This window comes from Octopus sinensis, linkage group LG1 (genome assembly GCF_006345805.1).
Source record: "Octopus sinensis linkage group LG1, ASM634580v1, whole genome shotgun sequence".
NCBI classification, from domain to species: Eukaryota; Metazoa; Mollusca; class Cephalopoda; order Octopoda; family Octopodidae; genus Octopus; species Octopus sinensis.
The window spans coordinates 156,705,428-156,777,516 of NC_042997.1; the positions used below are offsets into that span (position 1 = coordinate 156,705,428).

Below are 72,089 nucleotides of genomic sequence, written 5' to 3' on the forward strand. Positions count from 1 at the left end.
CCAAATCCTCTCAAGGCTTTGGTTTGCCTGGGACTACAGTACATAATAGATGACACTTGTAGGAGAATTGAACCTGAATCCACGTGGTCGGAAAGTAAACTTCTTACCACACAGCCACAAAGAAGCTAAATACTAATGATTCAGCAAAATTTATCAGATATTATAATTACTTGCATGTTATCATCATCATCATCATTTAGCGTCCGTTTTCCATGCTAGCATGGGTTGGACGATTTAACTGGGGTCTGTGAAGCCGGAAGGCTTCATCAGGCCCAGTCAGATTTGGCAGTGTTTCTACGGCTGGATGCCCTTCCTAACGCCAACCACTCCGTGAGTGTAGTGGGTGCTTTTTACGTGCCACCTGCACAGGTGCCAGACAGAGCTGGCAAACGGCCACGAACGGATGGTGCTTTTATGTGCTACCGGCACGGGGGCCAGGCGAGGCTGGCAACAGACATGAACGGATGGTGCTTTTATGTGCTACCAGCACGGGGGCCAGGCGAGGCTGGCAACGGACACAAACGGATGGTGCTTTTACGTGCTACCGGCACGGGGGTCAGGCGAGGCTGGCAACGGACACGAACGGATGGTGCTTTTACGTGCTACCGGCACGGGGGCCAGGCGAAGCTGGCAACAGACACAAACGAATGGTGCTTTTACGTGCTACCAGCACGGGGGCCAGGCGAGGCTGGCAACAGACAAACGATCGGATGGTTTATTAACCACAGCTGCAATTTCCACTGATGTTGATTTGGTTTGATTTTGACTGTTCTCACTGGTCTTGCCGGGTCTTCTCACACACAGCATACTTCCATAGGTCTCGGTCTCTAGTCATTTCCTTGGTGAGACCTAAAGTTCGAAGGTCGTGCTTCACTACCTCATCCCAGGTTTTCCTGGGTCTACCTCTTCCACAGGTTCCCTCAACTGCTAGAGTGTGGCACTTTTGCACACAACTATCTTCACCCATTCTTGTCACATGCTCATACCAGCGCAGACGTCTCTCTTGCACACCACAACTGATGCTTCTTAGGTTCAACTTTTCTCTCAAGGTACTTACACTCTGTCGATTATGAACACTGACATTACACATCCATTGGAGCATACTGGCTTCATTTCTTGTGAGCTTACGCATATCCTCAGCAGTCACAGCCCATGTTTCACCACCATGTAGCATGGCTGTACGTACACATGCATCATACAATCTGCCTTTTACTCTGAGCGAGAGGCTTTTTGTCACCAGCAGGGGTAAGAGCTCTCTAAACTTTGCCCAGGCTATTCTTACTCTAGCAGTTACACTTTCAGCACACCCACCCCGGCTACTGACTTGGTCACCTAAGTAGCGGAAGCTATCAACTACTTCTAGTTTTTCTCCCTGGAACATGGTAGATATTGGTCTCTGCACATTTTCAGTGTTTATTGCTCCTGAGCATCTGCCACAGACAAAACTATTTTCCTAGTTAGCCTTCCTTTGACATTGCTACACCTCTTATGTGTCCATAGCTTGCACTTGGTGCATCTTATAGAGTTTCTACCTACACCTTTTTTACAGATCGAGCAGGGCCATCTACCTGAAGGCGTTTGTGACTTTCCTACTTATTAGGACTTTGGTTTTGGCTAGATTGATTCTGAGGCCCTTCGATTCTAGACCTTGCTTCCACACCTGAAACTTCTCCTCCAGTTCTGATAGTGACTCAGCAATTAGAGCAAGATCATCAGCATAGAGGAGCTCCCAGGGGCATCCTGTCTTGAATTCCTCCATTATTGCCTGGAGGACTAAACGTACTGAAATACAAAATTGCTTGAGTTTAGCCAAGCTTTCAGTTTTGTTATTTTCTACCCACAGAAGTGTAGTTAGTATTTTAGATGACAAAGTAATTAACAATAAACATTATACATGAAGATGAAACCTTTGTTAATATTTCAACAGTATCTGATTAAGGTTTTTGATGTTTCAACCAAAATACGATAACAATTATAAAGAGTATGTTTAATCAATCAAAACAAATTTTCTTTGTTATTCAGTACAAAAATTTTCAGTTACCAACAAACTTTTATTTCAACCATTATTTTTGAGATTTTAGTCTGAGAATGTAAGTGTACTGTCCACAATTTTTCCTAAGATAGGTGATGCTCAAAATGTAAACAATGAAATGTTCCTCCTGAATAAAATTTTTTAATGCTCCAAATGAATATAATTTTTAAATGTTCTAAAAGAATAAAATTCTTAAAAATGTTCCAAATGAATAGAATTTGCATTAAACATTTTGTTTCTTGATTATTTTACTTTTCATCACAGCTTCATTGATTTCAGTCTTGGAGAGAATTTCACAGGATTCTAATGCATATAATAGCTGTTGTTTTGCATTACCAATAAACATATTGGCAAGAAAGTTTGGTAAACCTGATATTCCATTGGACATAGTAAACAGTGGTGGGATAACTGTTCCCATTACCTGAAAAATCATTAACATAGAGATTATGTTTTAAGAGGAGAAGGACAAAATATTTCATTTTCATAAAAGGTACTTCTACCTAGCGATCTATTCTTCCTGAGCCACTAACTTTTCTCTTACCCTACTTGCTCTCCATACTGATATTTACCGTCAACCAAAATGCCACCCTTGTTCATCACTCATTACTTCACCTCTACCCCCTTCTCTAGCTATCAATTGCTCTCCCCTCATACTCTTATGAAACTTCTTACCTCACCCACCAATTCCCTTTCTGTCTCCTCTCTTATACTCACCTCCTTATATCTTGAGAGTTTGCTCTGGTACCCCATCGCAACCAGCTTCATCTTCTTCCCAGCTACTCCCATCCACTTATATAATATCGGGTAGCCATGTATCTTCAGCATAGCAAGACAAGTGTTTGTCTCTCAGTCATACTTTAGCTTTCAACACTTGGCTTAAATCCACCTCTCCCTTTTAAATACCCGCCTAAACATCTTAGGTTTTTTTTTTCTTTCTTCCTTTCCCCCCCTTTTCTTTTTCTGTTTTGCAAGTTACTTAACAACCTCACTAGTGCTGGTGGCATACAAAAAGTACCCAGTATACTCTGTAAAGTGGTTGGTGTTAGAAAGGGTATCCATCTGTAGAAGCCATGCCAAAGTTGACACTGAAGCGTGGGGCAGTTCTGCAGCTAGCTGGATTCCATCAAACTGTCAAACTATGTCAGCATGAGAAATGATTATGAACTAGAGAAATTTTCAACAAACTTACACAATTAATTGTGTTATAGAAAGATTTGTAAGCAAGTTTAATATTACATTTTATGAACATTAAGATTGTTTAGTTTCTCATGTTTATGTACATAAGACTAATGTCGCCCCCTCACCATTCCTCTGTCACAGCAATAATAATCCTTTATCAAGAACAGTTGCTATATAAAGACTAAAAAAGTAACCTCTATTAAAATGCATCAACATCTTGTATATTAGAAACATAAAAACAACATTAAATGCAATCAAGCATGACTCTCAATAACATAAAACAAAAAACAAAAGTATAAAGAATTACCGACAATAAATCTCCACAATAAATCACATAAGAAAAGTAATAAAACAAAAATGTTACACAAACAATAAGAACACACATACACACACACATATCAAAACAATGAAGTCACTGCTATCTGGGCTCATAATCCCTCCACAACAAATCTAAACAAACTGCTAAGAACACAAAGTTGTAATTTCATACCTACACCTATAAAAAATCACTTCAATAGACCACACCTATTACCAACCTACACAGAGAACAAAATACATAAGATAAAAAATACCTGAACTTTTTTTTAATCTTTTAGTCAGGAGAGAAAGCAGTGCCCATGACCTGTTATATGATCTCTGAGACAGATGAGAAGGGAGGAAGGTAGCATCAAACCCACAAGCCTGGCCTGAATGCTTGTAACAGAATGGACTCTGCTAAAGATACCCATGTTACTTTTAATAGAAAGTGATGTCAAATCAGACAACATATTAATCCCACTACTCATGTAGGCCATGGAAGGATTTGAACTCAGAGTACAAAGTGTGAGAACAGATATTGCACGGTATCCAGTCTGACATTCTAACAGTTCCACCAATCCTTTTTTATTGTGTGAGTTCATAAGAGTTTCAAAGGATGATCAGTGTCTGCGAAAACAGTTCCTGTCTGTATTTGTAAACCACTATACATGACTGGTACTAGGTCGTCCTTGTGTTACACCTTCTTACCACAGGATGCCCGCAGACATTATCCAGCACCACCAGGTTCAAGAACAGACACTGCCTGGAGTTTAACCATTGCCCTCCAATTAGCCCTAGCACCTGTCCACCTTGTCCAGTTAGCCCTAGCACCTGTCCACTTTGTCCAGTTAGCCCTAGCACCTGTCAGACCTGTCCACCTTGGGTGGCCCTACCAGGGACTCAAAGTCCCCAACAGCATAGCCTTGACACTCGTTTAACCTTCCCACCACAATGAGATCAAGAGTTGGACCTTGAGCAAGGGTTGTACCTTGAGCAAGGTTTTTTATTGATTGTGAATGGATGAAAGCCAATGTTGAACCTAGCAAGATTTGAATTCTGTTCAACACTCTAACAAATGTATTAATATGTCACAAGAGGAACAGTTTGTTGCTGTAACAAGTTCCACTTTGCTGGAACTTGTTGCAGGTGTCCCTGTTACTGCAGGTTCAATTACCCATGAACATGCAAATGCATATACAGTGGCAGCTTGTAGATAAAATTAGTGGGGGTGCTGCTTCAGAAAACTTTTAGCAATTGTTTTAATAGTGTGTAAAAGGAAAGAAACATATGAAAAGAATATTTATACATAAACTTGATCTGTTCGTGTTTTATCCTCTGCCAGGTAGTGTGTTTAATTTGTTCACTGAACACTGCCACGAATACCCCCTTGTTTTTCAAAAATCTCCCCTGAATCACAAAATAAGGGGGGGGGGGGGAAATCTACTCTATTTTTCAAAGAGAAACACTACCTTTCACCAGCACTGTGTGAATGACTGTTGTCTCTCCTTAGTGTAAAGCTTCCTTTACATTGCTAGAACTGTGAAGCACACAGTTCTATACAAGGATTTTGTATTTTTTTCATAAACTAGGGGATGGCTACTGACATTTAGCTTAAGGATTATATAATCCACAAGTATAAAGAAAGAATTAAAGAAAAAAGGACCCCTTATATTGAATGTTATCAATAATATTGAGTGAAAAGAGGGGGTGCTGTAGTTCTGCAGTGCTTATATATGAGCAGCCACTGTGCATATACAATGTTGTCCTAAATAAGATAACATTACAGGTGTAAAAGACTGGGAACATTATCTTTCCCACTAAGTCCAGTCAAACAAAAAATGCATATGATTACAAAACTAGCAGTAGTACCAGCATCTCATTAGCACTTACTGTCACCATTATAGATAGATAAGTCATACCTGTATTTCAAAGGGTTACCCTTGTTACATTCTGTCTCACACTGAATCTGCATGAGAATAAATACGTTAAGAGTATGTGTGGATGTGGAGAGCTCAGCTGCTTGCATGTTAATTTCATGAGCAAGCTATTGTGCTGATTGGATCAACTGGAACCCTCATTGTTGTAACTGATGGAGAGTCAGGCTAGAGATAAATGCAGAAGAACAGTTGATGAATCCTGACCAAGTGCATTCTGACTATATTAGTTTAGACCATCAACAGAACCTACTGGATCAGACAGGACAGCATAATGTGTACTCGATACATAAAAGCTCTACATGTCAGAATGAACAGTATACAAGGGAGGGCTGAAAGACGTGGTTGGAAGCCCAACTTTCTGAGTTCTTTTACAGGGTTTAGAAAAACTGAAGGACTACTGAAATAAGTGTGTGAATCTGAGGATGGAATATGTTAAATAAAATCATTGCAAAGACCTGTTGGGGCAAATGAAATCGAAATCAAATTCGATAACTGTCATTTGTGCTTGTGGAGCACTAAGAGCACCATCCGAGCGTGATTGTTGCCAGAGCGGCAAACTGGCGTTTGTGCCGGTGGCATGTAAAAAGCACCATTCAAGCATGATCATTACCAGTGTCGCCTTACTGGCACTTGCGCTGGTGTGCAAGTGACATGTAAAAAAAAGAAGAAAAACGAATTTTTCGAGGCCATTACCAGTACCGCCTGACTGGCCCCACTACACTCTCGGAGTGGTTGGTGTTAGGAAGGGCATCCAGCTGTAGAAACTCTGCCAAATCAAGATTGGAGCCTGGTGCAGCCATCTGGTTCACCAGTACTCAGTCAAATCGTCCAACCTATGCTAGCATGGAAAGCGGATGTTAAACGATGATGATAATTAACTCATCCTCCTGTATTTTCTTTTACCCAAAGTCAAGAACTTTTCAGCACCCCTTCACAGTCCCCAATCACATAGAGGAATGGTATGTCTAGAGTAGTGAATAAATGGCTTACACTCAGTCATCTAAGCATATCTCATTGACCTATATCATATTACTAAACATCTATCTATTTTATCATGGTTGACTGGGTTTACACAAGGAAAAAACAAAACAAAAATGGCATGCTTTGATTATCATGTTGCACTCTGCACAACCAGTAAGTGTGTGATTATGATGGACTGTATATACTCAAGTTAGGCATTTTTTGAAAGCTGAATTTATGGATTGAACTGCAAAAATATCGTAGCTGGGATAGGGGGCTTTGCTGTCCTGGGCAGCTGTATAAACCTATATAGATAGGCTTGTGGGAACTGGGGAGCAAACTTAAGGGTCATCCTGGACAGCTCACACTCTGGTTACACTACTGCATGACAGCTATGTCATGAATATACTTGATGATGATGTTGATGATGATGATATTGGTGATACTATCAGCATAATTTCAACAACAACAACATAATTACCTCTCATCTTCGCAATAAAATTAAAGAGACCGTACTTAGATTAAATATGCTTTAAGTATCTATTTAAATCAGTGGTTCTCAACTGGGGTCCATATGTCCTCTGTGAGTTCATATAAAATTGTTGAGGGGCCACACAACAAAATAGTAAACTGGGATCCACAATAGTAATTTAAGGGCCCCTGAAAATATAAAGAACTTTAGAACTTTCTGTTATAAATCTTTAATCTTTTACTTGTTTCAGTCATTGGACTATGGTCATGATGGAGCAATGTCTTGAAGAGTTTAAACAATCAAATTAGCCCTAATAATTGCTTTTAAAATTTGGGATCTATTTTATTAATCTCTTTTTCTGAACCACTAAGTTACAGATATATCATCATATCTTTACACCCCACATCTTTACACATACACATACATACACATATCATATCACAACACACCACCCATACACCCATCCCCATATCTCCACACCCACACATACATACACACGTCCAGACCACCAGCCCTCTTTCACATGCACATACATACTCTCTTATATACACACGCACCTTCATGTTGGGGCAAAGTCACTTGACCCTGTTATCTCCCCTACTATCCCTCTAGCGTCTAACGTCTGACCTCTGATCTCTGACTTTTGCCTGAAATCAGAACGCCATGTTGGACTGTTAGCTCCTACACGCATTTTTTTCTCTCCTTGTTTCTTTTCTGTGTATCTTTCTGTCGAAGAGCGTAGACTCATAACGTAAAAGACTTGTTTTATTTCTATTCCTGAACGCCATACTAATACAATTGTTTGTTTGTACTCCACCTGCCTTCGCCTTTTGTTTATTTTCGTAAACCTGCCTTTGTCTTTTGATTATTTTCGTAAACTTTCCCGTTATATATATATATATATATATATATATACATACATACACGATGGGCTTCGACACAGTTTCCATGACACAGTTTCCATCTACCAAATTCTCTTACAAGGCATTAGTTGACCTGAGGATAGAGTAGAAGACATTTGCCCAAGATGCAGTGCAGTGTACTAGAAGCTGAAACCTCGTGGTCGCAAAGCAAGCTTCTTAACCACACAACCATGCCTGTGCCTCAGTCCAATCTATTTGGTTTTGTTGCAAAGATGAGGCACAATTCTGTTGTTATTGTTATTGTTATGATGATCATCATCATTGTCATCCTAACAACTACAACAATAAAATTATGACTCATTTTTACAATAAAATTATATAGATTGGATATTAAAAATAATTATCAGATCAAATATATTTTGAGCATCTCCCAAAATACAATCTACAAAATACCTCACAACTTTATTATAAATAGTGAAAAAAGTGAAAAATGAAAAGAAAAAGCTAGGGATTGGGAAAACTTGCAAATATTTTGAAATACCTCTGTTCCATAAAATTCTGAAGTAAGACCTGCTGCTTGTATTTCGTTGAAATCCTCCTCTGTCACAGACTTTATAAAGAAATGTAGTACAAAATTTCTTTCTTTGTAAATATGTGATACAAGATGGTCACTATCTTTGATAGAGTATTTGTCAAGATTTAAAGCAATTTCTTCTTGTAGCTCTCGGTTTAGTCCCATCACAATTGTTTCATTTGCCTCCACAGCGCCACCAGGAAATCCTATGCATCCATCAAAGCGAAACTGCATCTAAAAGAAATAAAAACAAATGCCAAAGAAGTGGTCATTGTTTTCTTCTTATAACAACTACTGTTTGTAGATTCATGTATTAAAGTGGATGTGTGTGTGTGTGTGTGTGTGAAGATGCATAGCTCAATGGTTACAGTGTTGGGCTTGCAATCATAAGGTTGTGAGTTCAATTTCCAGACCAGGCTATGTGATGTATTCTTGAGCAAAACACTTTATTTCATGCTGCTCCTGTTTATGCAGCTGTTGAAATGAGTTGTGATACTACTGGTGCCAAGCTGAATCAGCCTTTGCCTTTCCCTTGGACAACATTGGTGATGTGAAGAGAGGAGACTGGTATGCATGGGTGACTGCTGGTCTTCCACAAACAACCTAGCCCAGACTTGTGCCTTGAAAGGGAACATTCTAGGTACAATCCCTTAGTCATTTGTGACCGAAGGGGGTCATTACCCTTTTACTCTTTATAACTATATCTATATATATATATATATATATATATATATATATACTAGTTATAGGATTCATTAGAATCTAGGTACATCAACACATAGGACACCAGAAGTGGCTAGGTAGGATTCACAGTGAGGTAAAACCAGCACGGTGAGTATCACACGTTAGCAGGATACTGTAACTCTGTATGTACCAAATTCAATTTATACACTAGCTCTGACTCAGGGATGATTCTAGGTGTAGTGTAAGTATAAGAAGAGAACACAAATTGAGATTAAAATTTATGACAGATGTTTCAGTAGAACTTTACTGATGTATTCATAGAGTGATCAGCCGTGATGGATGTTTAATACTATACGTTTTGGAGATTATATATATATATATATATATATATATATTATATATATATATATAGAGAGAGAGAGAGAGAGAGAGAGAGAGAGAGGAGTGAGAGATACATACATACTTATATACATATACAAATATATATATATACACACACATATATATGAAATTGTTTTAGGTTTTATTATTATTGAGAGAGCAGTGCATGCCATCATAGTGACACTGGGGTAAAATATACGAAGCCCTGTATACCCATCATGACTACCTGTCTGATAAGGGTACACCAGGCACATGCATCACAACCATATGTGTGTGACATGGTAATCTCATATCAATATAAACAGCGCATGACCTTGCAGGTGGGGCCCAGTTAGAATCTTCTTCTGGTCAAGTAGCTCATCTCACTCAAAAGGTCCTTGAATAAGGATTCTTTAAGGATGTTGAATGAACCACCCATGTTTATCCAAACCTCCAAGAATTGCTTTCAACACACAGCTATGATGCTCCCCCACTACTTCTGCTCATGATCAAAGATGCACATATCATCAGCCACTATGGGACATGGTCAACTGGTTATGGTCAAACAAATGACAAGCAAATCTGTGGTATTGAGCAGAATATTTGCTGTAGCCCATCTTTTATATCAAGACAAAACAATGTACATGATAACATTTCCAATCAGTTAAGATCAGAAGCCATGAGAGCCACTGTCTTGTACTGCATCAGGGCATTATTATTATTATTATTATTATTATTACTATTATTATTATTATCACTATTATTAAGGCGGGAAGCTGGCAGAATCGCCAGGATTCTGGGCAAAATGCTTAGCAGCCTTTCGTCCTTCTTTATGTTCTTGATATTATATCCATCAAAGAATGTTTATGAACACCCATTTGCATGCTGGGCGAAATGCTTAGCAGTATTTCGTCCATCTTCACATTCCGAGTTCAAATTCTGTCGAAGTCGACTTTGCCTTTCATCTTTTCAGGGTCATTAAAATAAGTACCAGCCGAACACTGGAATCAATGTAATCAACTAGCCCCTCCCCCGAATTTCAGGCCTTGTGCCTATAGTAGAAAGGATTAATTAGTCACACATCTGGCCCTTGAAAGCCTTTAAAGAAGTCCAATTTCTTGCAACCTCTCTGATCAGATCTCTAGTCTATGGATAATTCAATCCAGTGGCTTCTTGATGAGCTAGCGATCACATGTCTTAAATTTTTCTATTCTACCTGCCCATTTCTGAATAACCTATATATATAAAAAAAAAAAACGAAAACCATTATCGGTGTTACCCTTTCCCATTTGAATAAGTTTTTAAAAAAACGAAACAAAATAATAATCATATTATCGAAAAGCAACATAATTTACAAAAGTAAACAGTAAAATCTGTCCACTTTTTCTATTTTTCTTTTTTTTTCTCTCCTTTTACCGCTTTTTCCTTTTTTTCTGTCTTTCTTTTGTAAAAACTATATTAGATAAAATTAAATTTGATTTATTGATGAAAAAAAAAAGGAGTTAAATAAATAAAAAGGTATGCACACTCCTTAAGTTAAACATTATACCAGGGGATACTAAAAAAAGATCTTGGAGCCACCCAGAATACAGCATTCCCGTCATTAATCATAAGGCTGAAACGTTAGGATGCAAATATCCTCACAATCGTCGTCTGCACACTTTGGTGAGACAGGACGTCGTCAACGATGTCAAAAACTCCTTTGTCGGTGTCCCAGCTCACCTGAATGCTGTGTAAATGTTACTGAATTCATCGACAAATCACGGTATTTTAGTATCTTATTCTATTTAGTAATGGACACGAATGACAGCAGAACCTCTAACCGAGATATAACTGAGCACTTAGCAGTGCGTGGAATATATCAAACAAACTCTTTTCTGAATAGGTTCGAAAATAATGTAAATTATTACAAATTTACATTTATTTCAAATTCTTAGTAATTACACGGAATAAACACCCACAAATTCTGTATTTATTGTTATTATTTCTTTTTATTTCGACCTGCTTTAAAAAGAAAAAACAAGCACTCGTCAAAGAAAACGCGTAAGTTAAAAAGATACATAGTAGTTTTAAGCAGACTACAGCTTCGCTTGTTACTATGGAAACAAGCACCAATATATCTGTAGTCTTTCAATTGGTTAAAATTCACAAAAATTTTGCAAACATTTAAAGTTGTTCACTTTCAATTTATTAATTTATAGCAAAAAAAAAAAAAATTACATTTTCATAATTAACATACAAAACTGAATCAGTAAACCAGATTTGAAGACGATCGTGATAGCATCAAAAATGATCTGCCAAATCTTCATATCACATTCTACTGTCTGAAAGAAACTAGAAAGGAACCATATGTGATGTAATCCTAAAAACAGTGTCAAGGAAAAACAGACGAAGCACTTATGGTTAAAATGCTCTCGCTGGTCTATTTATTCAAGTGAAACAACATACACCTCACATTGTGTCTCTCGAACATCGATATAATAGATACTACGTGTACAACTCCAACTGGATGGTCCTGTTTCACAGTGCCTTGCACAGTACAGTATTAATAAACTTGAATCATTTATATCAATGTACAGGTATCTGTATTTCATTTCATTATCTAAGTAAGTTTAATATTTGTTTAATTTAATGTGTTGACGAAGGTGACTGTTCTTGGTTCGGAAATATCAGCACTCAGGAAATGTTTTGGAACCAAATGTTGCTGAAAATCCTAGATACATTAAGATAATATTGTCTTAAGGTTCATTATAGCGGGATTAAAAAAGAAAAAAAAAGACGATGATCAAGATTGGAGCGGCTTTGTTAGGCTTCACATCACCTGTAGCTAAACGATAATTATAGGCGTAGAAGTGGCTGTGTGGTAAGTAGCTTGTTTACGAACAATATGGTTCCAGGTTCAGTCCCACTGCGTGGCACCTTGGGCAAGTGCCCTACTATAGCCTCGGGTCGACTAAAGCCTTGTGAGTGGATTTGGTAGACGGAAACTGAAAGAAGCCCGTCGTATATATATATATATATATATGTATGTGTGTGTGTGTGTGTGTGTATGTCCCCCACAACATCGCTTGACAACTGATGCTGGTGTGTTTACATCACCGTAACTAAGCGGTTCGGCAAAAGCGACCGATAGAATAAGTACTAGGCTTAGAAAGAATAAGTCCTAGGGTGGATTTGCTCGACTAAAGGCGGTGCTCCAGCATGGCCACAGTCAAATGACTGGAACAAGTAAAAGAGAATACAAATATGAAACGTCAAATTTTCGTCTACATCTTTTAGTTTTAGTATTTCCAACTTAGAACAACAAAATTTAATAAAGCGGAAAACGGCCGAGATAGAAAGAGAAAAGGACGAACAGCAGATAAACATGCTTACCATGATGTTAGCTTTTATCGTGTTCCCAAACCAAGCTTTATTCGTTCGGCAATATATCATACAATGGGCGGCATGGTCATATTCCGACGTAGGAACATCATTAACACGAGGAGATAGAAGTCGAACGAAAGTCATTTCCGAACTGTTGTCACATTGTGATCGGTCGTCGTCGGGGCAGCTGTTCATGACGACTCCTTCTGTGAAACCCGCCATTCCTTGCTGTTGTTAATAAAGTGAAGTAAACCAACCGTAAAAAAAAAAAGCAGACAGCTAATCTAAGTTCTATGTAACAAATAAAACCTCTATGTGAATATATTTCTTATAAGATACATTATTGTCTATGTGTTTAAGTTAATTTTGTAAATTATCCAGAATTCGGATGGATTTTAATAAAGTATGTTTTTCCTAATTGAACTATTTGAACTACTATCGATTTTCAGTTTCGTTTTGTGTTTTTTTTCAACGTCCATGCGTTAACTGGCGTGTTTACTTGTATTTAAACTCTTTATTTTTTATATTTTATCTTATCTCTTTATTAATTTTATACTAATTTACAAGAGTAAAAATTAATATATAATAAAAATAAATAAATAAATAAGCATGCCCACTCTCTCAATTATATATCGTACCCGGATATACGATTGCTGCCCTCCAAAAACTTTTGTGATATTCCCAAATATTCAAGATATATCTGCAGGTGATTGTGAGGGTTGGGCATCATCTGATAGTGTTACGAAGGAGGAGCACCAACGATAACAAAACCTTTATTGTCAAAGGGCCAAGAAGCAAACCTATTATCAAAAGTGTCCCAGTCACGAGACTGTGTCGTCTTTTTGCATATGAAGAGCTTAATAGTTCAATGTGTACTTTTAGACTGCTGGGTGTAATTTAAAGAAAATTTGACTGCTATTTCTAGCAGGTCCACAGACCACGTAGAAGCTACCGTTTGCTGAAGTTTGGCACTACAAAAGTTTTTCCATAAAATCATGAATATGAGAACACTTTCGGAAGGATGTGTTTTGAACATCAGAACATCAAAAACTAGGTGTTTTTTGTGCGTTGGTGTTAAACATATTACTAAAATTTCATACACAATATTCATCGTACATTAATTATTTAAAGCTGTTCGATAATTGATTATTCGGCGGACATAAAGAATGTGGACCACATCCCCTTTCGTTCTTTTTTTTTTTTTTTTTACAGAATACCCCATTCTCGAGTACGGAGATACTGATTCGGCAAAAAAAAAAACCGCATTTAAAAATTTTAATTTCCCCCACCCTTCCCCAAATTCTTCAATTTTCACTTTCTTTTTTCAGAAATTTCTTTTTGCGAAAAACGTAGAAAAATACGGAGATTATGATTCTAAAAAGAAATTTCTGAAAAAAGTGAAAATTGAAGAATGAGAGGTGGGGGAGGGGATTCAAATTTTAAAATGCTTTTGCAGAATCAGAATCTCCGTACTCAAAAATGGGGATTCTGTAAAAAAAAAATAAAATAAATAAATAACAAAAGTGGGTGCGCTCCACATTCTTTACGTTCGCCTATTATTCTTAGATTGTAGATTAATTACAGTATCTATTTTGTATATTAATTATGTAAGATGCAAATTGAGTATTTTGTTTCTTTATCTAGTTTATCTGTAACGTTAACGTATTTCTTTTTGCATCAATATTGCAAATATAGAAACTATTAGTAGTATTTACTAGCATTAATAGCAGTACTTGCTTTGTACATGAATCTGGATTTAATACAAAGAAACTACAAACATTACTTTACTACACTATACTATACTATACTATACTATGCTTAATCGCTATTTCAGCAAATGGTGATAGCTACACTTGGTGGAGGTAAATAATATGCACACTACCCCTTTTCGGCATAACAAAAACCCTAACCCCAAACGCCAGGTGTGCGTATTCTTTACCTTTGCCTTATACTTCGTTGATGAGGTCATCATTGGATCGAAACATGAATGGAATTGCCTCCTGTATATTTTTAATAATAAAATATTTAATCTTTGTTCAATATTGATTTAGTAATAGTAATTTGCTAATACTATTTATTCATCACTACATAATTATTTCTCGTTAGCTCTTTGATTCTCTTAGCATTAAACATTTACACTGATTTAATTATATATTAACGATAACTACATTAACTATATTATATCATAGTAGTTCATGCTATATTGTGTTATACTTATTTACAGCAATATCACATTGTAAACACCAGTTCTTGTCAAATTAGCAAAGATAAGCAATGCCAGTCCAAGTTATTTCTAATTAACATGTTAGAATTAATCCATTGTCCAGTGTAGCACCACTTGGCACCACTGCGGGTGCCCTTAGCAGAGCCCACTCTGCTGCATGCATTTGAATTAGATCTAGTTTGAGGATGCCTTCCTTCATATCTTCCAAATGTCTCAGAAACCCTATGAAGCTGTGGTCACCAACCTCTTTTTCTACTATGAACTGGTTTTATGCAGGACAGTTTTGCCACAGACTGGGATATCACAACCATAACAAAACACAAAGTGCATGATATATAATTTAATCATTAGATATATAATACATCTATAATTTAATTATTAGATATATAAAACGTATATGAGCAGGAATTGAAAAGTTTCTGGCTTTAAGGGTATCATGAAAGGCCTGGTTGGAGGCCTCACCTGAATTCTTTTATAGGGCTCAGAAAAACTGAAGGACTGCTGCAATATGTGTGTGAATCTGGGAAAGAATATGTTGAATAAAATCATAATTACCTGATACTCCTGTATTTTCTTTTACTCAAAACTAAGAACTTTTCAGAACCCCCTTGTATATGTCGATATGGCTCACCAGATGAGCTCCTGGGTCCTCAGAGCATTCTGATCCAGACAGCAAGATGTCATCATTCCCTTCTTCTCCTCCATTTTCTGGCAACATCTAGAATACTACTGCCCCTGTGGTCTACTCACACTAAACAAAACATTTCAAGAACTGAGTCACCCTAGAGAGCATTCATTAAAAAAAGTAAAATAAAGGGCATGACTGATCTTGATTATGGGACTGCCTTAAAACATTCAATCTTTATTCTCTCCAATGCTGCTATGAGCACTACATCATTTGCACCATGTGGAGAACATACCACCAGCCTTGCCCAAGCAACCTTAACATAACATTCAGAATTTATCCAAGGCTAGGGCCATGTGACATACACCTCCAACACAATTCAGGATCACAACGCATAAGTTAACTGTAACACAATTTCTTTTCCTTGACAGGCCCTGTTTATTTAACATTATCCCAAAACAAATAAAAGCAGTAAAATCCCATCACCTTCAGATGGAACCTGAGTAAGTTTCTTCAATGGATACCAGAGAAGCCGCCTAAACCTGGATACATCTCAGTAGACAACAACTCTCTACTTAAATGGGACATGATACCACAAATCTTCACTTTAAAATGGCTTAACAGGCCTGGGCTAATCTTTACTGAAATATATCTAACTTATCTAAGTTATTATATATAATATGATGATGATGATATATAAGGCAACAATGCCCTCCAAACTGCGATAGTCGATAAAATAGAAATAAAAATAACTATTCTTTCTGTGTGATCGAATGTGAAATGATCCGTGTCCCCAAACTGGTGCACAGCCTGGTTGTTAGGAACCTCTGCTGTAAAGAATCACAAGAACTGTCCTTCCCTCCTAACTAAATGTAAGTTCTGAGAACAATAAGAATGATATTGTTGTTTTCTTTAATTTATTTAGTAAGCACTGAATAGAGATATACTTAAAATAATGAATGAGTAAAATACTCTGGGACTCATGCTGCATTAAAAATTTTTTTTTTCTCATGAGGGAAGGTAGTGTTTAGTGACCTTTACTTGGCCTGAATTCTTATAATAGAATAGACTACACTAAAGGTATCCAGGATACTAGGATGTGATGTTAAACTGGGTGATAGATAAAGGTTACCCTCCATGTAGGCAATGACAGGATTTATACTCAGAACACAAAAAGCTGGAACAAATACTGCAAGGAATCCCATCCAATGTTCTTAAGGTTCCACCAACTCAATGCCCCGGATTGGTACTTTTTTAAGGATCTCAAAATGATGAAAAACGTAACCTTGGCAGGATTTGCATACCATGAAGCTCTCCATTTGATACCCTAATTACTTTGTCAATTCATACTTGATGAAACAAGAGAAGAAATTTTGGAATGAGGACAACTGTGAAGAAGTGCTGAACTCTAATGGTGCAGGGAACCTGTGGAACAGGAAGACATGGGGTGAGGTGGTGAGGCATGACCTTTGAACATTGGGCTTCATGGAAGCAATGACAAATGACTGAGACCTTTGGCATTATGCTATGCTTGAGAAGACCTATCAAACCAAGTAAAATAGTAGTCATAACCGATGTCAGTGTCATGTAACTGGTATGTAAAAAGCACCCTTGAACGTTTGGGTTAGGGTTAGGCTGGAGCATAAAAAGCACTGCTTGAATGTTGACAGGTACCCGAGACCTTTGGCAATATATTGTGCTTGAGAAGACTTGTCAAACCAAGTGAGATCGTAGTTGTGGCCAATGCTGGTACTGTGTAACTGGCATTCATGCCAGTGGCATATATAAGGCACCCACTACACTCTTGGCATTCAACCATAGAAACCATACGAAATCAAATTGGAACCTGTTGCAGCTTTCAGTCAAACCGTCCAACCCATGCCAGCATGGAAAACGGATTGATGATGAAAGTTATACTCTTGGAGATGAGGATAATCGTTATATGAATGATTAGTTCCGCTAAAAACAAAAGTAGAGAAAACAGCCCTGAAATTTTAATCTCCATTGTAGATTACTACAATCCCTTTGATTACTCATAAAAACCTTTCTATATACAGTTAACCTGCTGCTAATTTTGGCCTATGTTATAGTCCCTTAATCAGGAAATTAATGTGGTAAGAAGCTTGCTTCCCAACCATGTGGTTCAGAGTTCAGTCTCATTGTGTGACACCTTGCACTAATGTCTTGTACTAAAACCTCGGGTCAACCAAAGCCTTGTGAGTGGATTTGGATGCATTTATATATATATATGTATGTGTGTGCTTTTTTGTGTCCATGTTGTCTCCCACCACCACTTGACAATTGGTGTTGGTGTGTTTACATCCCCATAACTTAGATGTTTGGAAAAAGGGACTGATAGAATAAGTATCGGGCTTTTAAAAAATAAGTACTGTGGTTGATACATTCAACTAAAAATTCTTCAAGGCAGTGCTCCAGCATGGCCATAGTCTAATGATCAAAACAAGTAAAAGGTAAAAGGTATACAAGTAATGCTTACATGGCTATTGTCCTCATATTTGAATTTTAAAGTACAGGAAAGGTCTCTTCACTGGATTTGGCAAACGGTTCCTTATTATAGGAACTCTTCAACCACTAACTGGAACTTGTTGTGTGACCCTGAGACATTCTATATCCTACCTACTGGCCAGTAGATAGAATTCTTGAGGTCCCCTTAATGACACAACGAAATTGAAGTCAAACGAAGCTCATCTGATTGAGATCAGCTGTGCATTATTAATGAGGACATTTAAATTGCCTGCTTTGTGACCTGCGGTCATTTCTGCCCTCATTTTTGGCACCTCCCCTAATAGGTGATCTCTTTTCTTCAAAGCAATTGATAAGAAACATATCAGTGATTTTTCTTTGTTTCTTTTTTATGATTTTGATCTAAGCTTAGAAGGCTGGCTAAGATTTTACAAGTGCAAAGGTTATGTTTCAGACCAAAATGAAGTAACAGTAAGACAGAGGGAGAGGGGAGAGAGAGAGAGAGAGAGCAAGGAGAAGGGTAGGGAGTGAGAGAAAGCAAGGAGAGGGGAGAAAGAGAGAGAGAGAGAAGGAAGAAAGAGAGCAAAAGACACTTGTACTACACTTGCTTGATATGTAGATAGGGATTTGATAAGCACTTACCTCTGTGTACACAGTGCAAAGAATAAAAGCACAAAAGATTCTGGATTTCAGGCAAACTGATAGGGAATCAGAACTTTAAAATGTGCTAGAAGTACAGCAATAATGACTGGTTGGGCTACTCATGAAAAAGTTATAAACTGTTTGAATGACTCACTAGAAAACGTTGATAGTTTCTTGTTTTCTTATGTAACCTAAATAATCCTGGAGCACTTTTAATGAAAAAATATGAGCCACAATAGAAAGGTGGTGGTGGTGGTGGTGGCAGTGTTGTTAACAAAGGCTTCTTTTATATATATATGTATGTATGTATATATATATATATATATAATGGGGATTACATGCTAGAGCTACATGGTAACTGAATACAGAAGTGCATAGACATGTAATGTAAGCTGGCTTGAAATGTGGAGCTGATTTGAGATATATCAATGGTGATAGTGGTGGTAGTGGTAGTGATCGTAGTGGTGGTGGTGGTGGTGATGATTATGATGAGCATTGATATCCCATTTACAAATAACTCTTGAGAAATTTTCAAATCAACCACGAGTTCATGTTTGTGGTATAGCCCCCAGGTCAACCACACTTGAGTAGGCCTATGACTGAAGGCGTTCTAGCCATAACTTTTCCATCGTTTTAGGAGTATTTGAAGTATACTATCCATCATGTTCCTTATTTTGTTTAAGTTGGCAAGGTATGTTTTGAGGACTATTTAGCTGCTGTTTCTCCCAGGTGAAGCAACCTTGTAGACACTCTCATTTTCTCAACTCAAATGCAGGAAGATGTAAGCTTGTTAATTAAAGATAAAATATTGTGGTCTGACCATATTAGGGCAATATCTGGTGTTTGTTTGCAAGTAAAGAACAACTATGGACATGTTTCAGTCTATTTTCATATTTTGCTTTTATACTTTCTACATTATATCTAATTTCTTGTAAATCTCTCCCTCTCCAGAATAACTTCTAAAAAAAATGAACTCTACTAATTCCTTCTATTGAAGCTCTTTTAAATTGTCTCAGATGATGGGATATCATTTATTTCCCTGAAACAACTGTAAGACCACATTTCTATTTATAAATATTCTATGAATATCAAATTGCTTTGGCCTTGTTATCTTACTTTATTTAATACTAGCAGTAATACCTGTCATTGATCAGGTAATTACTTTAACTCTTTCTTGGGAGCCACATTCAAAGTGTTATTATATATATATTTACTCCTCCTGTATGTGTGTTTTTTGTAAGAAAAAAACATGTAATAATTGAAGTAGAAAAAATATAAATTTCATACATGAACTTCTGTTTGTTTATTATATGACAACAATACGCAAGTTGTATGCATTATTTTATATATCAATACAGTAATAGCAATTATATTATACACAAGGCTTTGATTGGCATGGAGCTGTAATGAAAGAGAATTGTCTAATGTGCCACACTGTGGGACTGAACCCAAGGCAACATGGTTGGAAAACAAGCTTCTCAACAACACAGCCATACTTATAAAGGAGAGATACATTTTGTATAATGTAATCCTTGATACAATATGCTTAACAAAAGATAGGATGTTTACGGCAAGAAGATCTTTGATTTTAATATTTACTCGTGCAACACAACCACTAACAATGCTGCACCATACAGGATGTTCCAGAATTAACTATCTGTTTCAATGAAATTGAGCAAATTTTAAAAAAACTGACAGAATTTTATTATGAAAACAAATAGATTTATAAATCTTATGTCAAACTTTTATTGAAAATTTTCAATATGTCTGTATCCCTGCATACTTCAAATCTCTCCCTAGCATTGTGAAACACATTTTGAAGCATTTCAGGAGTTAGCGCGTGCACTGCTAACTGAATGTGTTCTTTAAGCTCAGCTGAACGATTGCTCCATCTTGGGGATGGAGATAAAGAAAATGATTGTTGCTATATTGAAAAAAAGTTGTGGACAAATAAGAGTCCATCAAGAATAAAAATAAAATTATAAGCAAAATTCACAATTTATACATTTTTAACATATTAAACATAATAAACATAAATAAAAGTGAGTTTTAAAAAATGCATCCAATTTCACTCAAATCATCATTAATTCTGGGACACCCTGTATTTACTTGTCTGGTTAAACAGGGGAGGGAATACATAGGGGGACTAATTGCAGGTGGCGAGCATAGTTTCCGGAAGTGGTCATGCAGTTGAACTCAAATGGCTGTGAATCACAACAGTGAGCAGCTTGTTTTTTTGTATGAACATTTTGCATTGTATAGTTCAGACATGGATGACATACAAAGCAGACATGCTGCCGAGCCATGCTGTGTTGTGCAGGACTGGAAATGTGAAACATCAACAAGGCACTTCTGGAGAATGGATGAATGGGTTTATTGTGCCTTTACCCATCTGCACACACATGCACATGGTCTGGTGGTGCGTGGGATGGTAACATGAAGCATCAACAGGGCGCTGAAAAATATTTTAATTTTATTCTTATTTTACCTGCCAAATTGAACAAAAAAGTTTTTATGAAATATTATGCACTACATACGCTATTTATAATGCATAAGTAGTGTCAATACTTTATTATTGGAAAATGGCCTAAAACAAAGATAAAATCCAGTGCAGTATACTCAAATCTGATTAATCTGCATTTTTAGGGGTTCCATAGTCAGCATTGGAAATTCCTTTAGTCAACAGCAATTCAAGGAGCCTGATTAATGCTTGTTGCAAATTTGGAAGAAAGCGACTGGATACTCTTCAATTTATGGGCCTTAATGCCACAAAAATGCTTTAAAAATGTGGCTTATTTACCCATGGGACCGCATTAGGCCAGAAATTGAAAATCTTTTTAGCCCATGACAATCCACAGACTATGTAAAACATTTCATTGAAATTGGTTGTGTGGATCTCAAGTTTTAACGACATGACAAACACAGACACACATCCTGTGTTTTATATATATATATATATATATATATTACTAGTTTCAGCTTGAAAGCTGTGGCCATGCTGGGGCACCAGATGGCTACAGTGAATGGAGTTAAAAAAATGTGAATCTACACCGTTCCAAACATGTTCATAAATCTATATGTATGCAGTCATGCATTCATATATATTATGTGTAAATGTTTTTGAGAACACCTCCCATTTTAAGATAATCAATTCTATTCTGTGCCAGGCTAAACCCAGTTAATAGTAAGGGAGAGTATGGAATAATATGGTTTACCATTGCTGATGTGTACTTGCTTAATATAGCCAAAAGTTTGTTCAACAAACTTTCAGTTTGTAATTGGCTATAACTTTTGATTGGTTAAAATCAAGTATGTGAGAACAGTGAAACTAAAATATTGCTTGTATTAGTTTGCCATAAAACTATCAACTATTTCAACAGCACGGAATTTTGTCAGTGAACAGGTTATGGTCTCAAAGCGACGAAAATATTTTGACAAATTAAATTTAATGTTGAAGTGAATCTAACGGATTTTGTGTGTTTCTTAAATGGCTTATAAACACCTTCCATGCTGCAATTGTTTTCATTCCAGCACACGATCTCAGATCAGGTCACTTGCTATGCAAGTACATCTCCGTAATATCAAGTATTTCGTTATTGATTTCTGACATTGACACAAATCAACACATTTTGAGATAGAGATAGAAAGCATATAAATTAATTTTGAGAGGTTAATTCTTAACTTCTTAAGTTATCTTCCTTTTTGTTTGAGAATCGCTCACAACTACTGCTGGATTTTTGTTTATGATTAAGAATTTTTCACCTATGACATTCAATATGACTTATCCCTAAACTTATTTATACAAATTATACTGGCCCCTACCTCAATAAATGACAAGAAACCAGGAGATATGGTGATTTGTTGTACTTGAAAAGACATGTCAGGCTAAGTAAAATCACTGTCTTCCACACATACAGGCTTGCCCTTTCAGGTGCCAGAGCTACTTAAAGGCACCTGTGCCTGTGCTGTGTAAACACACCTGTGCTGGTGGCATGTAAAAAGCACTCCTTATACTCTTGGAGTAGTTGGCTTTAAGAAGGGCATCCAGCCATAGAAACCATGCCACAACAGACAACTGCAGTTTGGACAGCTCCCAGTTAACCAGCTCCATGTCAAACCGTCAAACCCATGCCAGCATGGAAAGTGGATGTTCAACAATGATGATGATGATGCCTTTCACTGGCCAAGGATAATCTGTAACACAATTTTTTATATTTAAATATTTTTGCCAAATCATCAAGCAGGCTTTCTTAAATTATATTATGCTGATGAAGTCTAACAGACTGGAACATACCCATAGTTGTCCCATGCTTGCTACCAAAATCAGATTTTCCTTCTTCTAAGTGTGCAGAATTAGTAAATTTTTATTTTCTTTCCTCAACTGAATGAAAATTTTATTATGAATTTTTGTAAGCATAGTATTCAGTACAACACCTCTTACTTAGTTAAACCTACTACTGAGACTAGTAGAGCATAAAAAAGATATAATTATATCTTTCCCTCCTTGAACTAACAAAGTAAAATTTGTGACCTAGAAAATATATTGACTATGACAAACTTTTAGTGATGTGGATCATTTAAAAATTTCACCTTTTACTTTTTAAGAATTCATTCACAAATGTGATTAAACCGACTCTGATGCTTCCATCCCCTTCCCCCTGGCGTCCAGGCTACCGATGTCCAGAGATGAAATGCTTATTTTAGTGAAATAAATTATTATTGTTATTTGTTCGGAGATTCTTGTTCCCGCTATTTTCCTTTCTACAACTATGTAAGGAATTGTGAGGCACCCATCAAGTGCCAACCTCACTTTCTACAATAGTATTAAATCTTATACATACATACATACATACATACATACATACATACATACATACATACACACATACATACATACATACATTCATACATACATACATACATACAGACAGGCAGACACATACATACAGATGTACATACATGCATGCACACACACATACACACATACATACATACATACATACATACATACATACAAGTATATATGTGTATGTATGTATGTGTGTGTATGTATGGATGTATGTGTGGTTGTATGCATGGATGTATGTATGTGTGTGTATATGTATTTGACTGCATGTATGTTTGTGTGTATGTGTATTATATTGTTTATAAATCTATAGTAGCCCTACCTATTTTATAATAATATACAATAATTACCACATTTTTTCGCTGTTTAATCTACATCATATTCCAACTATCTCTCAAACGAGCCAATAATGGAGCCTCTAAGCATTATTTAACCTACTTGATATAACAGCTAAATCTATCTCAAACCACATCCTAATATTTGAGGCCAAAGGGATGGCAGGTAAGTTGATCTCAGCAGAATTTGAATTCAGAATGTAAAGATGGATGAAATGCCGCTAAGCATTTTGCCCCATGTGCTAATGATTCTGCCATCTCGTTGCCTTAATTTCTACATATTGATAAATATTTCATCATCATCATCATCATCATCATCGTTTACCGTCTGCTTTCAATGCTAACATGGGTTGGACGATTTGACTGAGGACTGGCGAACCAGATGGTTGCACAAGGCTCCAATCTGATCTGGCAGAGTTTCTACAGCTGGATGCCCTTCCTAATGCCAACCACTCGGAGAGTGTAGTGGGTGTTTTTACATGCCACCTGCACGGAAGCCAGTCAGGCAGTACTGGCAATGGTCATGCTCAAATGGTGTTTTCTACATGCTACTTGCACAGGAGCCAGTCCAGTGACACTGGCACTGACCTCGCTTGACTGTTTTTTCATGTGCCAGTAAGGTGATACTGGTAACGATCACGCTTGAATGGTGTTTTTTATGTGCCACCGGCACCAAATATTTATTGAGGACATTCTTATGATTTTTATAAGTTCACACTTGGTGAATGATTTTTCATTTTCCTAAAGAAAAGTCTTATACTTTTATTAATGATTGAGTTGGAAGAGAAAATAAGACAGTATATTTTTTATACATATGCACTCAAAATATATATTTACATGTGCATGCATATACTTGTACCTGGGTACTCATATATATTTGTACACATATAATTGTGTTCTCATATGTATTTGTACATATATTCCTATGTATATATACATCATCAGCATTATCATTCAATGTCTGTTTTCCATGCTAGCATGGGTTGGACAGTTTGATAGGAGCTGACAAGTCAGAAGACTGCGCAAGTCTCTAGTGGTTGCTTTAGCATGGTTTCTACACACACAAGCACGTGTGTGCACAGATGCGTGCGTATGTGTGTGTGTGTACACACGTGCACACATGTACTCGTACTTATGTTATTTTTTAGTGATGAGTAACAAAATGTTGTTGTTTAGCCTCAAGTCAGCTATACATAGGCATATTGTCAGAAATCTTCCATGCATATATATTTTGTATTTTTGTATATCTAGGATTACATAGTCAAGCAGTTCTTTTTTGAAAGGATGGGTGAGTGTGATTCCAGGAAGATTTGGCTGCTGTTTCTAGCAAGTTGAGTAGCCATGTGGAGTCTTTCCTATATCAAAATGTAGTTTGAAAAGCTCACTAAAAAATATTATAAATTTGGATGATTTATTTGACCAATCTATTATTTCCTCTGTTTGGTACATGTTTACAATATATATGTCAAAACTATTTTATTTTATTCAATTATTCTGTCATTTTACAGGAAGCAGTGAATTCATTCTAATGGTGTGACTAAAAATGAGAAGAAAAATATTTTAGTGATTGTCATTTACTCTTTTACTTGTTTCAGTCATTTGACTGTGGCCATGCTGGAGCACCGCCTTTAGTCGAGCAAATCGATCCCAGGACTTATTCTTTGTAAGCCTAGTACTTATTCTATCAGTCTCTTTTGCCGAACCACTAAGTTACGGGGATGTAAACACATCAGCATCGGTTGTCAAGTGATGTTGGGGGGGGGGGACAAACACAGGCATACAAACATATACACACACATACATACATACATACATATATATATATATATATATCATCATCATCATCATCATCGTTTAACATCCGCTTTCCATGCTAGCATGGACTGGACGACTTTGCCTGAGGGCTGGCGAACTAGATGGCTGCACCAGGCTCCAATCTTGATCTGGCAGAGTTTCTACAGCTGGATGCCCTTCCTAATGCCAACTACTCCGAGACGGGTTTCTTTCAGTTTCTATCTACCAAATCCACTCACAAAGCTTTGGTCGGCCTGAGGCTATAGTAGAAGACACTTGCCCAAGGTGCCATGCAGTGGGACTGAACCTGGAACCATGTGGTTCATAAGCAAGCTACTTACCACACAGCCACTCCTATGCCTACTTAATGACAAAATTTTCTCACAATAGCAGCATTTTTAATCTTTTTCTTTTACTTGTTTCAGTCATTGGACTGCAGCCACATTGGGGTACTGCCTTGAAGGGTTTAGCTCAAAGATCAATCCCAGTGCTTATTTTAAAATTTAGTACTTATTCCATTGGTTACTTTTGCCAAACCACTAAGTTAGGCAATGTAAACAGACCAACACTGGTTATCAAGTGGTAATAGTGAACAAACACAGCACAAACAAAAACCCTGTCTCCCAGTTATAATCAGCAGCAGAGTCAATGTGTGTCACTCATTGCAACAGTAACAACAGGTATCCCTTAATAGAAGTACGACCCCATCCAATTTTTAGGTTGGGGATTAGATGGAAACTGAAAAGATAGGAAAAAAACCAAAGCAAAGAAACAAGGCAATAAAATAGTACATGGAATTCACTTCCCGTGAAGAAGAGATCAATGTTGAGGAAGAATGCATTGCCTATGAAAGGGAGTACATTTCCTGCGAAGAGGAACAAACCTTCACCCTAAATGAAATGAAATTGACAGTCCTTTTGCTAGACTAACAAAGATCTGATATCTTTATCTTTTATTTGTGCCACCTCTCAGCTTACCAGCCCTGGTCAAACTTCCATCCCATGGCAGCATGGACAACAGACGTTAAATGATGATGATAATATATATGTATGTGTATATATATATATATATATATATATATTATATATATATATTCTTTATTTGTAAATTAAGGCTACCATTGGTTTCATGTTAAGAAGAGTAGGAAAATATTTTCTTCTTAACATGAAAGCAATGGTAGCCTTAATTCACAAATAAAGAAATTATATATCCACCGATGTGGTGTTGAGCACTCATTTCATTGTTCTACATTTACGTGCGTGTGTGTATGTGTGTGTATATATATATTTATATATATATATATATCATCCAGCCCATGCCAGCATAGAAAACAGATATTAAATGACGACAATGATGATGATGATGATGATGATGACATATGATGGGCTTCTTTCAGTTTTTGTTAACCAAATCCACTCACAAGGTTTTGACTTGTCTGAGGCTATGGTGGAAGACTCTTGCCCAAGTTACCACAGAGTAGGACTCAACTTCTTACTACACAGCAAGGCTTGATATTTTTGAATGAAATGCACTTACAATTTCTAGAACAAGTATGGTGGTCAGGAAAGGAGTGGAACCACATTACAAAAAGTATAAAAAAAGACATAATATTAGCACAAATTTCCAACAGATATTACCAAGTGTTATAAGTCAATGATCCAATCCACAGGATGTAAGCTCTCACTCACTCACTGTAACTCAAGAGCTCCTCTTGAAATATCCTGAAATCATAAGGTATATAATATAATGAAATTATTGTATACAGTGCTCAGGTGCATCACAACTTGTCAGAAAGTGCATATAAAGTACATGCAGTAGTGTAGAAATGTCTGGAAAGTGAACATGCTTGTGTGTGTATGGAGGGGAGAAAATCAAGTGTAGTGTTGGCGAATCTCAGGAAGCATGGCAGTCTTGAAGGATGCAGTGCTCCGACAACTAACAACCGATGTCGGCAGTTTGTTCCACGCTTCAGCAACTCTCAGTGTGAAAAAATGTTTCCTGAAGTCATGGGAGCTGTGCTGTTTTCTTACTTTGTAAATATGTCCACGGGTGTTAGATGGGTGGAGTTTGAAGAGGTGCTCAGAGTTATTGTTTGTGCGATGGTTGATAATTTTATGGGTGTCTGCCAAGTCAGCTGCCAGACGTTGGAGTTTCAATGTGTCCATGCCCAGGGAAGTAAGGCGTTCAGGATATGGCAAATGCCTGATGGAGGGTATTCTTTTGGTTGCACGTCGCTGAACAGCTTCCAGACGATTGATGTCCTGGGCAAGATAGGGGTTCCAGACCGGTGATGCAAATTCCTGGTGAGGTCTTACCATAGCTATATAAAGCCACAGATAGATAGCCGGAGAGCGGCTCACAAAGGATTTGGTGAGTGATGCCAAGACACCCTCAGCCTTCTTGACAATTTTAGCGATGTGTTTTGTCCAACGCAAATCACTGTTGACAATAACACCCAGGTCACGTTCACTTGAAGACTTTTTGAGACTAGTGTTGTGGAGGGAGTAGGTGGACGCTGGGTTTCTCCTCCCAAAATGCATGGTGGTACATTTGTCCACAGCCAGCTTGAGTTGCCAGTCCATGATTCACTGTTGCATTGTGTCCAGGTCTGCTTGCAATAGAGATCCATAGTGTATAGGATTTGACCTCTTTATTTCGAGGTACAGCTTGATGTCATCTGCATATTTCAGCACTGTGGAATTCTTTAAGTTGGCATCTATGTCATTAACATATGCAACAAATAAAAGGGGGCCAAGAACAGATCCCTGCGGCACACCAGATGTCATCTCATAGGGCGAAGAGTGCTGTCCTAGAACTGTGACAACCTCTTTTCGGCCGAAAATAAAGGACTTTAACCAGTTATAGAGTTCGTCTCTTACACCCAACGCAGAAAGCTGCACCATAAGTCTTTTGTGTGGCACAGAGTTAAAGGCCTTAGCAAAGTCCAGGTAAACAACATCCACCCAGGATCCGCGATCAGTGATTTGGGTAACGTCCTCAAGAAACTCGATGAGTATGAACAATTCAGAGAGAGAGAGGAAGTGGAAAAGTTGTTTTTTTCCAAAAAAAAGCTAGACAATATTTAAATTATATACATACACAGGTGCAGGAATAGCTGTGTGGTAAGTAGCTTGCTTACCAACCACATGGTTCTAGGTTCAATCCCATTGCGTAGCACCTTAGGCAAGTGCTTCAACAATAGCCTGGGGCTGACCAAAGCTTTGTGAGTGGATTTGGTAGATGGAAACTGAAAGAAGCCCTTCGTATATATATATAAAGTCATTATTAAGAAAATCGGCATTTTTTTCTATTTGCTGCTGATAAAAAACTGCATTCCTCCACCTCCTGCCCCACCTCCTCCTGTCCCTGCTCCTTCCTCCTGCCTCTCCTTTGCTGCTGCTACCATCACTGTCATCATTTAACATTTGCCTTCCCTGCTGGCATGAGTTGGATGGTTTGGCAGGAGCAAGCAAGCCAAGGGACTGCACCAAGCTCAACCGTCTGTTTTAGCATGGAAACTGTAGTAAAGCATCAAAGTCCTTGCTATTAGCTATGAACATTTCCTCATGGCCAGACATATTTTCCCTAGAAGACTGGAAATTAGCAAAATCACTTGTGTGACAGTGATCCTTGTTAATAACCATCATGATATCAAAACAAGGGTCCATAGAAACACATACACGCATCACACACAAACACACACACATACACACACATGTATGTGTATATGTCACTAAATCTTAGAGGTTGAAGAAATGAGACTGATAGAATAAGTACTCTTTTTTTGAAAAAAAAATGTATTGGAGTTGATTTGTACCTCTTCAAGGAGGATAGGCAGGAGGAGGAGGGGCAGGAGGAGGTGGGGCAGAAAAGTTTATAATATTAAATAAATAGGTAATTAATTATTGCAACATAAAATATATAAGTTTCTATTAAGCAAAAGGTAGAATTATTATCTGTAGTTTTTATTCTTTATTTATCCATTAAGCATAATGTAGAATTCTTGTCTGCAGTTTTTGTTCTTTAGATATCCAGTGTTGTCATCAATTTTAGTTGATAAATATACTAATTTTCTACATTAGTATGGTATTTTTTATATTTGATTTTTATAAACTTAATTAGTTATTCAATGACGTCGCTCTTGATTGAATGAATGTCTAAAGTTAAATTTGGTTTGGCATTTCTTTTTGCTAATGTTTTTTAACAGCTAAAATTTTTTCAGAATTTTACCAATTTGGATTACCTTGATAATGTTGTGTTGACATAAATTTTCGTGCATATTATTATTAAATTTTAATAATATTATGTATATATCTTTATATATTAAAGAGAGGTTGTGTGCTGTCTGTCTCCTACGATTTAGATTCCTAACTACTCCCACATTTTGCAGTGCAGTTTAACCAAAACCGGGCATCTTATAGTCATGATTCATATTGAGCCCTTCTGGGTATTAGCGCGCATCTACAATGAGTCTACGATTTAAAAAAAAAATTACCATCAATTTTTCCCATTTTTAATACATTTTTGGCATATATAAGGGAAGTAACTCTCTAAAAATTTATTATTAAATCTCAGAACGTAAAAAGCTACAGTAACACCCCCCCTTTGTGGTTAGCCATATTGAGATGGCTATTATACTTCACATCTTTAAAAATGCTTATATAGTTATTTCCCTTACAAACCCGAGCAACGCCGGGCGATACTGCTAGTATATATATATATATATATATCCGTAATAATGAAGGGTGAAATTAATTAATTTGGAATAATTATCAATTACACCAAGTAGTCTTCGGCATGTAAAAGCCTCATTCGAGGAAAATTTAAGTAATACTAAGCAATAAGGTTTAGCAACGAATTGCCTTACCACATACCGAATTTAGAAATAGCAGTCAAAGGGTATAGCTATTTCTTCTACTAAAAAGGGAGATCTCAGTAAAAACAGCAATTGCTGTTTTTACTGAGATCTCCCTTTTTAGTAGAAGAAATAGCTATAACCCTTTGACTGCTATTTCTAAATTCGGTATGTGGTAAGGCAATTCGTTGCTAAACCCTTATTGCTTAGTATATATATATATATATATATATATATGTGTGTGTGTGTGTGTGTGTGTGTGTGTACATATGAAGATATATATATCTTTATATATATATATATATATATATAAAATACAAAATGGGACAAGAACGCAAAACATCTGGACAGCTAGGTGATACAAAAAGGGACAACAAAACATCCAGATAGACAATATGATGAAAACAAGGACAATCATTTGAAGTTTTCTTTCCTTAGTCAAGCACCAGATTATCCTCGCAATTTCGGCTGATTATTCTTGAGATTGCTCCAATCTGGCCAGCCCCAAGGAAAAACTAAACTAAGAGCATTAGATTCTTTGGAAGAAAGCAGTGAATGTATACAAAAACAAGGACGGAAAAAACAGACAATGTTACACAAATATAAATACAATAAAAAAATACAATGTTAATGCAATTGAAACAATTGTTAGATTTTTATGGTGTGATCTAAAATAAAGATATGATTTTCTTCATACTCTGAATTTCTTAAAATTCTGCATAAGGATTGTTAGATTTACCTGTGAAATATGAGGATTTACTTGGGATTTGTATTTTACATACATTTACATTTACTACATCTACTAGTTGGAAATTTAACCTTATTCTTTTATACCGAGTGTTTACTAGATATCTGCCTGGATGTTTTAATCCCATTTTCTCTTGTATGTATGTATGTATGTAAGTATGTATGTATGTATGTATGTGTGTGTGTATGTGTGTGGTGTGTGTGTGTGTGTGTATGTGTGTATGTATGTATGTATGTATGTATTTGTTTAGACAGACAGACAAACAGATCTGTTTGTCAGTCTGTCTAAACAAATACATACATACTCAAATATTACAAAAATGCTTTCACTGATGAATTTACACACACCTAATTTATTGTCAACCATTTATTTAATGTCCTGTACAATGTTAACCACATCATAGAAGAAGAACAGTGGCTGTTTGTTTTCAACTTGGATAATTAAAAAGACAGAAAACATCTTACGTTACATGTCAGAATAATATTTGAGGTGAATTTGGAGGGGAGAACCTTTGCATTATTAAATTAGTACTTTGAAATATTTGGTACCTGTGTGTCTCAAATGACTAAGTTTTTATTTACCCCACAATGTAACAGTCTTTGAAGTTTAGTCTTTATCTGTTACTCACATACAGCACACCCTTTATGTCCAGTTAACTGTTCCTTTTATGTATTTAATGAACGTTGAAGTAACATGAGCTGTTGTTATTTTTCATTGCCTACAACTAAATACAAACTTCCAAGACAGTGAGAAGGCTTCTTTATGATCACTTAAACTGTTAAAAATAGCAGCCAGATCGCCTTCAGATCATCACGTTGCTGGTTTAGAGCAGTAAAAGATACATTATATAATTTGGTACATTGGATATCCCTAAAATATATTTCTTTATTGCCCACAAGGGGCTAAACATAGCGGGGACAAAGACAGACAAAGGGATTAAGTCAATTACATTGACCCCAGTGCGTAACTGGTACTTTATTTGTCGACCCCGAAAGGATGAAATGCAAAGTCGGCCTCGCGGAATTTGAACTCAGAACGTAATGGCAGTCGAAATACGGCTACGCATCTCACCTGGTGTGCTAATGATTCTGCCCCCTAAAATAAAGACAAGGTAGTTGTAGCTAAAATGCTTTTGATGATAGATCTGCTTGGTCAGAGCTAGACTGGTGCAAAACAAGAAAGCCAGCTAAATATAAGTTCAAATTATTTCCAGAGGGTAATAACATATTTGTAAAAGTCACATAATGCACATTTTACTAAAACCACTACAGGGAAGACCCAAACAGCATGAAACAAGGATCTCATATATCATAGTTTCTGACTCAATAAAATAGTGACTACTTGTAACACTAAAGGCAAAGGACATATAAAATGATATGCTGGCAGTAAGTTAGTGTGAGTGACTCACTTTTAATTCTTGGTTCTAAACATTTTCTCCTATCAGGCACAGGTATGGCTGTGAAATAAAAAGCTTGCTTTCCAACCACATGATTCCAGGTTCAGTCCCATTGCATGGTATCTTTGGCAAGCATCTTCTATTATAAAGCCAGGTCAACCAAATCCTTGTGAGTTGATTTGGTAGATGGAAACTGAAAGAAGCCTGAATATATATATAGATATATCTGTGTGTCTTTGTGTGTGTGTGTGTGTGTGTGTGTGTGTGTGTGTGTGTGTGGTGTGTGTGTGTGTGTGTTTCACAACCAGTGTTGGTTTGTTTATGTCTCTAACTTATTGGTTTAGCAGAAAAAAAAAACAAAAAGAAAAACTGATAGAATAAATACCAGACTTTAAAAAGTACTGGGATCCATTTGTTCAATTAAACCCTTCAAGAGAGAGCCTCAGCATGACTGCAGCCTAATGGCTGAAACAAGTAAAATGTAAAAAATAAAAGATTATGGAAAATAAGCATGAATATCAAATCTTCATTATCCCATTTCCTGAATTACAGTAGAGTAATTCCTTGATTGATATATTCCTGATCAAAAATATTAAGAGACTGATCTGTATTTATGAATGCCTACATGAAATTTAAAAGAAGAAAAAAAAATTCCAAACTGATAATTGGAAATTATGTTGCAGGTATAATTTTTCTTTTTACTGATAGTCATTTATATGCTTCTACACATCTGACTCCATAACATAAATGATTCTTCAGACACAAACATTTTCAGCTCACATCAAAGAATTGGCTTTGTACAATACAAAAGTAGCTATGTATATTCTCACACATGCAATTATGTAAATTTTATATAATTGTTGTGAATTAGATCATGTTTATTCTTCCTACAAGATCAAAAAAGATGCATTGTTGTTAGTAAGTGCAAAGTAAAAAGAAAAAATATAAATAACCAATTATTGTTGTTTCATCTATGGAGAATCCTTTTAATTTCCTGTAAGTAATGATACCAAATTTTGAACAAATGCATTTTTCTAGTTAAACAAACATTTTATTGTAATTGCAACATAACAGTGTGTTTATATATTTTATACATGATTGGCCAACACATTTTCAAACTCTAACAATTTTCTACATTGTTCTCAGTCACTTGTCAAATTAAAGCTATTTTCCTTTTGACTGTTGACTCAGCTCACATGTTTCTCTAATAGTTTTAAGCCAATTTTCCCTCTGTTCTTGCTTTGCTTCTGCCAGAAATAACACTTGCCAACTACAGTGTAGAAATTACCTAATATAAGGAATGTTGATTAACTCTACAATGACACTGTACTATCATCATCTCTCACACTTGATGACTTAGTTCTTCCTACCAATGAAACCATTTTTCTCTTTATTTTTTGGCTTTTATTTATAATTAGTCATTTCAACTTTTAGCATGAAATTTTTAATCTTCCATCCAGTAACAAGTTTTTCCACATATTTTCTGTTTCTCTTGGACAGATTTACACATACATATGGACATGAATTCAGGTGCAGTACACTTGAAAACTTGAGCTTTTTAGATCTGCCTTTTTATCTTTATCTCCACTCATCACATTTAGAGTAAAAGGTAGTATAAAAGCAAAACCTGTACATATTTTCGTAAAATACTAATCTTATTGGTCTCCTCTCATTTCTGCAGACTCACTTACAGGAATGCTCATTTCAAGTTCATTTTCTATAGATTTACTTGTATAAAAGCACATCTTGCATGATCCACTTGCATTTTGCACATACATACATGCATAAAGAATGCACATTCATAATGTACACATAGAAACAAAATGTACTTGGTCATATAGAGAATTAAAAAAAGAGTAGTAAAACAAAATGAGAGAAAACAATGAAAATGAAACCTTGTTTTCTCAAATTTCTATAAAGAATGAAACGATAAAAAGCAGAAAATAAGGGAGATATGTGTAAGTTGAGCCCTTTCATCTCATCCTATTGAGATTTTTCAAAATAGTAATTTTTTTCTTTTATTCATTATTGTGGCTTTTTGCAGAGTTACTTACTTCCGGAGAAAATTTTTCATAAAGTATCTCTTCATTTCCAAATGAATTATTGGATTATCTCTTAGGCACTGTTTAAAAACAGGAAAATTTTGAATTTTTTGTTCTCTCAGATTTGTTAACATTTGCTTAGAGGGATTTTTCTTAGTTTTATATGATAAATTTACTGTTTATGTATCCTCACTCTTTTACATTGGGAATTTCCAATCTGACCAAAGTAATATTTCTTACAACTGAGGCAGGTTAAGCAATATATAAGGTATATAAGGTTTTCAGTTTTGTAGTTCATGAAGGACTTGGGGTTTGATTGATTTGTGATTTAAGTTAGTTTAGAGTTGGTTTATGGAGATCTTCTGATTCCTCGCTCTTATCAGATTCTTCAAAAAATTGTGGTTTTTCATCACCTGGAGAGCTTCCTTTTCTTTTTATCAAAGATTTTGTTTGTATTTATGAATGTTAATAGGAACTTTGGTATCATAGGAACTTTGATATCATATTGATATATATATATATCTAAATGTTTATCTTTTCTACGTAGGGTGAAATTAAATTTATTCCTCACAATGAAATTGCTGTCTTCATTCTTGTTGAAAATTTTCTCAGACAGAGGCAATAGCTAAAGTCTGCTTTTATTTCAGTTATATTTGAGATTTATGTAAGGACAAATTAGAATAATTTTTGTTTAATTTTCTTTTCAATAAATATATGATTTCCAGATTAATATTTTCTATGTGTTTCATTAGTTTCTGATTGACACTAGTTCTCTCTAAAAAGGTAGTTTACAGTGTTATGACCACTTCTGTAGTTAGGATTTCTGTTATCTATTTATAGTTTTCTGAGTTTGTATATGTGCTGTGTCTTATTTTGTTTGCTTCTTTTTCATCTCTGTTTTGTCTCACTTTATTTGGTATTGTTGGTTGCTGATTGTTTTCCATATCTTGTTAGTTCATCTGTTGGTATGCTTTGTCTTGAGTTTATAACATATTTCCAGTTAGAATTTCAGGTGTTCTTGAGATTATTTCCATATACATTATAGGCTATTTGGTTGATAGATTTTTTTTTACCTAGTTCTTTTGTAATATATTCTCAATTTTTCCTTTTCCATATTTCCTGCAGTGGCTTAGCTTTCATTATTCATTATGGAGTCTTCTCCAGAGTTTCTTCAATAATCCTCAAACCATTATGGTTTTACCACAATTTTGTAGAATTATCTTTGTGTTTGTGAGAAACTATTCCACTTTATTTAGATGGGCTGACCTCATGGTGCAACTGAAGGATAACAAATGGATATTCAGGGTGACAGAATAGACACTAAGACAATGGATAAGATCAAGAAACCAACCAAAGACAAGATGGTGAGATAATCTCACACATCACCTCGTGTCTATATGTCCACAATTGATCAGAGACAGACAGTGGTTGAAGGAGTCTAGGAGTGTGTGTGCATGTATGTGTGTGTGTTTGTCCCTCCTACCATCACATGACAACTGATGTTGGTATGTCTACATCCCCATAATTTAGCAGTTTGGCAAAAGAGACCAATAGAATAAGTACCAGGCTTACAAAGAATAAGTCCTAGTGTCGATTTGTTTGACTAAAGGTGATGCCCCAGCATGGCTGCAGTCAAATAACTGAAACAAATAAAAGAGTAAAAGAGAGTCAGTTAATGAATTTGAAAGATTCCATTCAACCATATTCTCTTGCAATCTACACCTACCTCATACAATGAGTTTCCACCCTGATACCTCCTTATTACTGTTTTCCCTCTTTTTCTAGCTCCACACTGGTTACTACCATTTTCTCTTTTATATTGTAAGTAGCCATTTAGCTCTTCTACTACAAGAAACCTGTTCTGTTCTGGCTGGTCCTGCCATTTCAAAATATCAATATCCAGGATTTCCATCTACCAAATCCACTCACAAGGCTTTGGTCAGCCTGAGGCTATAGTAGAAGACACTTGCATAAGGTGCCATGCAGTGGGACTGAACCCAGAACCATGTGGTTGGTAAGCAAGCTACTTGCTACACAGCCATTCCTGCCTCTACTGACAAATTCAGCTTAAATTTTAAGGTTTAGAGTAAATCATAAGCACAGGCATGGCTGTGAATTTTAAGAAATCTGTTTTGCAACCATGTGGTCTCAGGTTCAATCCCAGAGTGTGGCACTTAAGACAAGTGTCTTCTACTATAGTCCTGTGACTGAATTTGGTAGATGGAAATTGTGTTGAAGCCCACTGTGTGTGTGTTTGTGAGTATATATATGTATGTATGTGTGTGTGTGTGTGTGTGTGTGTGTGTGTGTATGAATGAATGAATGACTCCTTCTTTGTTAGAAAGTAAGCAAAATATATGAACATTAATAATTCTGAGGTGAATGCTTTGGTGCAGAACTAGTTAGGCTGTTAAAAGAATTCTGAATAAAATTTGGCAGATAGAAATTATAGCTAAGCCCCATACATATACATCTATGTGTGTGTGTATGTGTGTGAATGTTTGTGCAAACTGGTGTAAAACAGCACATCAAGTTGTGTCCTTTTATGTCAAATGGTAAACTTGGCCAGTTGATAAATAGACCTTGAATAAAACAGGTACTGGGTTTGGTATAATTAACTAAAACCTTTGAATGCAGTGCCCCAGCATGGCCATAGTCAAATGAGTAAAACCATTACAAGAGTGTTGGTATTAGTGGATTTTTCATTGTTCAGCAATGAGGATTCAAACGTTTGATCAAATGAATTACCTACTTCTGAAATAAAGTGTTAGTGGTTGAACATTCGGCAAACACGTGTATCCTTAATGTAATTGTCATACAGAATCAACATGACTGTGTGATAAGGCTGTACCTTTGGAATTACAGGTACAATCCATCTAGGCTTCAGTACAGTTTCCATCTATCCAATTTCATTCACAGAAGATAATCCAACCTAACACTCTAGAATAATGTCATATGCCAAAAATGGTAAGCAGCAGGACCGAATCCAGGACTGCGTGGTTGTTAAGTAAATCTTTTCCTCATACTGTTATACTACTCTTTCGTATATAGCAAATAGGGTAATTAACACGAGGGAGGTAAATATAAAGGGAAGCAATCCAAGCTTACACTTGGAAATATAAACATTTTTCAAGAGACCTTATTAACACAGTTGTCTCCCATGAATTTTACGCACGCTTGTTTATTATCAGTACTTAAGGTGGCGAGCTGGCAGAATCGTTGGCCCACCAGGCAAAATGCATAGTGGCATTTCGTCCGTCTTTACGTTCTGAGTTCAAATTCCACCTAGATCAACTGTAATCGACTTACACGCATTCCCGGCATTGCTGGCCTCGTGCCTGAATTTGAAATCAATGTTATCATTACTGTATCAATGGAACATGTTTGCAACATTTACAATAGACTCTCCTGATCTTCGGTTTTCAGTGTCCATGCAGCATAAAGTTTCTTAAATACTTTACATACAGAATGACTTTCGTTCAAAGTGAGAAACCTCTTACTTGCAATCAGTTCATCAAACTTATTTGAGCTTTTCTTACTCTAGTGCATTATACATCCACGATAGCCATCTTCACTATCTTTGAAATATTTTCCCATAAGCATCAGAATCTATATATATAAAGCTGAAGTTGTCTGTGTATGGCAGGTTTGGTAGCCTTCAACTAACACTATCTCTTCTGAGACCCTGCGGCGTAAGTTGATCAAAATTGAGAGTATGATAGAAGGCTTGCTCTTCCTTCCGTAGAAGAAAAATTCAAATTGGACCATGTTAACACCAAAAATTATTTACATCAAAAAGGTGCTTTTTTTTCTATGAAAATCCCTATTTTTTACGATTTTTTTACTGCTGTGTCGCCATTTTTTGGTCTATTTCAACCAGAAAAATGTTCACTTAAAGAGAATAACAAGCTACATAATGCAAAATTTTTACTTTTCAAAAATTTCGATTCTAAAGGGTCGAAACAAACCCGAGCAACGCCGGGCGATACTGCTAGTAGTTAATAAAATTATTATTCAACTATGATTGAACAGCACCATTATTAAAGACATTCCAGACGTCTTCAATGTACAACATACTTCATTCTCCAATGCATTCTTCTTTAACATTTGATAGACTTATATAAAATAATAACGAACTTATTGTATACAGTGCTCAGGTGCACTACAATAATTTCGCTATTATCTGTAGTATGTCAAGCAATTGCATAAAGCATTTGTTTTATAGGTATTCTTATTTCTAATACCAACTGTTCTTGTGATCTGTCAAACTTTAGATATGGAATCCATCAATCTGCCAAATTCCACTGCATATTTTACAATGAGTATTTAATGTTCCTGTTTCCTTGTTTCACTTTTTTCTCTAATAGTTACTTTCACTTTCATCATGTGTAAGTTTTTTCTTAATCCTAACATTTTGATAAAAAATATTTCTCTAAATATTATAACTGTATCAAGTAATCTAACCATAACACAGGCGTTATAACGTTTGGAACAGAAATATGTAGAACTCACTCTTTCGTACAATATTACCTCTCATAACTATCTACCATAAAAATGTTGGAAACTTTTTTTCAGGTATTATTAAAATTTGTCGAACCTATTTTCATGCCATTGGCCATCAGAGCTATGAAAACTTAGCACACTGCAACTGCATGAAAATAGATTTGACTAATTTTATTATTACCTTAAAAAATACTAAATTTCAAACATCTTTATGGTCAAATATGTTTAGAACAATTCCAAACCATAAAAATTGCACTTTAAAATAGTGTTTAGCAACAGTGGTGTATTTTTCCTTCAAACTATGAACAGGAGTTTAGATACATACCAGCTACTACAAATAACTGTTTGTACAAAAAGTAAGGCCCTACATACATCAAACGGTCTTTAAATTAAGTGGCAGCAGAAGAATTAGCATTGAACTTTTTAAAAGGTAAGTTTATTGTTGCCTCTGGCCAGCATTATTATGTTGGTTGTTCAAGGATAGGAAATAAAAACAAGCTTTTTGTACTGACCCTGAATGGGAAGACAAAAAAATGTTGTTTATCATACAGCTCTGCAATAAGTTCCAAGTCGACAAATTATATTGTTTTGATGAAAATTGTTCATTGCTTGAAAGATATTGTTCATGTTTAATAAAATTTAATATGTACTCAATGCATGAAGTGTCCTTGTTGGGTCCAAGGCCCAGTGAAAAGCCCTACACAGGAGCTAGCTTAAAAGCCACCCTGTCAGGTGGGTTTTAAGCTAGGCATAGGTAGAAACTTTATAAGATGTACACGGTGTAAGTTATGGACACATAAGAGGTGCAACAATATCAAAGGAAGGTTAACTGGGAAGATAGTTTTTGTGTGTGGAAGATGCACATGGGCAATAAACACTGAAAATGTTCAGAAAGCAGATTCCATCACATGTCAGGGGGAAAAATGAAGTAGTTAATAGCTTCCGTTATCTAGGTGACCAAGTCTGAGAGCATAGCTGCTAGAATAAGAAAAGCCTGACAAATTTGAGAGAGCTCCTACCTCTGCTGGTAAAAAAGGGCCTTTCATTCAGAGTGAAAGGTAGACCGTATGATGCTTGTGTGTGAACAGTCATGCTACCCGGCAATAAAACATGGGCTGTGACTGCTGAGGACATGCGTAAGCTTGCAAGGAATGATACTAGTATGTTCTGTTGGATGTATAATGTTGGTGTGCATACATGACAGAGTGTAAGCAACCTGAGAGAAAAGTTGGACATAAGAAGCATCGGATGTGGTGTGCAAGAGATGACTGCACTGGTATGGTCATGTGTTGCATATGGATGAGGACAGCTGTGTGAAGAAGTGTCACACCCTAACAGTGGAGGGAACCTGTGGAAGAGGTAGACCCAGGAAGGCATGGCCTTCACCTGGTGGTGAAGCATGACCTACAAACGTTGGGCCTCATAGAGGCAATGACAAGCGACTGAGACCTTTGGAGATATGCTGTGCTTGAGAAGACCCGGCAAGCCAAGTGAGATTGTAGCCGTGGCCAATGCCAGGGTCGCATAACGTGGTCCGTATTAAAGTACCCTTCAATCGTCGGGCAACAAGCTGTGCTTGAGAAAACCTGTTCAGTTAAGTGACATCATAGCCATGGCTGATGCCAGTGGTATGTAAAAAGCACCATTCGAGTGTGGTTGATGCCAGTGCAACCTAAAAGGCTCCCATGTCGGTGGCACATAAAAAGCACAATTTGAGCATGGCTGATGCCAGTGCTGCCTGACTGGTTGCACATAAAATGCACCCACTACACTCTCAGTGTGGTTGGCATTAGGAAGGGCATGTAGCTGTAGAAACCTTGCCAGATCAGACTGGAGCCTGGTGCAGCCTCCTGACTTTCTGTTCCTCAGTCAAATTGTTCAACCCATGCCAGCATGGAAAATGGATGTTAAATGATGATGATGTATGCATGTGTGTATCTGTGTTTGTCCCCCACCACCGCTTGACAACTGGTGTTGATTTATTTATATCCATATAACGTAGCAGTTCATCAAAAGGAACTGATAGAATAAGTATTGATTTTTTTAAAAATAATTAGTAGCGGGGGTGCAATTTGTTTGACTAAAACCATTAAAGTAGAACCCCAGGATGGCTGCAGTCCAATGACTGAAACAAGTAAAAGAAAAAGAAAACTTAAAGCATCATTGAAGTGATTCAGAATACTTTAGTTATATTTTGAAATATAGATTTTCATTTTATTTTTATGATAAAATTAAATGTTGTTTTTTCACAGTAAAAGCCTATGTTCTAAGAGCACATAATAGAAAACCAAAACCTGGTAAATTACCTAGAAGACAAAATTTACCTTCAGTTCATTTACATTGTTTTGAGAAACATATTTTTACCATGACACTGAACTAGAAGCTGTTTTTCTCCTTTTCATCAAATAAAAATATTGGATTAACAAAACAAACCACATTATCCCAACAGTACATATATGTACGATCATTTGATTCTGACTAGAGTAATGATATCAAAACAAGAGGTTATAATTAATTAAATTTAATGATATAATTTCTTTACAAAAAAAAAAAAAGAATTTTACCACAAATGGAGAGGGAAGGAGAGAGAGATAGAGAGAGGTGGGGGTGTTAATGGAGTGAACAAATTAAAGACAAACAAGTATTAAGTTATTGTAAAAAAAACATCAAGAAGTAAAATATATATATACTTAATGTTATATAATATTACAAGTGATAATTAATCTGACATAAAAAAAAATTTATGATATAAAAAAATTCATCATATCAATTTACAAATGGCATATTCTTGCAAAATAAATATAATATATAAAACACACAGGTCATGTTGTTTAGAATGGAAGGTGTAAAAACTGTCATTCGGCATGAAACGTTTGTGATAGAGAAGATAGTAAAAAGACAGTTTTGATTCCAACAGAATGTGATGAGTGATAATAGTTGGATTGTTGTCATGAAAGGAACATGTTTGAATTAAAACAATTCAGTGATACATGAAAGACAATATTTGTGTTGTATTTGAGTCAATTTAATTGACCTATTGGTCAATGACTGCTATGACTGTTTAGAATGGTGGGTAATTTATTTGACTAGAAGGAAAACGAGAAAGAGAGAGGGAGCGGGTGGAGAAAGAAAGAAAAACATCCACTTTAAGTAGCAAGCTAAAGCCTTGTTGTTTGACAAATATAATGGTTTATTTAAATAAAAAAAATATATTTCAAATTGAAATTCTTGAAATATCATTGATGAAACAATGGTAATGTTCTTTTCCTGTCATTCAAAATTTAAAATGATCCCAAATGAAGAAGAATTAGGACAGTGAGAAAAATGTGCAAATTTAGTATGACACGAACAATCTAGGTTTCTCACAAAAAATAAATATGTGACCTTATCAGAGATATAGCAACAGTATTAATAGCAGTAGCAATGAAGGTGGTGAAAATGGCAGTGGTATAAGACAGAGCTCTACAAGTAACTGGGTTTTCTTTATATATATGTGTGTATGTATAAGTGTACATATATATATATATATATATATATATATACATGTGTTCATTTTTGTTTTTATGTTCAGTTATAATAAAAGCAATTTTATGGTGATCTAATAGGTTGGTCCATATTTTTATAGAGTACAAATTTATTATTCTTACACAAGAATGTTGTTGACTAACCTCGAAGTTTGGGCCTGTCAACAACATTCTTGTATTAGTATGCATATATACATATATATACATATGCATACACACACACACACACACACACATACATACACACAGAAAGACATGCAGCAGTGCTCATGGCCTTTGCAACCATCTCAGAAAGTGAGATTAAAACAACTGTTGCTCAGCTTGAACATATATGAAGAACAAAAAGAAAAAAAAAAAGAAAGAAAGTAGGAAGGGATTGAACTGAATGTCTGGTGCAAATGTTGACAACAAAGTTCACTTTACTAAAAATACCAAAGGACCAAGTGATTGCATTAAAGTGAGAAATAAAACTCTGCTTTGGTAAAGAACTTTCTCTTCATTGAGTTACTAATGATGATGATGATGATGAAGTTGTTTCATGTAATTGCAAAAAAATAATGTTTAAAGTCATAATTCAATTAATTGGTGAGAAAAAAAAACAAAAAACAAAAAAATCAATGTAGAACTGAAATTAGCCTTTTCTTTGATTAATTTGAAACATTTGGGGAGTCTATCATATATGCTACTACAAGACCAATGGATTCACTGCTATTCTTAACACGACAATGTTTAAATGTATTGTGAAATCAGAGAAATGAGACATGCTATAGAAGAGGATTGGATTTTATTGGGTTAAGCAAATTCTAAATGTAATACAGACTAAGCTAAACTCATATATTGTGTATAATGTCTATAAAGAACACAACAGTGAAATGCTTCAGTTAATAAATTTATGGATTTCTAAGCTTTTACATATATATATACACACACACACATACATTCCTTTCTACTATAGACACAAGGCATGAAATTTTGGGGGAGAGGGCTAGTCAATTACATCGACCCCCAGTACTTAACTGATACTTATTTTATCGATCCTATATGGAAGAAAGATAAAGTCAACCTTGGCTGAATTTGAACTCAGAATGTAAAGATGGATGAAATGCATAGCAGCATTTCGCCCAGCATGCTAAAGATTCTGCCAGCTCACCACCTTTATATAAATATATTGATTTGACTTATTTCTCATCTCTACTTTATCATGAGCAGGTATTGTTTTAAATGATGAGCTCTCTTCTAATTTTTTCTTACAGTGTAAAATTTATTTCCTTGTACTCCAGCTTGCTTTATATTTAATTTTATCCCTGAAGTCTCGGGTATTTTGCATGCAGATCCTACCTTTGAACTGATTATTTTGCGATATTTAAAAAAAACTACTTTTAAAAATCTTAACCCATGCTAGCATGGAAAACGGACGCTAAACGATGATGATGATGATGATGATGACTCATCACGGAAATAAAATATCACTGATAATGGTTGGCCATACAATTGAATCACCCTAGTAGATGAGCTGCATGGGAAATTAATAGTGAAATGTAGACGGAGTTTTTTAAAAACCATTTTTGATTTTCAGCACAGAAATTTATTGTTTTGAGAAGATAAATAGAAGTGAAAATTACAAAAACTCATAAAATACTAATTGAGGAACCACAAAATAACTGTTAGGCTAGTTTATAAAACTGATATAAAAAATACCAAAAGTAGCAAAATACTACGCTAACCATAAAATGTATTATTTTCTTTTCTGAATAAATTATGTAACAACAGTTAAAATGTATATTTAAGAAAACCACACAATGGCTGAGGCAAGGTTTAATCTAACTCTGTAGCCACTAGTTAGCATCTTGACCTCACAGCTACTCTACTTTCTAAAATGTTAGACTTAAACAGAATAATGTGTTTCATTAATAAATGTTAAGTTTTAAAACAGAACTCTTTAAAGTAAAGGATATGAGCTTCAGTATGATATGAACACAGAACAAAAAAAAAAAAAATTCTGCAAATCATATATGAAGAATGACTAGAAAAAAAAGTATAGTTACAAGCATGATATTTGGATTATTTTTAAAATTTATTCTGAATGAAATTGGATTTGGAATTTATTTTTGTTTATAAAACAAATTGAAACATGATTGATAATTTTCAGAGAATAGCACCAGATATTGATAGATTTTTCTGATAAGCAAAAATAATTTCTGCTAATTAAATTTTTGAATACAAAAAGCTGATGGCTGTTACATTTCATAAACTTTTAAATAGTAAAAAATATTACAAGGGAATAAGAATTGGTGATACAAAGTGGATATTTAGAAACTTCCACTCTTACTACATCCATATATGTCAGGTTTTATATGCTGTTAAACAGATTTTTCAAACATGATTTTGCCAGATTCAGTGGTTCTAGTAATAAGACTTCCCACCTTTTATGAAATATATTGATTGATTGGGGGGTAAAAAATGATGTAAAATTTATTAAGTAGAATGAGAGATGACAGTTATTGTATTGTAACAGGTCATTTGTCATAAAAACAAATGTTTTCTTTTAGTGGAGGTGGAAGGCTACTAGAAGATTTGGATGTTCAAATAAAGGAAAAGTGTGAGGTTACTGAGATTTCCTACAGAAAGCTGTTCTCTTTGGTGACATTCGTGAAACAAATGCAAGCATAACAGACTTATGAGCAAATAACAATTTTAGGCAGGGAAAAAAAAAAAGATATAATTGATAGCAACAATAGATTTTTGTTTCGAAATTAAATCCATACTAGTGAAGCACCAAGGGCCAATGTTGAGGACAGTAGGTCTTGTGACATACGATAGCAGCTCACCTTTAATGACACCTGCAAATCTGGACGGAGGAATTTATTTAGACGTATTTACAATAGACAGGCAACTTACAAAGGGAATGCAAAAGTTACTTCCCTTGAATTCGCTGTCATTGCCAGTCAAAAGGAAAGAAAAGCACTTGCAGTCCAAAATACATTGGGATTATTTTGATTTTCGTTGACAAAAACGTGTGGGGTTGATCTTATCATGACCCAAATCATGTTAGTGGAGATGAAGCCAGGCCTTGATGTGATATGTTACAGAGTTGAAGTACCTCAAACAAGTGGTGTTTAACAACTGGTATATTGGTAAATACATGGCATATATATGTTAGAGGGGTGCAATCGTTGCTATTTGGTTTAGCAATAGAACGCCAATTTAGAAACTAAGGCAAAGTATTCATTAAAAAAAAAAACAGAAGGAGAAATAGGGAAAATAGCAATGAATTATGATGTTATCAATATCAAAAATGTGTTATAAGCAGTGTATCAAAATATTTTTGTGGAGCTCTTAGACAATATATCAATAGGCCTAAAATAATAACTTAGACGGGACATCTATGAAGAAAAAAAAATTTACACTTATGGCATAAATAATCCTTTCTACTGAAAATGCAAGGCCTGAAAATTGAGGCAGGAGGAGATTAGTTGATTACATTGACCCCAGTGTTTCACTGGTACTTAATTTATCAACCCCAAAAGGATGAAAGGCAAAGTTGAACTCGGTGGAATTTGAACTGAATTTGAATCTGTAAAGACAGATGAAGTGTTGCTAAGCATTTTGCCTGGCATGCTAATGATTCTGTCAACTAGCAGCGTTAGTGGCATAAATAAAAATAGAATTATTTCAGTCAGGTGTTCACGATTCTAAGTTACTCTCAATTGAATGAAAAATCATGTATTTCTTCATATATATATATTCTTTTTCATGTTTTTACTGTATCGAAGTTTCCAACCATTAATTGTTAGAAGTATATATCTTTGAATTTCAGTGATTATATATTTATAAAAACTCCATACACACTGTCAAATATGGAATAATTCTCCATAATACTTAACACAAATTATTGAAAATCTCCATGTTTATGATAATTACTTGTAATTACTTGCTGGAAGAAAACTTCAGTCTCAATACAGACAGAATTACTCTGATCTCAGAAAAAATTTAATAGAGTTGCTAATTTGGATAAATGTGAATCTAGTTCTGGTTAGTTACATATTTAGGAGCAAAGTGTTTGTTAAATTTAAAGCAATTTCCACTAGTTTTGTGCCCTTTGTCATCACTATATATTCAGCTCTCACTGGTAACTCCAAGTAAATATGAGTAGACGATAATCTCTACATTTTGAGCAACTATCTCAACTGATTGTCAGAGTAGCTCTTTGTTGAGAATCTGTCCTCTCATTCTTTAAAAAAAAATAAAGGGAAGGACAAATTTGTAAAAGTAGTCCTAGCTACACCACATCTAAAAAAATGTGGATTAGTCATGGCTGGAATACTTTTGATCATAGGTCTGCTTGGTCAGACCTTGGAGTTAAGCAACAAAAGGTTGAACAGCAGATGTGTGAGAGCAAAATGAATGATACAGACAGGCATACATAAAGCTTATGTCATTGGGTATTAAAGGAAACATTGTAGAAAAAAATCATAAATTCTAAGTATTAACATAGGCTAAACATTGCTTATAGATAAAACAAAAGTATTAAATTAAATAGACTGTGAATAAGGTTTCTAACAGTTGGGTTATGAATCCATAGTCTTTTGATGCTGAATTCTACTTACTTCACCAAAATGAAGGTAACAAGGAAGCCTCTTTGTGGTTGTTAGACCTATTCTAGCAAGTGTGTCATCTAACCAATGTTAGAATGGAAGAATTAACAAAAAATCCCTCCAAATACATCTCAAAATGAAGAACATTTTTTGTCTTGAGTTAAATGAAGGTTAGCAATTTATAAAACATATTTATAGCTATGCATTAATAAACTCTATGATAAAGTTAACATGAAGGAATTTATGCCATTGTACTAATGATATTTTACTAACACATTCATATTTAATAACCATTATGTCTGTAGCGATTTTGTAGTAGCCTGACAGAACAGAATCTGAGACAGGAGTAAAGAAAACAGTTTCTAGTGTTTACAGAATATAGTAAAGATCTGAGAAGAAGTTTCACATTAGGGGAAGATGTTAGATTGTAGTGTAAAGGTATGTATAAGAGTGGTATTTCTATATCTGGAAGACTATACTGCATTTTCATGAACAATGGCATGTAAAGATTATGTATATATACACACACATATGATGTATAGATTTTCTGTTTTACTGCATTCAGCATCTCATAATAATGGTTATTTACAGATTTATATTATATTATACATATATAAACTGGTACCCTGTCAGTTATAACAGGTCTCCAGTTGATTAGATCAATGAAATAACCTGCTTGTGAAGTTAACATGCAAGTGGTCAAGCACACCACAGACATGCGTACCTGTAATGTAATTCTCAAGAAGATTCAGCATGACACAGAATGTGACAAGGCTGGCACATTAAAATACAGGTGCTACTCATTTTAGAACATATCTTTACCTGTGTGTGTAAAAGAGAAGTGCCCTAAGGATTAAGGTAAATTACAATCTAAATGACACTAAAGTTTAATATCAACAGATTCTAAGAACATAAAAAGCCACGTTAATTTAAGTATTGAAATTAAATTAACTCTGCAGCATTTCCATAATGAAGGTAAGACAAGGAATTAAATTGCAAAGTAAATACTAATCAAAAGAAAAAGTGTTATAAAATGGTTTGAAAATTTAATAAAAATCATAAAAAAGATTATTTACCTCAAGGGAGTACAGTTTAGTAGAAATTTACAATTTCTTATATATATATATATTCAATGGCTAGCATTATAACTTTCTGTCTATTAACAATTAAGACTAGGTGGTTAATTAGTAGAGTCATTAGATTGTTAGAATGCTTTGCAGTATCTATTCCAACTCCTTGAGCCCTGGGTTCAAATTCTGCCAAGGTCAGTATTGTTTTTCATTCTTTCAGAGTTGATAAAAAACTTAGCAACCCTGGGTAGTGAATCAGCATAACTGTTAGAGGGCTAAGCAAAATGTCCTGCAGTGTCTGGTCTTTGTGTTTTGATATTAACACCTGTGATGACATTAATGTGAAGCTGTATCGGCTTAAGTGAGTCACCTTTCTTTCGGATAAACATTGGTGGTAGAGAGAAGGGACTTGCATGCATCATTAACTTCCAGTCTTCTTGCATGAACAAAAAAAACCCTGCCCAGGTCTGTGCATATGTGTACAAATGCATAGTTAACCTTGTCTGACAGGGCATCATCACCATCACCATAACTTTACTAAGACTATTTACAAGATGTGTCACTTCTCGATACCTAAAAGTGCCTCATTATTTATTAAATTTTATTCATTATTCTGAAAATTAAGAATAATATTAGTGGGGAAATGGTCTGTAATTAAGCTAATAACAAAATAAAATTGTAACTATTCAAATAATTTTTGGTTTTCTTAAAAACAAAAACAAAATTGTTTTACGGACAAAACTCATATTTTGAGTTCTGTCTTTAGACTAGTTACATATGACAGAGCTTATTCACAAAAATATTTAAAATATCAGTTCTATTTTCAAACATTAAGCTTCCGATGATTTCTAACATATTAACATATAAAATATATTTGATTATTTCAAGCGCAGAGATTGATTTTAGTTCAAAATATTTTGGCAGTTGGTTAAAAGGCTTATGTCATGGGTTCCTCATTTTTAAAATTATATTTTTCCAGTATCCCAGTTGTGACAAACATGTAAAAGAATCAAGGAGAAAATCCAAATATATTCTAGCATTAAGTGACAAAATATTCCAGAGCTTAACTTCTTGTGACAATAGTTTAAAAAATAACTGTACGAGGCACATAGAAGAATTTGTAAGAGAAAATCAATTGGGATCTTCTTTGAATAATTTCAAAATATAACTGCTTTTTTTATTTAAATTAATAGAATAAATCATTAAAGATAAGTAAATCTGTGGATGTGGTATTATGTTAACAGCTTTGAATACTTTCTCCCCATTACAATTGATCACCATCTAGCTTTTGAGAAATGTCTTATTTCCTTGTATTAAAATGTGATAATTTTAGAGATCATTTATTTTCCTCCTTTTCGAAACATGAGACAATTCAGGTGGGGTTTTTTTTTCTTAAACATTAAATTGGCCATGTTAATCTCATCTTCAATAAAATACGATGAGCTAACAGAAACTGCAAATCCCTACTGAACAGAATGTAGGATGAAATCTGGAGTGAGACCTAGTGGGTTATAAAACATAACCTGGCACATCAGAGAATGCTTGATAAACAGTTAAAAAGAAACAATCAATGATATACAAGAATAATGACCAAGTTTTGTATAGCCATGGCAGTAAATGTTTGACAGAAATGGGACTTACTTGGATTTATGATCAACAGAAAATAATTTAGAGCAATAGCAGAATAAACCTCTTAGATGATTAAGATTATAATTTTCCAGACTATTAACCTTATCTATACAGTATATTTACATCAGCACTGTGTTTTGAATAGATTGATCTCCTATCATCAGCAGTGTGCATCATATATATATATATATATATATAAACGGGAAGCTTTATATGTATATATATATATATATATATATATATATATATATGTTTATTTATTTATTCCTAGACTGGATTTGAACTAGGAATCTTTATTACTAATTTAAAGGTAATAATGAGCTTATTCATTAAGCCACAGACATGTTCAAATTATATTACATTTTTAGGTTATTTGTATGTTTTTGCTTTCAGCTTATATATGTGTGTGTGTGTGTGTGTATATATATATATATATATATATATATACACACACAAACATATACATACATATATTCTTAGATTTCTCTAAGTTTTCCTTCTGTCTGGTTCTATTTCAATTATGAAAATTTATTTCACAGAAATATGTTTTAATTAATAACTTGGAAAATTATATCTTAATGAACAACATCTCAGATATTTAGGACTCTTAGATGATGTTAAATTTCTCAGACTAGTGGTCCCAATTCTAACATTGGCTTTATTGATATATATATATATCCTCATCATCATTAAACATCTATTGTCCATGCTGACATGGGAATATACATATATATGCATATATATATATATATATATACACACATGTATATAAACAAAACCTTAATAGAGAACTTCTGTTGAAAGTTTCTTGTTTTCTAGCAATTTAAAAATATATATTTCAGTCTGAAACGCTAGAAGATTTTCTTTCTTTTAGATGTCCTGTTATTGACTTACTGTCTTTACTGAGATTTGCTGCTGAATATTTCCGGTTTGATGCTTGGAAACATTCTCCACGAGACTGAGCATGTTCTTCCCCTGCCTTTTGAGCTGCTACAGTGGCAACCATATCAATTGTAGCATAGTCTATTATAGAATCTCTGGGATTTGTTGCCTTCATTTGAGTGGGACCGTTTGGAAAATTAGAAGAAAGGTCAATTTCAGCATAGTTCAATAGGGGTTCTGGTTGGTCTACAGAGGTAAAAGGAGAACATGGAGGCGTCATGTCTATATTCACATAAGAAGATACGGACTCATGTGTATCTGGATCACGGCCTAAATTTACATAAGCCGGATTTTCATTTTGGGGTGGTGGAGAATTGTTATTGATATTGTTTGAAACTGCTTGAGGTAAATTATCGAATGTAAATACAAGACCTGCAGAAGCAGATTGTGGTGTTTGAGGGCTGCCGGTATCAGCACTGCAGCCATCAATAGATTTCTTTCGTTCAACAAGTTGGTAATCTTTACCAGACCGAGGTCTTAAAATTGTTGATGCAGGACTACTGCGCACAGCATCCTCAGCAGACAGAGACTCAACAGTTCCTGCATTAGGTGTGAGTAAGGGTTCATCATCTTGTGGGCTGGCATCATTTGATCTGAGTTGTTTAGCTTCAGATGTCTGGGAACTTTCATCTTCTGCAAATTTAAAATTAAAAAAAAAAAGTCACTAAATTATTGGTATTTTATAAAGTTATCATCAGTATCAAATATTATTTGGTTATAAAATAACAATGGTGAAATAATAATTTCTTTCAACTCAGGTACATGATTAATTCAATTAACACTATGAGATTAAAGTTAATTTATTAACTGTAAAAAGAGAATCCTCCTGCCCCTGTACATTTCCACTCAAAGCTTAGAATGAAATAAAATTACAGTATAATATTTAGGTGTTAAACAACCATTTCTAACAATTCCTTTGTTCTAAAGATATAAAAGACTTATGCTGTTGTTTGGCCTGTTGGCATCAGCTTCCAAACACATTGCCAAAGGTTAAAGATAGAAGGGTTTTGGTGCATACATTTAATAGTGTGACCCTTCTTCCACAAACTCTCAGCCAACTGATGGAAAGAGAGAGAGAGAGAGAGAGAGAAAGAGAGAGAGAAGAAGAACTGAAGGAGAGATACATAAATCAAAGTTGGCTTCAGAGTGCAGAGAGCAAGAACACATCTTGCATCTAATGCCCTAAGTACGCTAAATTTGTACCTTGCCTTTAAGTTGGTAAAAGATTTTCATCAGAAAAATTAACACTGCAAGCTTACCTGTTGCATCAGTGGTCCTAGGGATCCATACAGATTCTTCAACCAATGGGTCTGATGCAGGAGCAATACGTAAAGAGGATTGCACCTGTTGCTTTTGCTGAACATAATCTGACAAGTCTTTCAATTGGAAAGGTTCAGGAATTTCCTGGAATTCAGGTTCATACTTTAACTTTATTCCAGTTACCTCTGGTGTCAAACAGGGATTGGATTCAAATACAGGGGACAAACTACAAGGATGAGACTTGGTTTTAGGAGGTATAAATGGAGGTAACCCAGCCACATGTCGAGCTATGGCTGCAGCTTGTTCATCCGGAGTTATAGCTGGGTTCAAAGGCAAACTGAGTTTATCTTTCAGTTCTGATGTATTCGTAGTGACAGCTGGTTCAAAGCTTTCTTCTTTCAGTTGAGATTTACCCAACTGATACAGTTCTAATAATTTCTCATCATCTGTTTTTGAAGAATTATTGGTCTGGAATTGTTCAGGAGGCATTACTTCTTCTCCTCCTCCGGAGGAGGACACAGGGTAAGCAGTTAATACATTGTTTTTGGTGCAAGGGTCATTAAGTGTGTTCGTTGGTGAATTGCTACTGATTTCATTTGGAATTTCTTCTTTACCGAAAAGTGGTCCCATGAATATATATGAATCAGACACATCACTGCTGTAGTTTTCATGGTCATTTGATTCAAAAGACATTGATGAAATCTGTTTTAGATTTTGGTTAGCTGTATCTAAATGTGACTCTTTGGAAGGACTCTGGCAGGCTGAATGAGAAACACTACACGGTTGCATTTTATAGTTGCATTTCATCTGGCTGAAGGATTGTTGACAATTATGGCATTTAGTTGGTGTTGTGTTATTAGAATTTGGACTGCAGGAAGAAGTACCAGAACGATGACAACTAAAAGGTAAAGGTGGATAACCAGCAGTCTGCTTCTGGTCAACCGAAGGATTACACTTAGGTAATTCTGGAACCATATCTTGGTAGCAATTCTCACTGGGAAAACTGGAAGATCGTTGTCGTTCCCCCAATGACTGACCTTGTTCTGGTGGCACAGATTCTACATTTTCTACAGTTACAGGATTACAAGGCAGCCCAACTGAGCTAGTTCTATCAACAGGTGAGTTTGATGAGGCCAAATTTTCTTGGCTCAGAGAGGAGTTCTTGGTTTGGTCTTTGGAATTACGTCGAATTAAACGAGAAAAAAACCCTGGAGCTTTCATATTGTTTTCCTGGTGTTTATCTTTGTTAGTTCCTTTATTTGCAGATTGATTGTTTCCACTTCCGTCATTAGACTTTTCGTTATTTAAAATCTGAAAATTTTTTAAGTTAGGAAATGGTACTGGGTTACAGTTTGTAGATAAAGATGAAGAAGAAGAGAAATCTGAACTCAGTGAAGTGGTAATATCTTTCGAAAATAAAGTTGGAGAACTAGGGTTTGAACATATGCTTATATTTGAGGTTTGGAAGTTTTCTGTAGCTGATTTTTTAGGGCTGCCTCCCATCTCCATGTAATTTTCCTCTGGATTTCCCGTTGCTATTGGCTGGGATCTCATCATTTCGGCTGGCATTGTGCTCAATGGAGGTGGAGGAGCACAACACTGAGTTATATTGGGTTCATAAATGGAAGTTCGACCAGGAGAGTTATGAGTGGATGGACAAGGAGGTGGGGGAAAGCCAGTTGGAATCTCAAATTTACCAGTCATATCCATGTAAGCACGTGTCATGTTTGAATTACCATGAGGTAGGATTGGTGATTTTAGGAGGTCTGACTCTTCACACTTTTCTTCCTTAGCAAATCCACTCATCATAAAATACGAATCATCAGAGTTATTATCTTGGTCTTTTAAACGGACAGACGAAGGGTTTCCAATGTGTGACATGTGATATGGACTTAAATCAGAACTACTGGAAGAATCTGGAGACATGGTGTGTCTTCGAGATATATGTGGAACTGGAGATACTGGGTTGTTAATGGAAGGTAGTAACTGACGTTGACGATTTCTATTTTGCAATAATGGTCCCTTTGGGGGTAATTTTGGAGGTGGTGAATATTCTCTGGAACAATCCTCTGTTTTAGGGGAATTTACATTCTGGGAAATGTTTTCAGCTTTTGAATCTTGTTGAGGGAAATAGATGTTATTATGATAATCAATTTGCTGTTGTGTTTTATTTGGCAATGGTGGATGATTGTACTCGAGATTCAAGTTATCATAATTTTGGGACCTGGTGTCTGGAAGTAGAATATCAGCACTTTCATTTGAAGAGACAGACAAATGCCGTCGATCATCGCCAACATCGTATTTTTCCAGATTTACATAAGGTAGAGGTGCTGCTAGCTGTGAATTTTGTGGAATCTTGTTAAGCTTAGACAGAAGATTTGGACTAAGCATGCCACTGTCCCAATATCCAGTACTAGTCCGATTAGATGAAGGAGCATTATTCAAAGAACAGCTGTTACTGCGGAACTGAACGTCATTATCAGTAAAATTAGCATCAACCCATGCATTTGTATTTTGGTAGGATTTTTTGTTTTGCAACATGGGCTGTCCCTGCATACTTACAACATATTTTGGTTGTGTCTGGCCCCCATTTGGTTTAGTCTCTTCTAACTGCCAAACCTAAATGAAATGAATACATGATTTTAATAATCCTCTCACAAAATAAACTCATTTTATTTATCAGTTGTACATATATTTCAATGAAAGTAAAAATATTACCAGTGAAACCAAAATCTTTGGTATTCAATCTTCCAAATCTACAGCTACTGTAAATCCTCGAGTATAATACGCAGGGGATTTTTAGGGGGCTGTACCTCTGAAAAACCTAACCCTTGTGTATAATACGCACCCCTTCTCTAACTTGAGTCAAGGAGGTCAATATAACGTCCTTGGTTTGTAAAAATGTATACGGTAACGTACTTTATTATTATTATTGTATATATAACATAATGCAAATGTGTAGCTTTTTTGTGCATTTTGTTTGCAGTCATTTAACATATATATGTTAAAAGGTTTGAATTAATTATGATAATTAGTCCAACATTAACTTTGCTTTATTATTAATTTATAAAGACTGACATAACTCTTCACAAAGGTAAATAGACAATAAGAAGGGTACAATGTGATTTGTAATAGAGATTGTTTATTTAACAGACTGAGCAATATTTCAACAGATGGTCAGCCTTCTTCAGGTTCAAAGTGTAAAATGAAAACAAAACAAAAAAACACACAGAAACAGAAACTCAAACTATGAATGAGGAAATACTGCGTTCCTTTTTAGATCTAAAAAAGAACACAGGATTTCCTCATTCATATTTTGAATTTCTGTGTTTCTGTGGGTTTTTACGTTTTACATTTTGAACTCCAAAAAGACAGAAAATCTGCTGAAATATTGTTCAATCTGTTAAGTAAACAATCTCCATTACAAATTGCATCATGCTCTCCTTATTGTCTATTATCATTATTTTATTATTATTATATAATAATATAATAATGAAATTATTGTATACAGTGCTCAGGTGCACTACAACTTGTCAGAAAGTGCATATAAAGTACATGCAGTAATGTAGAAATGTCTGGAAAGTGAACATGCTTGTGTATGTATGGAGGGGAGAAAATCAGGTGTAGTGTTGGCGAATCTCAGGAAGCATGGAAGTCTTGAAGGATGCAGTGCTCCGACAACTAACAACCGATGCCGGCAGTTTGTTCCACGCTTCAGCAACTCTCAGCGTGAAAAAATGTTTCCTGAAGTCATGGGAGCTGTGCTGTTTTCTTACTTTGTAAATATGTCCACGGGTGTTAGATGGGTGGAGTTTGAAGAGGTGCTCAGAGTTATTGTTTGTACGATGGTTGATAATTTTATGGGTGTCTGCCAAGTCAGCTGCCAGACGTCGGAGTTTCAATGTGTCCATGCCCAGGGAATAATAATAATAATAATAATAATAATAATAATAATAATAATAATAACAATAATAATAATAATCATCATAAGAAGAAGGGGAAGGGGAGGAGAAACAATTCCTATAGAGAAATACTTAATTATTCAGAAATCATTAACCATAAAAGCAAAAAGATTTCAAAAGTAATGCTGAGTACTGTCATCATCAAAACCCTTACCATCAAGTAAGATACCTATCTGGTGATGGATACCTGTGTATAAAATATTTAACATGGGAACCAATCATCACACACAGTCTGCAATCAGAATCAGAATTTGCATCCACTTGTAAGGAAATATGAAACAATAAAATTGATTGGTGCAGATAATAAGAGTGGCTTGTTTCAGTCATTTGACTGTGGCCATGCTGGAGCATCGCCTTTACTCGAGCAAATCAACCCCAGGACTTATTCTTTGTAAGCCCAGTACTTATTCTATCGGACTCTTTTGCTGAACCGCTAAGTTACGGGAACGTAAACACACCACCATCAGTTGTCAAGCGATGTTGTGGGGACAAACACAGACATACAAATATATATACATATATATATATATATATATATATAATATATATATATATGTGTACATATATATACGATGGGCTTCTTTCAGTTTCCATCTACCAAATCCACTCACAAGGCTTTGGTTGGCCCAAGGCCATAGAAGAAGACACCTGCCCAAAGAGCCATGCAGTGGGACTGAACCCAGAACCATATGGTTCGTAAGCAACCTACTTACCAACCAAAATTTTCCATCTTAAGTTTATATAAATACCAATTCTAATGATTTGTAGTATGTGGCTGGGTGACATGGTGGTTGAATCATAAGATTGACCTCAGTAAAGACATTATTTATATTTGACGGATATTTGTCCTCATCTTGTTTGTTGTTAACACATTTCGGCTGATATACCCTCCAGCCTTCATCAGGTATCTTGGGGAAATTTTGAACCTGGTTCTCATTCCTAAGGTATTTTTCGATGTTATTATTATTACTATTATTATTATTGTTGTTATTATTATTATTGTTATTATTATTATTATTATTATTATTATTATTATTGTTATTATTGTTATTATTATTCAAGTCACTGCCTGGAATCGAACTCCAGGCAGTGACCTGAATAATAATAATAATAATAATGATAATAATAATAACAACATTGAAAAAAGATGAGGACAAATATCCGACAAATGTAAATGATGTACATAATTCCTCATCTCTTAAATATAGAACTTGCAAGACATTTTGACTGACATTCCAACAATTATGTCAATTCATTAACCTTAAATTCTTATACAGGTGCAAAACTCAAAACTTGGAAGTGGGGAATACACTGACCTCATTCTTGACTGGTATATTAGTATATAGACCCAAGAGGGATCAAAGACAAAGTTGACCATGGAGAGATTTGGACATGGTACAAAAAGAGTCAGAATAAATAGTGCAAGGCACTTAGAAGTCTGTCAACTGACTGCCCTAAATGCCAGCTTAATAACAGTTTCAAATTTGGCACAAGGCCAGCAATTTTAATGAGTGTGTATGAGTATGTGGAGGATGTAGTTGATTTCACCAACCCCAGCATTTGAGTAGTACATTATTTTAGCAAACCTATAAGTATGAAAGGCAAAGTTGATTACAGTAGGATCTGAACTCAGAATGTAATAAGCTGAAGGAAATACTGCTAAGCATTTTATCCAACATGCTAACGATTTTGCCATCTCACACCAGTTTAATAACGACAGTTAGTAGTGTATTAAATCACCCTAAATTTGTAATTAATTTCAAAACTATTTGGTCCTGGTACATGTAAAAAACACTGGTGCAAGTATCACATAAATTGCATGGTGATGGTGTCTCATAAAAAGCACCCACTACACTTGTATAGCGGTTGGCATTAGGAAGGGCATCCAGCTGTAAAAACCAAATCAAAACAGACTATGGAACTTGGTGTTGCCTCTGGCCTTGCTAGTTCCTGTCAAGCTGTCCAACCCATACTAGCATGGAAAATGGATTTTAAAGGACGATGAGTTGAAACAATATATTTCATTACAAATATGACCACATATGGGTTAACTACTGAGTGTCAACTTCAGATTTGTACTTAATACACATTTTATAATTAGTGTTTGTACTTACCTGCAGCATTTCATCAAGCAAAGTTATTTCTCTTTGGAGATTTTGCTCTTCTTTATGTAGTTTGTTCTGGGCATCCTGCCGACGTGTCTGTGTGGTTGCTCGGTCTATTTCTGTATCAATAACACTTCCTCCAGGAAATGGAGTGGAGGTAGTTATTTCATTTTCATAGTGAGTGTTCCCATTGGTAGGAGATGGCATGAAAGACTCAAATGAATGGTACTGATTCCCATTTCGATTGGCATTTGGAAAGTAATTTTTGCTGTTGTTGTCTACAGAGCTTAACTTGCTGTTTGTGGAACCTTCTGTTAGGTGAGGAATTAGTGTATTTCTATTGGGAGAGGGTTGGAGAGAATTCCGATTTGGACTCAAAAATTCCACTTTGCGTATACGTCGAGGTGGGATATCATAAATAGCAAGCAAATGATCTCGGGCCTCATTTTCTAAGTTCTCAATACTTATTAGTTTATTTTTCTCACCATATCCCTGTGCCCAACCATAGTCTGCTGCACTTATTGAATGCCGTTTTCGCCATTCTGAGTCATTTGACCGAGAGTCCATTTCAACAGAGCTGGTAGAACTTGGTGTATCACTGTACTGAGATTTGAAAGGACTGTCCAAGAACTCATTTATTTGGGATCCTACAAAGAAGAAGAAAAAAATTTTAAAAAGTATCTTCTAGTTAATATTAGAAATTAGAGGACAAATTATGTAAAAGTGAAAGTATTTGACATAAACTTAAAATCTCAGATTTAACAAACGCACTATAAGTGTTTGAAAGCATCTCATCCACATTCCATATTTTCTGAAATTTTCAGGTTGAAGCCATAAGTAAAAGCTTCTAAATTTATGTAATAAATAGATTTAAGAAAAATGAAATTTAAGATGATTTCCTTTTAACCATCTCACTCAATTCCAGAGAGAGACAAAGTGAAGTAGGCTATGTTTATAACATCAATACAAAACATTAGATGTATAGGAATAGAATGAGACAGGGTGGCATCCATATCTCTCTGAAAAGCATTAATTATGATGCAAATGAAAGTAAAAATGAAATGGAAGCTGGGTTGCAGACTCTGTTTAATGGGAAGCTTATCTTCTATGATTACCATCTCAGACACAGCTATCAAAGAAATAAATACATTTGATTTTAAGATATTTTCCAACACCTTACACTGATCTTTCCATGATATCAGTGGTTCAGTGACTGTAGCAAATATTAGGTGTGCCAGCCTCCCCACCCCAACTGGCCCCTGTGCTCGTAGCACATAAAAAGCACCGTCCAAACAGGGCCAATGCCAGTGCTGCCTAACTGGTTCCCATGCTGGTGGCATGTAAAAATCACCCACTACACTCTCAGAGTGGTTGGCATTAGGAAGGGCATCCAGCTGTAGAAACATTGTCAGATCAAATTGGAGCCTGGTGTGGCCTCCCGGCTTGCCAGTCCCCAGTCAAATCGTCCAACCCATGCCAGCATGGAAAATGGACGTTAAACGATGATGATGATGATTTCATGAAGGTTTTTCAGTGCTAACATTAATTAACTATATTTCTAGCAGCATGTTTTACTAAAGGTTACAATATAATGATAATAGTAGAGTCTGACGTGATGGCCTAAGCATGTTAAAAGATTATTTTGCTTCCTCCTGATAAAAGTAATCTCATACAAACTGAGGTCTGCACTTTAATTAAAGAAAGATGGCCATTTTCTTTATAGATAAGACTTTATCATCTACTGTATTACAACGACTTGTACCAAATTCTGGTTTGGCTGACGGTAAATTCTTTTAGTATTTTTCATAAAGAATTTATATAAGATATTTTAGAGTAGGTGACATAATATTTTTTTAAAACATATACTTGTGCTGGTGCCTCATAAAAAAAGTACCCAGTACACTCTGTAAAGTGGTTGGCATTAGGAAGGTCATCCAACTATAGAAACCATGCCAGAACAGACAATGGCACCTGGCCTTACCAGATCCTGTCAAACCCATTCTACCTATGCCAGCATGGAAAATGGGCATTAAATGATGATGATGATGATGATGATGAATTTAGGATAGGTTATGAGGTAAAATACTGTAACAGAAAAAGTGAAAAAGAAACTATAATCTAACAAAACACATGCAGTTATAGCATTCAAATAATTGTTTACTTATGAGTAGGTTTTTTTTTTCTTAGCGAAAATCTGACAAGACAAGAACTTAGAAACCATATGTATCTAGTCTGACAATTTGAATGGTTTCTATTTTGCCTTTGCCAAAGCTAGAAAACATCTGCATAGTTATTACACACTCAACAAATCTACTCATTTCTTGTCATTAGTACAACATAAACAGCTAAAATGAAATAAACTCTAAAAATTGATACAAGTCAGCCATCAACTGTCTATAACCTTGGTGAGAAAGATTTGCACCTGTTCAACATTTAGTTTATAACAATTTTACTACCAAAGATCCACAAGCAAAGTTAATCTACAAAATAATTACTTCTACCAGATCTACAGTTTTTCCAACACTTTCTCACTGTGCTTATTTTTGCATATTTTCATTTCTGTGAACACAGAGCTAGTGGTGAGCTGGCAGTCGTCAAAGCATTGGAAACATTTCTGTGCAGGTATTTGTTACGTTGGTTAAGAAGCTTGCTTTCCAACCCATGTGGATGCAGGCATGTATACATACAAACCCATGTGATAGATAAATAGATAGATAGCTATATAGACAGACAGACAGATATATATATATATTTCTTTATTGCCCACAAGGGGCTAAACACAGAGGGGACAAACAAGGACAGACAAAGGGATTAAGTCGATTACATCGACCCCAGTGCATAACTGGTACTTTATTTATCGACCCCGAAAGGATGAAAGGCAAAGTCGACCTCGGTGGAATTTGAACTTAGAACGTAACGGCAGACGAAATACCGCTAAACATTTCGCCCGGCGTGCTAATGTTTCTACTAGCTCGCCGCCTTATAGATATAGATATATAATGAAAGCATGTGGTCTAATGGTTAAGGTATTGGGCTCATGGTCCTATGGTCATGGGTTCAATTCCTGGATCAGGCAGCATGTGGTGACCTCAGGTAAGGCACTTTATTTCTCATTGCTCTTTTCCATCACTCAGTTGTAGAGTAGCACCGGCCTAGTACTGGTGAAGCTCCAGCTGTTACATCTTGATGCTCCGTCAGATCAACAGTAGGAGGGTCAAGAGTGTACCTACGCTTGCTCACAACCATCCAAACACCAAAAACAGTTGGTGAAAATATGATACAAGTTACTAAGTTATACTTACTTGTGAGTGTGATGGTTAAATTATATATGGTTATACAAATATATATATGCATGTACCGTAAATCCTCGAGTATAGTTCACCCTTGAGTATAATACACAGGGGATTTTTAGAGGGATGTACCTTTGAAAAGCCTAAACCTAGTGTATAATACGCACCCCTTCTCTAACTTGAGTCGTGTGTAATTAAGCCAGCATCACCTAGTTGAACAAACGCTTCCGTAATACAATAATGGTGATGTTCTTAACTGTTATATGGGAATGTAAATATGTTTGCAAATTGTTTTTGTTACATGTTAATCTGTGTTCTGAATACTTTTATTTTAATAAATGTTGCTTACTGCAAGTTATGGATGATTCTTTTATGACTTCATTGCTTTCAGGCTTAGCTTAAGGTATTTTCGCACCCGACATCACAAAATGCGTCTGAATAAACATTGCCTCATTTTTAACCTCGTATGTAGTACACACTAGGGATTCTGACCTTTAAATTTTGGGAAAAAATTGTGGATTATACTCGAGGATTTACGGTATTCATACTTTAAAAAGAAATCCTGCAGACGTTCTGGGATGCATTGCCAGTGATATTTCTGGGGTCTTGGGCCTTTCAACATAAGACTCCTTAACCCAGTTGACTCAGCAGCTGTTGATCAACTCCCAGCTCACATCCCAAAAGCAGTAAACCACTGTGTGTGTGTGTGTGTGTGTGTGTGTGTGTGTAGAGTTTAAATGAACAATTTCATAGCAATTGAGTTATACACCTCAGCACATAAGCAGGAACAGATGCCACCTACAGTACTGTAGAAACATTCACTACACACACACAGTACAATTTTATAACATTGAATTAAATAGCAAGAAACAGAATCATGGGAGAAAGCTTGCTACAAAAAAGCAGAGACAGAAAAAAAAAAGTTAATTACTACTCAGTCATATATAGGAGTGATGCAAATGATAAACACTTTTACAGATATTAGTTCCTGTCACAAATATGAACTTTCATGTGCAATAATGTATAAAATTTTAAGAGAAGTCTTCAACGGAAATGACAGAATTAGGAAAAAAAAAAAAAAGGGAATGGCGAAATTCTTTGAACTGCTATATGGAACATGAATAAGAAACCATAGCTACTCAAGATGCATTATTTAGCAAATGCTGCCACAAATGAACTAGAGCAAACTATAACTACATTATACTTAATATCTATCAACTAAAGACTTGAAGCATGCAGTTAGTCATCACTGATGGGTCATTGGTAAATAGAGTAAAATGCAAAACTGCCTCATTAAGTTTATTTCTTGTTTCTCTACTGTGTTCTGCAAAGGGCTAATTCAGAGTTTTTTTTTGTTTTTTAGGGATCATGAAATCATGGTCTTAGCTTCTTTATGTCAATCATACAAGCTGGCAATAACATGAAGAGATACATGATGTTTTCTTATGTGCATCATTTTTTATCTTTTACTTGTTTCAATAATCAGACTGTGGCCATGTTGGGGCACTGCCTTGAAGAATTTTTAGTGGAATGAATCACCCCACCCCCAGTACTTTTTTAAGCCTGGTATTTATTCTATCAGTTGCTTTTGATGAACAGCTAAGTTACAGGATGCAAACAAACCAACATTGGTTGTCAAATGGTGGTGGGGGACAAACACAGACACAAAGACGCACCCATAGAGTTATATATATAGACACACACACATACAATGGGCTTCCTACAGTTTCTGTCAATCAAATCTGTTCACAAGGCTTTGGTCAGCCTGGGCCTATAGTAGAAGACACTTGCCCAAGCTGCCATGCAGTGGGACTGAACCTGAAACGATGTGATTGCAAAGCAAACTTCTTAGCACACATCATATTTAATATTATTATATCAAGACTTTATGTGAGCTGTTTCTAATATTGGTTTCTAACAGTAACACAAGGCAATGATTTTGTGAAAGGGTGTATAGTTGATTACATTGAGATATTTAAAAAAATTAATTTTTGATGCAGGAAGGATGAAAGGAAAAGTTGACCTTGGAGCAATTTGAACTTAGAACCTATAGTGCTCTTCCTCATATAAGCAATTCAATAAGAACTTACAAGTGTGTATATATATATCATCATCATCATCATCGTTTAACGTCCGCTTTCCATGCTAGCATGGGTTGGACGGTTCTACTGGGGTCTGGGAAGCCAGAAGGCTGCACCAGGCCCAGTCTGATCTGGCAGTGTTTCTACAGCTGGATGCCCTTCCTAATGCCAACCATTCCGTGAATGTAGTGGGTGCTTTTTACGTGCCAGACGAGGGTGGCAAACGGCCACGATCGGATGGTGCTTTTTACGTGCCACCGGCATGGAGACCAGACGAAATATATATATATATATATATCCTTCCCAAATCATATACCCTCACAGGGCCAATTTCTAGCATATGTATTCTTCCTTGAACAGGACACTGGTCAGTCACAGGATTACTCAATTTTGCCAGTTGATTGAATGGGAGCAATGTGAAATGAAGTATTTTTGCTCAAGAACATAGTGCATTGCTCAGTCCAGGAATCGAAACCACAATCTTACAATCATGAAGCTGACACACTAACCAACCACTTAGCTAGGTGCCTCCACATTCATACATATATGCAAACTAAAGATATTTACAGTTATTTACTACTTGAAATATTTAAGGAATTAAGAATATTAAGCAACATTTGAAAACTACAAAACATACTCATTTGGGAAAAATAAAAATAAAAATACATCAGAGAGTTCAATGCAATAAGTATAGGAAATCTAAAAATCTAGGAATGAAACCTTCTGAGTGCTTATTAAAGAAAAGCCATGCACAAAGTTGTGTGTGTGTGTGTGGGCACATGTGGAAAAAGCAAAGCAACCAATCGTGTTACTATCACAGTGCGACATTCATTTTAACAGACATTTGAATTTAGCCAGGAACAGCACAAGGGAAATACTGCCTAGGAATTAAGATTTATGGCAGATGACAGGATAGAGAAAAAGTAGTTGAACTAAATGAAGTGTGAAAAATGAACAAAAAAAACAAAAACAAATAATGCAATGATGATTCCATTCTAAGAAGCAAGTGCAGCGTAAGCCCAAGGGTTAGAACCAGAATTTGTTTCTAGTTGAAAATAACACACTTGACTTACTTCTTAGCATCACTGGCCATTTGCGCTCACCTGCTGTGGGTTTTCCTTCACTAGCAGCTTGGAATATTTCAGCGACCTCCTCACCTTGCTCAGTAGCAATAATGTGAACACCCGAACCTGTTGTAATAAAATAAATTCAGCTAATGCTTTAAAATTTAATGCAAATTGAAAAATTAAAGAAAAAGAAAAAATAGACATAACTGTAAAATCATTTTTGAGCATTCTGAACAAAAATATTTTCTTTCTCGTTGACAAAGATGAAGAAGGAAAATATTAATTGCTATGTGAAATAGCTATAGATAAAAAGAAAATGGTGGCTTCAAATTTTGGTAGAAGGCCAACAAGTTTGGGGGGAGGGGGTAAGTCGATTACATTGGCCCTAGTACACAACTGGTACTTATTTTATCAACCCTGAAAGGATGAGAGGCAAAGCCGACCATAGCCAAATTTCAACTCTCAACACAGACAGATGAAATGCTGCTAAGCATTTTGCCCAGCATGCTAACAATTCTGTCACCTCACCACCTTAAGCAGAAAATACTGATGAGAGTAAAGGATCAAAGAAAGTTGTTTTATTATTGCTTGTTTGTTTGTTTGTTTCAGTCACTGAAGGTCACCACCTTGAAGGGTTTAGTTGAACAACTTGAACCCAGTACTTATCTTAAAGTTTGGTACTTATTCTATTGGTCTCTTCTGCCCAACTGATAAGTTACAGGAATGTAAACAAACCAGCATCGGTTGTCAAGCAATGGTGTGGGGACAAACATAAACTCAAAGATACATGTACATATATATAGCATAAGCTTTCACACAGTTTCTGTCTACCAAAATCATTCATGAGGCATTGCGATGGTTGACCAGGGGCTACAGTAGAAGGAACTTGTCTAAGGTGCTATGCAGTGGGATTGAACCTGAAGCCATGAATTCCTGCACTAATCCACATGAAAATACTACTAGTGAATTACTGAGCTGGCAGAAATGTCAGCACGTCGGGTGAAACGCTTAGCGGTATTTTGTCTACCGCTACATTCTGAGTTCAAATTCCACCGAGGTCGACTTTGCCTTTCATCCTTTCGGGGTTGATTAAATAAGTACCAGTTACTGGGGTCGATATAATCGACTTAATCCGTTTGTCTGTCCTTGTTTGTCCCCTCTGTGTGTAGCCCCTTATGGGCAGTAAAGTATCTACTGTAGCTTAATCTTGCTCAGACTGCCCTAGTATATGACTTGAATGACTCCTGCAAACCATTCATCTTTATCTAGTAAAGGATAACTAGATAAGGAAGGCAAGAACGTTTCTTGCTCTCTCACTAGAAACAGGGAAGCATGTGTATGTGGGGTTATACAAGAGTTAACATATGTTTACAGGCTGAAGATATTGAATTAAATCATGTAAAAACTATGCTATTTTATAAAAAGTACATAATTGAGAATAAATACTCCCAAAGCTAAAACAATGGATATATAGTGTTATATTTTGGGATGGTCATTTTTTTCTTGCCAAATATACACATGCACTATATATTTGTTTTTTCACTTGTTTATTATTGTTCTTATTTTATCTTATGTCCATTGTCTGGATATCTTTCATTACACATCTGTGACCTTTTCAGCAACTTTCCCATCCCACGTGATAAAATAAGAACAATAATAAATAAGTGAAGAATGAATATATAGTGTGTCTGTTTATTTGGCAAAGAAAAAAAAATTACGATCTTGAAATATAACATTACCTGTTTCAGCACACAATTTCACATCAGGAATCTTGCAAAACAAATTCATAAGCATAATGGATACATAAATATTTAATTTTTTCTTTTCACAAGATACAGTATTTTTGAAAAATAGGGGGACCATCACTAGCTTTGATCTCTTACCACCACCAGCAGCACTACCTTAGTATATTGACCCCCAAAGCTAATTTGATCCAATAGAAAATTTGAACCAAGAATAAAGACACAATAAGGCATTAAACTAATTACTGTAAGACTCCTACATATCTTCTAATTTACAACAGACTTAAATAATGATAAATGCAGAGAAATATAAGAAAAAGCTGTTACCTTTTCGACAGCGAGATCCACCTTCAAAGACGAATTTTCCTTCAACAACACCAAATCTGCGTAAATCATGTATTCTCCAAGACTGTAACATCTTTGGTGGGATATAAGCTGCCAGGCAGAACTTGTCATGGTGGATATGCATTCGGACATTTTCTAAAGGAAGTTTACTACCCTGGGGTACCTTTAAGATCCGTACTCGATATTGGTGCTCTGTAAAGAGATACACACATGAATATAGACATATATAGTTTTAAGTATCATGTTCTGATATTAAAGTTTTGATTCCCAATTACAGTGAATTCATTTCAACTATATTGTTAAAATCCTTATGAATGAATGAATGTTAAAACTCACCATTTTCCCTCTTCTTCTGAAGCCCTTTATATGAATCCTCATATGTCCCTATCATCATTCTTATACCTTTTTACTTGTTTCAGTCATTTAGACTGTGGCCATACTGGGGCACCATTTGGAAGAATTTTAGTCCAACACATCAACCCCAGTACTTATTCTACCAGTCTCTTTTGCTGAACCACTAGTTTACAGGAATAGATACACAAGCAGTGGTGGAAGACAAACACACAAATGTGCCACTAGCATCCGTGCCGGTGGCACATAAAAGCATTCACCACACTCTCAGAGTAGTTGGCATTAGGAAGGGCATCCAGCCGTACAAAACTATACCAAATCAAACTGGAGTCTGGTGCAGCCTTCCAGCTTACCAGCCCTGGTCAAACCATCCAAACCATGCCAGCATGAACAACGATGATGATGATGATGATGATGATGATGATGATGATGATATATATATATATATCATCATCATCATCATCATCATTTAGCGTCCGTTTTCCATGCTAGCATGGGTTGGACGGTTCTACTGGGGTCTGTGAAGCCAGAAGGCTTCATCAGGCCCAGTCAAATCTGGCAGTGTTTCTACGGCTGGATGCCCTTCCTAACGCCAACCACTCCGTGAGTGTAGGCACTCCGTGAGTGTAGCCACTCCGATATATATATATATATATATGTATGTATATATCTTTATATGTATATATATATATATATATATATATATATATATATAAAAGGCGAGAGGCCTTTTGTCACCAGCAGAGGTAAGAGCTCTCAGAATAGCTTGGGCAAAGTTCAGAGAGCTCTTACCTCTGCTGGTGACAAAAGGCCTCTCGCACAGAGTGAAAGGCAGACTGTATGATGCGTGTGTATGAACAGCCATGCTACATGGCAGTGAAACATGGGCCGTGACTGCTGAGGATATGCGTAAGCTCGCTAGAAATGAAGCCAGTATGCTCCGATGGATGTGTAATGCCGGTACTCACACTCGGCAGAGTGTAAGTACCTTGAGAGAAAAGCTGGACCTAAGAAGCATCAGTTGTGGTGTGCAAGAGAGACGTTTGCGCTGGTATGGTCATGTGGCGAGAATGGATGAAGATAGTTGTGTGAAAAAGTGCCACACCCTAGCGGTTGAGGGAACCTGTGGAAGAGGCAGACCCAGGAAAACCTGGGACGAGGTGGTGAAGCACGACCTTCGAACTTTAGGTCTCACTGAGGAAATGACTAGAGACCGAGACTTCTGGAAGTGTGCTGTGCGCGAGAAGACCCGGCAGGACAAGTGAGTCCATAACCCGTGGCCTTCTACATGGGATGGAGCCAGCCTACGTATGCATACCTTCCCTTCTTGGGACACAAAACTCTACTTGTGAAGACGTGATGAGGCAAGTGAGGATCAGAATGGAAATCGATCAATGGAAATTGCGGATGTGCTACCAGTGCCGGTGGCATGTCAAAACTCTGCTTGTGAAGACCCGTTGAGGCAAGTGACGATCAGAATCGAAATCGAACAATGGAAATCGATCAATGGAAATTGCAGATGTGTTACCAGTGCCGGTGGCATGTAAGAGAACTTTCCGTTTCGCGACCGTTGCCAGCACCGCCCCGTTTCGTGTCCGTTGCCAGCCTCGCCTGGCCCTCGTGCCGGTGGCACATAAAAAGCACCATCCGTTCGTGGCCGTTTGCCAGCTCTGTCTGGCACCAGTGCGGGTGGCACGTAAAAAGCACCCACTACACTCACGGAGTGGTTGGCGTTAGGAAGGGCATCCAGCCGTAGAAACACTGCCAGATTTGACTGGGCCTGATGAAGCCTTCTGGCTTCACAGACCCCAGTAGAACCGTCCAACCCATGCTAGCATGGAAAACGGACGCTAAACGATGATGATGATGATGATGATATATATATACACACACACACACATATAAAGATATATACATATATATATATATATACACATATATACATATATATATATGATGGGTCTCTTTCAGTTTGTCTGCCAAATCCACTCACAAAGTTTTAACTGACCTAAGAATGAATAGTATACCCTGTACCATGAATCCTGACTGGTTGTAATTGGCTGTTCAGCCATGTTGAAGGTCATCATCAAGGCAATGTGGTTGTTATTTCTGGCAGGCTGGGTAACCACAGAGAGGCTCCTTCATTAACTTATGTTGTTAACATCTATGATGAAGGCATGAAAATAGTAACTCACATTTCTGTAAACATTATATGAAGAATTTAGATGATACAAACCTTCTCCTAGACATCGTCGAATACGCAGTTCAAAATGTATCATAAGTTCTCTGGATTCAAAAGACATAAGAATCACCGATTTCTGGCAAATAATGGCCATGACATTGTCTTCCTTCTCATAAGTGAACCCAGATTCAATGCCATAGAAACCTTCGAGAGGAAATGTGTTTTTTGCATTGCCGTCTTTGAGAGCATCTTTGCAGTCTTTGTACAGGTATACCTGCAAACGGTCTGAAAAAGAGAAAAAAAAAAAAGAGAAATAGATATGATTTTCATTGGACTTGTTTCTACAGGAATTTAACTAAAACAAAACTGGGAATATATTGAGAGAGAGAATCCTTTGTCATTCTGTTCTCTCTCCCTCTGTACATATATGTGTGTGTGTGTGTGCATGCAAGCACATATCATTATTTTAATGTTCACTTGTATGAGTCAAATGGAATTTGTTGAGGCAGATTTTCTACAGCTGGATGCCCTTCATGTCGCCAACCCTCAGTCGTTTTCAAGCAAGGGAATATTTCTCACTGGCTGGGAATATTTTCATGGAAGAAAGGTTGGGAATGTACGACACTGCTAGCATGATGGTGATACATCTCCAACTATTACATTATATGTATATGTGTGTGTATATATATAAATCCCAAAAAAGAAGAACAAACATAAAACAACAGCGCAAGGATGTGGTACATGTAAAGTATTAGCAGACGCTCAGGGAAGGAAAGAAAGATGGTTTTACATTTCAAGCAACGCTCTTCTTCAGAGGAAAGTCCAATAGAAAGGAAGACGGAGGAAGAAAATCACCAACGATTCACATGTGATTACATTTTGAATATATATATATATATATATATATATACATATATATGCACACATACATACAATGGGCTTCTATCAGTTTTTGCTTACCAAATCTGTTCACAGGGCTTTGGTCAGTCTGAGGCTATAGCAGAAGACAAGAGGACAGCTACCATGCAGTGGGACTGAATCTAAAAGCATATGTGACTGGGAAGCAAACTCCTTAACCATACACCCATGTATATATATATATATATATATATATATTGTTATCAAAAAAGGGGGTCGAATTAATTAATTATTAATAAATTCGACCAAGCAGTATTCGGTATGTAAAGACCATTTACGGTATATTTGAAGTATTAATTTATAAATTTAACGTTCGGTGTGTGGTAAAGTGAATTCTTTTACTTTACCATATTTTTATAAATATATATATATATAATATATATATATATATATATATATATATATATATATATATATAATATATATATATATATATATGTGGCTTAGTGGTTAGGGTGTCAGCATTATGATCGTAAGATTGTGGTTTCGATTCCTGGACCGGGCGACGTGTTGTGTTCTTGAGCAAAACACTTCATTTCACGTTGCTCCAGTCCACTCAGCTGGCAAAAATGAGTAACGCTGCGATGAACTGGCGTCTTGTCCAGCTGGGGAACACAAACGCCATAGAAACCGGGCCCGTGAGCCTGGCTAGGCTTTAAAAAGGGCACATTTATTATTTTATATATATATATATATATATATATATATATACACACATAATGTAAGATCCAAGGATCAAGGTGTAAGAAGAAAGTGAGCTTCAAGCAATCTGTAGAAAATATAAAAAACAACTTTCAGGAACAATACTGGTTTATTAGAGTGGAAGGTTGTGAATTTCCCCCATATCTCCATTCCTTAGCTTATGTATATATATATGAGTGGAGAAATGAAAGAAAAAGGCACTCAACACATTTAGTAGGAGTTACATATATCACAATTTAAAACAGTTGGATTTGGGCTCTATGTGTAAAGTTTTGCAGGCTTCTTAAAGAAATCCAGCTTGTTCAGGTTCAGATTACTGGTAATCTGATGCCCTTCCTATTGGAAAGCTTCGTCTGTTTTCTATCAAGGTAATATTTCCTCAGGCTGGACATTTTTTTCATGGAAGAGAGGAAATGAATGTCATCAGTTGTATGATGGTGAACTAGTTTTCAACCGTCGTGCAATATCGAGACAAGGATACACACACACATGCACACACAAGGCTTTAGTTGGCCTAAGACTAGAGTAGAAGGCACTTGCCTAAGGTGCAACATAGTGGGACCGAACCCAAAATCATATGGATGGAAAACAAGCTTTTTACCTACATAACCATGCCTTGAACCTGATAAAAATAGTTAAATGTACTCTTAGTTCAGCCCTGGATATAACATGGTAAAAACAGAAAACAGATGGGATGGTCACATTTAGAATGTGTATTAGAAATACAGTAGCAGAACTGGAACGATGATTCAGTTGATCTCATCTGATCATTTAGCCAATTTCCTATGACTTATACATTTACTACAACAACAACAACACAAGCTGATATGTGTACTCGACATGCTAGAAACAGCAGCAAACCATTTTCTCAAATCACAACCTACTATCTTAACCTTATTGATACCAACCTGTGTGAGACTGTCTCTAGTTCCATAATGTAAAATCTCTAATTTTAAAATCTTCCAATATAATTTGGGTTTAGAACATATTTTTGTTATGTTCCGGCCCACAAACTTTAATAATGGAAAACAAAACTAGTTATTTCACTTAATCCCAGCAAATTTTGCATTACTTTCAAAATTAATTAGAACATACAGGCAGTATAT

At 35.9% G+C, this 72,089-nt stretch overlaps 2 protein-coding genes and 1 long non-coding RNA gene across 7 annotated transcripts in view; 1 reads left to right on the forward strand and 2 right to left on the reverse strand.

Annotated features, from left to right (window-relative positions):
• Nucleotides 1-1,970: 1,970 nt before the first annotated feature.
• On the reverse strand, nucleotides 1,971-18,855 carry LOC115218301 (U8 snoRNA-decapping enzyme-like). 4 transcript variants are annotated; one of them, XM_036505867.1, is made up of 5 exons: nucleotides 18,071-18,314; nucleotides 15,504-15,699; nucleotides 12,734-12,952; nucleotides 8,282-8,548; nucleotides 1,971-2,453 (listed from the first exon to the last, which is right to left on the reverse strand). In XM_036505867.1, exons 3-5 carry the CDS (start codon nucleotides 12,944-12,946, stop codon nucleotides 2,256-2,258), a joined length of 678 nt encoding a protein of 225 aa, XP_036361760.1. In that variant the 5' UTR covers nucleotides 12,947-12,952; nucleotides 15,504-15,699; nucleotides 18,071-18,314; the 3' UTR covers nucleotides 1,971-2,255. The 4 variants fall into 4 exon arrangements, with proteins under 4 accessions (XP_036361760.1, XP_036361765.1, XP_036361759.1 ...); XM_036505872.1 differs by lacking the exons at nucleotides 15,504-15,699; nucleotides 18,071-18,314 and adding an exon at nucleotides 18,700-18,855; XM_036505866.1 differs by lacking the exon at nucleotides 15,504-15,699 and having other exon boundaries at nucleotides 18,071-18,313.
• Nucleotides 18,856-20,297: 1,442 nt separating this feature from the next.
• Nucleotides 20,298-40,042, forward strand: LOC118764818. The gene is made up of 3 exons (XR_005000629.1): nucleotides 20,298-20,619; nucleotides 32,440-32,443; nucleotides 40,005-40,042. It is a non-coding gene; the product is annotated as an uncharacterized LOC118764818 (long non-coding RNA).
• Nucleotides 40,043-48,764: 8,722 nt separating this feature from the next.
• LOC115218370 overlaps nucleotides 48,765-72,089 on the reverse strand; it is a 59,726-nt gene continuing 36,401 nt past the window's right edge. The window contains exons 3-8 of one of the 2 annotated variants that reach the window (XM_029788151.2): nucleotides 69,418-69,648; nucleotides 66,813-67,022; nucleotides 64,780-64,866; nucleotides 58,315-58,952; nucleotides 52,238-54,857; nucleotides 48,765-51,611 (exon numbers count right to left, since the gene is read on the reverse strand). In XM_029788151.2, the coding sequence (XP_029644011.1) occupies nucleotides 50,875-51,611; nucleotides 52,238-54,857; nucleotides 58,315-58,952; nucleotides 64,780-64,866; nucleotides 66,813-67,022; nucleotides 69,418-69,648 (4,523 nt within the window). In that variant the 3' untranslated portion in view covers nucleotides 48,765-50,874. Of the gene's footprint in view, nucleotides 51,612-52,237; nucleotides 54,858-58,314; nucleotides 58,953-64,749; nucleotides 64,867-66,812; nucleotides 67,023-69,417; nucleotides 69,649-72,089 lie in introns of both variants that reach the window. The other variant, XM_029788142.2, reaches the window with a different exon arrangement.

Coding starts and splice junctions, on each gene's coding strand:
- LOC115218301 (XM_036505872.1), bottom strand. CDS start 12,946: ATGGCGGGTTTCACAGAAGGAGTCGTCATGAACAGCTGCCCCGACGAC. Junction 8,549..12,733: donor CGATAAAAGCTAACATCATG/GTAAGCATGTTT, acceptor TATTTCTTTTAG/ATGCAGTTTCGCTTTGATGG. Junction 2,454..8,281: donor CAGAATTTTATGGAACAGAG/GTATTTCAAAAT, acceptor ATGATTTTTCAG/GTAATGGGAACAGTTATCCC.